The sequence below is a fragment of the Dysidea avara genome, chromosome 5, assembly GCF_963678975.1.
Source record: "Dysidea avara chromosome 5, odDysAvar1.4, whole genome shotgun sequence".
Taxonomy (NCBI): Eukaryota; Metazoa; Porifera; class Demospongiae; order Dictyoceratida; family Dysideidae; genus Dysidea; species Dysidea avara.
In genome coordinates this window covers 10,296,397-10,368,485 of record NC_089276.1, presented here as the reverse complement: position 1 = coordinate 10,368,485, position 72,089 = coordinate 10,296,397, and the positions used below count along the sequence as shown (strand labels likewise).

General features: G+C 38.3%; 1 protein-coding gene and 1 long non-coding RNA gene across 3 annotated transcripts; one reads left to right on the top strand and one right to left on the bottom strand.

The window, feature by feature from the left end:
• Positions 1-15,505: 15,505 nt before the first annotated feature.
• On the bottom strand, positions 15,506-56,636 carry LOC136256642 (uncharacterized). Its single transcript, XM_066049618.1, has 8 exons — positions 55,713-56,636; positions 51,383-51,756; positions 28,382-30,012; positions 28,153-28,325; positions 26,429-26,784; positions 21,754-21,837; positions 21,656-21,703; positions 15,506-15,888 (listed from the first exon to the last, which is right to left on the bottom strand). The coding sequence occupies exons 1-8, from the start codon at positions 55,928-55,930 to the stop codon at positions 15,608-15,610; spliced, it is 3,165 nt and encodes a 1,054-aa protein (XP_065905690.1). The 5' UTR covers positions 55,931-56,636; the 3' UTR covers positions 15,506-15,607.
• On the top strand, positions 37,071-43,054 carry LOC136256124 (uncharacterized). Of its 2 annotated transcripts, XR_010701335.1 has the most exons (6): positions 37,071-37,178; positions 37,659-37,832; positions 37,936-38,034; positions 38,090-38,170; positions 41,998-42,138; positions 42,790-43,054. It is a non-coding gene; the product is annotated as an uncharacterized lncRNA (long non-coding RNA). The 2 variants fall into 2 exon arrangements; XR_010701336.1 differs by lacking the exon at positions 38,090-38,170.
• Positions 56,637-72,089: the final 15,453 nt, after the last annotated feature.

Sequence of the window (72,089 nt, the reverse complement as noted above, 5' to 3'; positions counted from 1 at the left end):
AGTAAGAAGAACATAACCTAAAGGTGAAGAAGAAACCAAAGCTGAGCCCAACCCTAATGCTAATACTACTTGTCGCGTGTCCAAAAATTGAATGCCAACTCGGGGCAACTACTATATAGATGCGTGCCCTAAAGTCAAATACTCTAGATGCGTGCCCTAAAGTCAAACACTCAGGGCATACCAACCCTAGCATTCAACTAGTTGCTTGATACTCTTGTAGATGGATGACGGTCAGCTGTTTTGTGTTATCCGCAAAAATAAAAACCTTTCGGTTCAGTAACCACTTTCTCTTACAGGGAAACAGAAAAATACCTACTGATCTGATACCAAAACAAATTATATATTGATATAATTTTGTGGTTGCTTGTTTATTTATTGTTTATTTATTATTACTGAGCAGCCAGCACTGCTAATGTGCTCAGGTAAAGAAAAAGAAATCATACATGTACATTGTTACAATAATTAGAAACATTAACTGAAAATGAGTCAAAGTCATTTAGATTGATTATGAATTTTGGCAAAGAGTTCCAGTCTTGAGCTGTTCTGGAGAAATAACTTTTTTGGTAAGCTGTTGTAGATGTTGTAGGGAGTATGAAAGGGTGCTGATGATAATGCCTGGTGTCTCTGGTCATTGGAAGATGATTGGTCAGAATAGATAATGGAATTTGGTTGTGAAGTGCTTTGTAAAATGTCTGTAATCTGGATATCTTATGTAGTTTGAAGTTCAGGCCAGAAGAGATGTTGGAGCATGAAGTAACTGAACTGTATCTACTAAAATCTTTCAATTCATCTTGCTGCTCTACTTTGAATATTTTCAAGTTATGTACATCATTGATATAAATAGGATCCCATACTATTGAAGCATATTCCAATTGTGATCTGACCATTCAGGGCCATAGTCAGACTTTTATCTGGGTAAGTTCTATTAGAAGAAAAGTGGACTTTTTTATATGGCATAATGCAGATCACATTATGGTGCAAAAGCATGCTGAAACTAGTGGAGTCTGGGGGCATCCCCCCAGGAATTTTTGAAAATAGACACTAAAAGGTTGAATTTAGTGGCATTTTAGTCAATAAAAATAACAATTTTCTAGGTAGGCTCAAGACCAGCTACATGGATGACACCTGGGAAATATCTCTACTGCCACTGTAACTATACCATCTGTACATGCATGTGTTATATTGGAATGTCACAGTGAATAAGACTGATGGGAAAGATTGAGAACTCGGTCATGGGGTAGTGGAGCAGAACAAAGAGTGTCTCCTAATGAAATTTACAAATTGCATGGGGAGACATGCATGGATAATTGCATGGATAATTGCAATTGCATGGATAATTGATGGGCTCTGCATGGGGGGAGGGAGCTTTCCCACCATATTATAATGAAAGTTCTAGTTTAGGTGATCTTGATATTTTTTTAAACATAAATTAGGTAGCTTTTAAAGAAAATGTAGTTGTGACTGTTCTATTAGAGTGGTTAACTGCTCTATTAGAGTATCTCAATCTTGCATTATAAGCACTAAATGAGCTACTTGGAGCACTTTGAATTAATTCTTATTAGTGGTATTTACTATTTAGTAAACTGTAGCTAATGGACTTTTACTACTGAAAATTTGGTCTTGCATACTAAAATTGTGATCCTTTTTGCCAAAACTGTGGAGCGTTTTGCTAAAATTGTGGACCTTTTACTGACATTGTGGACCTTGTTTCCAAGAAGGCGGTTCTTCAGAACCCCCTGGCTACTGCTAAATATGATGCTGCTTTCACTTGTGTAGAACAATTGCTTAGGTTTAAAGTTTAATGTTCTAGATGCTTTTCCTGTTATTTTTTATATATGTGCAAAATTAGGTGGTTTGGGGGACTTGTTACAATGGCTACAGGGACATAATAATAAATATGTACATGCATTATTAGAATCAAAATTAGTTTCAAAATGATTCCATAGGTAGTTAGTATTTTTTTTCTTTATTGTTGTTATACTAAGATCACAATTGATGATGAGTAGTGCATTCCAGATCTGTAGTAATTGATTGAAATAAAAGATGCTAGTTAATACACTGGGGGTTCTATTATGTTATAATTTGTTACTTAATTATACCTAGATGTGTATTTCCTGGTGCAAAACTACGTAATAAAGTTATTAATATATACTCACAGTGTGGCATACCAGCTTTCTTGGTCACTGTTCTATAATTGAAGTGTATGATGTTGATAGCTGATACCCTATTCACAAATGTACACATGTATGTGCTATGGTGTATGACTGTTCTATACTGTAATTTCTGCAGTGATTGTTATTTCCTTCATGGATAACTTTTCACTGTTTACCATTAAAATGTTAGTTGCAGTCTCGATTATCACTCTGGGAGTATGCCTTTTGCTATATCATACTGCAGTTATGGATCATAATAACTTGACTTTTAAAACAGTAACAAATATGAATATTCTTAAATACCATAGAGTGAGGGATGAATTTCACAATGCATATGACAGTTACTGATTACTCCTATGGCAGGTCTAACAATAATAAAACTTTGCAGAGTTTTGGTGATGCTGCTGGTGATATCAACAGTAATTACAATCATTTTCTTGATAAACTTGGTACTAAAAGCAAAGATCACAAAGATTGAGTAATCTTAGTAACAAAATATGACGAACAGCAAGTTGGAGCTGCCATGAACATGTTCTCTCTACAGAAATGGGCCAAAATTGTTAACGCTTCTGTGGTAGAGCCATTCGTTAACAATTCTGTCTTTGGACTGCCTTTTGTCACTTCACAAACGGAACTGTCCAAACAACTATGATTTTGTGATTATTTTGATCTTAGCATTTGGAATGAAATGGGCATACAAAGTAATGGAACTTCATTAATATCCTGGGAATACTTCCTTGATCACAAACCTAACAAGTACGTAATATTAAATATTATAAATGATTTGATAAAAGGGGTTGTAAAACCAGTGCATATTGATGATGAAGCTATGGATGAACCTTATTGCAAAGAAAATTTCTTGTTGTTTAAAAAGAAGTACAGTTTTTTTATCGAGAAGTTGGTTCCAGCTAAGTTAGTAAGACATGTGTGTTTCTCATTTTATAAAACCGGAATGAACATTACTGACTTCACTCGGCATATTTATGGACCACATGATCCTTCAGAAGCTTTTGTTTGGATTTTAACTTGGAAAGGATTTGCCTACAACAACAGAGTCAGAATAGCTATAGTTCAGTAATACTTTCATAGAAGTCCTAAAACACTGCCGATGGTACATGCTAGTAACAGAGTAATAATGGATGCCCAGAATTATGTTAGGCAGTATCTGGGATCTGATTTTGGTGAGTATGTGGGAATTTCTATTCGAACAGTTGTGAGAGAAAAGTATTTGCCTGATAAAGAACATCAATACACCTTTTACAAGGTTTGTTTTAAAAGTCTTAGGCAAGCTATTCAATCTTTAAATGTAACTAGTAAGAAAATGTTTATGTCATTGGATCTAGGGAGATTGGGAGACAATAAACAAGCATCATTTATATCTCCACCAATGATTACATCTATTGAAGACACATTATTTCAAACTGTGTACAATGGTTCAGTAACAATGCAAGAATGGGAATCATCTTTTATTGACAGTACAAATGGTGTAACATATAACGGATACATTGCAGCTGTACAGAGAACAGTACTAGACAACAGTAAATGTCTTATCCTGTTTGGTGGCAGATCAAATTTCCAAAGAAGCATATTAATAGAGTACAAAGAGAAACATGGTAGCAATTCATGTGTTTATGAGGTCTGTTATACACCATAAAGTTTAGCTTTTAATAATGTATTGATTTTTTTGCATACTTTATAATTTGTCATTTGAAGCATTTGTAACTAGGTACAGTGTATCCATAATATTGAAAAAGGGTTAAAAAATTATTAAATTAAATAATTAGGCAGCCACAAATTTTAAAATTTTGGTGTAAATTGTATCTAATCAAAAACAGCCAAGCTGTAAAAAAAAGGTGCGGCCCCCAAAAAGGCCATGGTGAAAAAAGATGTGAAATCCAAGGTGGCGGCCAAGAAATGGCTGTGATGGTAGGTTAATGGTTACATTTTAATAACAACAATTCAGGTGAATTTGGTGCCAAGACCAAGCGGCACAAAATTCACCTGAATTGTCGTTATTAAAATGTAACCATTAACCTACCATCACAGCTATTTCTTGGCCGCCACCTTGGATTTCACATCTTTTTTCACCATGGCCTTTTTGGGGGCCGCACCTTTTTTTACAGCTTGGCTGTTTTTGATTAGATATCACTTCTTTTTGTATTTGTATACTGCAAAGCCGGCCTATGGCTGGCTTTGGGGCTTTTTTAACCCATGTGTTTTTTTCTTCACTACAGGAAGAAGAAAAGAACTTAAAGAAGAATTTTAGTGCTTCAATTATTTTTGATTTTATTAGTAATTATACAAATTATATACATATATTTACTACATGCCCATTATGCCCCACAGGATATTTTTTTGCAGCTGATCTCTCTACTGGGTGACTTGAAATGTAGCTGAACTATATACAGGATGGTTTCTTTGTAGTTGAACTCTCTACAAGGTAACCTCTTCTAGCTGGTCTCTCTACAGGGTATTTTGTTTCTAGCTGAACTCTCTACAGGTGATTTGTTTGCAGCTAAACTCTCTACATGGTGGTGTCTTTGTAGCCGAACTCTCTACATGATGGTTTCTTTGTAGCTGAACTCTCTATAAGGTGACTTCGTCTAGCTGAACTCTCTACAGGGTGATTTTTTTGTAGCTGAACTCTCTGCAGGGTGATTTGTTTGCAGCTGAACTGTCTACATGATGGTTTCTTTGTAGCTGAACTCTCTACAAGGTGATTTGTTTGCAGCTAAACTCTCTACATGGTGGTGTCTTTGTAGCCGAACTCTCTACATGATGGTTTCTTTGTAGCTGAACTCTCTATAAGGTGACTTCGTCTAGCTGAACTCTCTACAGGGTGATTTTTTTGTAGCTGAACTCTCTGCAGGGTGATTTGTTTGCAGCTAAACTGTCTACATGATGGTTTCTTTGTAGCTGAACTCTCTACAAGGTGACTTCGTCCAGCTGATCTCTTTACGGGGTGATTTGTTTCTAGTTGAACTCTCCACAGGTGATTTGTTTGCAGCTAAACTCTCTACATGGTGGTTTCTTTGTAGCTGAACTCCCTACATGATGGTTTCTTTGTAGCTGAACTCTCTACAAGGTAACTTCTTCTCTACAGGGTGATTTGTTGTGGTTGAATTCTCTACAAGGTGGTTTGTATGAGGCTGAACTCTCTACATGGCGGTTTCTAGGGATGCGGCGATTATGCCGGCATAATTTCGGGCATAATAGGTATGTGTGGGAATCAGGAATTATGCTAGCATTTTGAGGTGATTATAAAGCTTTAACAGTAGGAAAATCTGCAGATTGCACAATTCCGTTTAAAAAGATCGAGATACTCTAATAGAGCAGTCAGAAACTCTAATAGAACAGTCACTAAAGATTATTTACTCTAATAAAGCAGTCAATTGAAATTAAATACTCTAATACAGCAACCAGCTAAAGAATTCAAGACTATTTGAAGCTTAAACATCAATGAAAATGGCCTGATACAGCAATGAACTGGCCAATTATGGTGGCATAATTTTGAGAATAATGGGCAATTCTTAAAAGCATAATAGGTGATTTTTTGAGCACTGCTCAAAAGCATAATGCTCAATTTTTGGAGCATAATAGCCTCATGCCTAGCGGTTTCTTTGTAGCTGAACTCTCTACAGAGTGATTTGTTTGCAGCTGAACTCTCTACATGATGGTTTCTTTGTAACTGAACACTCTACAAGGTGACTTCTTCTAGCTGATCTCTATACAGGGTGATTTGTTTGTAGTTGAATTCTGTACAGGTGGTTTCTTTGTAGCTGAACTCTGTACATGATGATTTCTTTATAGCTGAACTCTTTACAAGGTGACTTCTTCTAGCTGAACTCTCTACGGGGTAATTTCTTTGTAGCTGAACTCTCTATATGATGGTTTCTTTGTAACTGAACTCTCTACAAGGTAACTTCTTCTAGCTGATCTTTCTACTGGATGATTTGTTTCCAGCTGAACTCTCTACATGGTGGTTTCTTTGTTGCTGAACTCTCTACAAGGTGAATTCTTCTACCTGATCTCTCTACAGGGTGATTTGTTTGTAACTGAACTCTGTACAAGTGCGTTTTTGTGGGTGATCTCACTGCAGGTTGATTTGTTTGTAGCTGAACTCACTAAAGGGTGATTTTGCTTGTAGCTGAACTCCTTGCATTGTATCTAGTTTCTAGCTGATCTCTCTACAGGGTGATTTATTTGTAGCTGATCTCTCTACAAGTTGATTTGTGTGTAGCTGATCTCTCTGCAGGTTGATTAATTTGCAGCCGATCTCTCTACAAGGTAATTTGTTTGTAGCTGAACTGTCTATAAAGTGATTTATTTGTAGCTGATCTCTCTGCAGGTTGATTTGTTTTAGCTGAACTCTCTACAGGGTGATTTACTTGTAGCTGAACTCCTTACATTGTGTGTAGTTTCTAGCTGATCTCTCTACAGGGTGATTTGTTTGTAGCTGATCTCTCTACAAGTTGATTTGTGTGTAGCTAATCTCTCTGCAGGTTGATTAATTTGCAGCCGATCTCTCTACAAGGTAATTTGTTTGTAGCTGAACTGTCTATAAAGTGATTTATTTGTAGCTGATCTCTCTGCAGGTTGATTTGTTTTAGCTGAACTCTCTACAGGGTGATTTACTTGTAGCTGAACTCCTTACATTGTGTGTAGTTTCTAGCTGATCTCTCTACAGGGTGATTTGTTTGTAGCTGATCTCTCTACAAGTTGATTTGTGTGTAGCTAATCTCTCTGCAGGTTGATTAATTTGCAGCCGATCTCTCTACAAGGTAATTTGTTTGTAGCTGAACTGTCTATAAAGTGATTTATTTGTAGCTGATCTCTCTGCAGGTTGATTTGTTTTAGCTGAACTCTCTACAGGGTGATTTACTTGTAGGTGATCTCTCTACAAGTTGATTTGTGTGTAGCTGATCTTTCTACAGGTTGATTTGTTTGTAGCCGATCTCTCTACAGGGTAATTTGTTTGTAGCTGAACTCTGTACAAGGTGCTTTTTTGTAAGTGATCTCACTGCAGGTTGATTTGTTTGTAGCTGAACTCACTAAAGAGTGATTTGCTTGTAGCTGAACTCCTTACATTGTGTCTAGTTTCTAGCTGATCTCTCTACAGGGTGATTTGTTTGTAGCTGAACTCTCTATAAGGTGATTTGTTTGCAGCTGAACTCTCTACATGGTGGTTTCTTTGTTGCTGAACACTCTGCAGGGTGTTTTGCTTGTAGCTGAACTCTCTACAGGGTGATTTGTTTCTAGCTTATCTCTCTACAGGTTGATTTGTGTGTAACTGATCTCTCTACAAGCTGATTTGTTTGTAGCTGAATTCTCTGCAAAGTGTTTTGTTTGTAGCTGACCTCTCTTCAGGGTGATTTGTTTCTAGCTGATCTCTCTACAGGGTGATTTTTTTGTAGCTGATCTCTCTTCAGGGTGATTTGTTTCTAGCTGATTGCTCTGCAGGTTGATTTGCTTGTAGATGAACTCTCTACAGTGTAACTTGCTTGTAGCTGAACTCCTTACTTTGTGTCTAGTTTGTAGCTGATCTCTCTACAGGGTGATTTGTTTGTAGCTGATCTCTATACAAATTGATATGTGTGTAGCTGTTCTCTCTGCAGGGTGATTTGTTTGTAGCCGATCTCTCTACAAGGTAATTTGTTTGTAGCTGAACTATCTATAAGGTGATTTGTACATAGCTGGTCTCTCTGCAGATTGATTTGTTTTAGCTGAACTCTCTACAGGGTGATTTGTTTCTAGCTTATCTCTCTACAGGTTGATTTGTTTGTTGCTGATCGCTCTAAAGGTTGATTTGTTTGTAGCTGAACTCTCTGCAAAGTGTTTTGTTTGTAGTTGATTTCTCTACAAGGTGATTTTTTGTAGCTGACCTCTCTTTAGGGTGATTTGTTTCTAGCTGATATCTCTACAGGGTGATTTTTTGTAGCTGACCTCTCTTCAGGGTAATTTGTTTCTAGCTGATCGCTCTACAGGTTGGTTTGTTTGTAGCTGAACTCTCTACAGGGTGATTTGCTTGTAGCTGAACTCCTTACATTGTGTCTAGTTTCTAGCTGATGTCTCTACAGGGTGATTTTTGTAGCTGAACTCTCTACAGGGTAATTTGTTTCTAGCTTATCTCTCTACAGGTAGATTTTTGTTGATTTGTTCATTGCTGATCGCTCTAAAGGTTGATTTGTTGCAGCTGAACACCCTGCAAAGTGTTTTGTTTGTAGCTGATCACTCTAAAGGGTAATTTGTTTGTAGCTGAACTCTCTCCACAGTGACTTGTGTGTAGCTGAATTCTGTGTAGCTGAATTCTGTGTAGCTGAATTCTCTAGAGAGTGACTTAATTGTAGCTGAATTCTCTACACAGTGCATGACGTGTTTATAGCTGAACTTTCTTCAGTGTGACTTGTAATGTTCTGAATCTCTATAGTGATATATTTGCTTAACTCTCCACATGGTGATTTTCTTCTTGCTGAACTGTCTATAAGGTTAACTGTTTGCAGCTGAACTCCCTACAGAATAACTTGTGATGTAATAAAATTCTATAATGGAATAAATAAACTAGCCGAATGCTCTATTAGGGTGACTGTTCTATTAGAGTATCTCGATCTCGCATTTGCTACACGAAGTTGGCTTTCGAATCATAACTCAGTGGTTTGTAATCCGATTCTTCTGTACTACTGCAAGGACTTTCTATGAAGATTATTCCAGCTATACACCGATTTTCAGCTCATTGCTCTAAGCGGTTTGCCTAGTAGGCGTGAAAACTAATACTTTTTTATTCATAAAAATCGATCGCGTAATTGTGACACAGGTTGGGTTTTGTGTCATATCTCCGTGGTCTTTATCTCGATTCCTTTCAAACCACCAAAAGGCACTCCTACGATGGTCACTCCATCTACATAGCAATTTTCAACTCATTCCATGAAGCGGTTTACCCTGTAGGCGTGACAACAAATCGATCTTGTTTTACGCGAATAATCGGTCATAACTCCTGAACCATTCATCGGATTTGTACCAGATTTGATGCTAGGATTCGCCTTTGGACTACCTTTCTGTGTACCAAATTTCAAGGCGATCGGAGTACGCGTTTGCTTGTTATAGCAATTTTTGCAAGTGTGCGAAAAGACGAAGAACAGGAAGAAGAAAAAAACGAAGAAAAAAAACCGAAACTTTGGCAGCTCGTATCTCGGAAATGGCTGGAGCGATGTCCTTCAAATTTGGAATGTAGACTCCCTTGGCTGGCGGGCAACTGTGTAGCAAATTTGGTTCCAATCAGATAAGTGATCACCGAGATACAAAGGTGTGAAAATGACGTTTTCGTTCTTCCTGTCAATATACTCACGGGTGTGGCGCGCCGGCTTCTTGAGCCGTACGACACACTACCGTGTGTCTTGATGCTGTCCTTCTACTTTTGGGATACCACAATTAACATCCTACAATGGTAGGGGGATTGATTTGTTAAAGTTGATTTTTCGGATTGCGGACCCTAGTCATGTGCAACGTACGTAATGTTAGCATAGGCGCGCATGCACTTTTAATAATCATAGCTAGCCATACCTATAGCTACAACTAATACTATAATTATTTATATATTATATATATATATATATTTTCTTTTACAAATTAATGACATGAGATAAAACAGTACATAATAAACAAAAACAAATTATACTAAATATGGGCCTCAGTGACCTGCACAGCAATTGGTGCCTCAGCAATGGAACAAACTGCATGGACCTGGCACCGCGAATGCACATAATTGCAGGCCTCAACAAAGAGAAGCTCGATTTACATCTCAGCCATCCCATCACCATTCCATAGGAAAGACTGTGCTTTGCACTCAAAAGGTTGGCCAATCTCTTATAAAGCTGAGTAGCAGCATCACCCATTCCACCAGTAGTAGTAAACATTAAGAGAGTAAATGAGGCATTCTCTACTTCATGAACCCGTTGTTGGTATTCACGTCTCTTTTCCTTGTCATGACGTCGGTATGCAGAGTGTAGGGGTTGATTTGAGGGTGCACTAGAGTTATACTATAATTATACATGTTGATGGAGGAAATCAAGCCATTCACTGGCATTCAACTATAACTGCTAAACTGTGCTGTGATTTGGCTATGTAGCAATAGCATCAGTTTAATAAAACAGTAGCTACAAGTACATGTATACAATAAAATACTATCTCTAGCTATATAGAGTAAATCATGTGATTGCAGCTATGAATAACTAATCAATGTAGCTACAGCTTTGGCAGTCAGTCATTATCTACCCCATTGCCGGTTCTATCTGGGGTTCCCCAAGGGAGTATTTTGGGACCCTATATATTCTTCATTATTTACAGGAATGATTTACCATCTTGTGTTACCATCAGTAAAACTTTACTATTCATTGATGACACCAAGATTTATAATACTGTTTGTAGTCCTGGAGATATTTCACTGTTTCAAAATGATTTAGACTTAGCAACTTTGTGGAGTATGAGATATAATATGATCTTTAATCCAAAAAAGAGTGTCCACCTATATTATTGCAAAAGTCATCACTAATTACAAAATAGCTGACACACAGGTTTAATTTTAACAAATAGTTCACATAAAAATCTCGGTATTATAATATCATCAGACCTATCTTGGGATCAACACTACAAAAACATAATCCCTAAGACCTACAGAATGTGTTCGGTTACACTGGACCCTTATAGGAGGTGTTCCATTACACTCATAGGGTTTATCTGTACGCCCATTGGGTGTTTTAAGAGCACCTCTTTTTTTAAAAAAGAAGCTCACTGAATGCTCCGTGCCACACAGTTCTGGGATAATACTATGTGAGAACTACAATACAGCAAAGATAGATCTGCAGCTGAATCAGTGTACACAAGCACCTTTTGAAGTGTGGGTGTATATATAACACCTCCAGATTTTTTAGTGTATGACTTAGTGCTGAAATGAATAGCAATTTTTACTATTCAAATAATTGTGAACAAAGCAACCGAATATTCAATTATTCTTTAAGCTTACACTTCTATTGAATAAGTACTGAAATCTTTTGTTATAGGGAGCAAGGTAAAGCCTAAGAGCTATTTCTATCTTTTCTGAAATAGAATTTTTACAGCATAGATATATACATCACTTCATAAGTAAAAATAAGGACAAAAATTTTGTTCCCAACAGGTCTGCACTGGTTAATACATTTTTACCTCTGAAAGAGGAAAACCTCTACAATATATTACAGCAAAAAATGGCCAAAAATTCTGGGTCCCAAAATGTCCATAATAGAGGTTCTACTGTATAACTAGAGCATTGCAGATAGTGAAATAATTGGATTACCTATATATATATATATATATCAAGACACACGATAGTGTGTCGTGCGGCCCAAGAAGCCGGCGCGCCACACCGTGAGTATATTAACAGGAAGAAAGAAAACGCAATTTTCACACCTATGTAGCTCTGTGATCCCTTATCCGATTGGACCCAAATTTGCTAGAGACGTGCCGCCCAGTTAGGGGAGTCTACATACCAAATTTGAAGAAAATCGCTCCAGCCATTTCCGAGATATGAGCGAACAACATTTCGTTTTAATTTCTTCGTTTTTTTCTTCATCTTGATTTCGCACACTTCGCAAAATTCGCCATAAAACACGAATGCGTGCTCGGATTGGGCTGAAATTTGGCACACTTAAAGGGCTCATTAAGACGGATCTCCGTACCAACTTTGGTAGGAATCCGATGGACATTCACGGAGTTATTACCGATTATTTGCGTAAAATAAGGTCGAAGGTCTGTCACGCCTACAGGGTAAACCCCTTGGAGGAATCAGTTGAAAATTGATATGTAGATGGAGCAACCATCGTAGGAGTGCCTTTTTGTGGTTTGAAAAAAATCGGGATAAACACCATGGAGATATGACACAAAACCCAATCTGTGTCAAAATTACGCGATCAATTTTTATGAATAAAAAAAACTATTAGTGTTCGTGTCTACCAGGCAAACCGCTTAGAGCAACGAGCTGAAAATCAGTATGTAGCTGGAATAATCATCATAGAAAGTTCTTGCAGTAGTACAGAAGAATCGGATTACAAATCACTGAGTTATGATTCGAAAGGAAACTACGTGCAGTAAATGCGAGATCGAGATACTCTAATAGAACAGTCACACTAATAAAGCATTCAGCTGCATGTATAATTTACAAAGCTATATTACATTGCAAGTTATTCTGTAGGGCATTCAGCTACAAACAAGTCACTCTGTAGTCAGATCAGCTAGAAGAAGGTACCTAATAGAGAGTTCAGCTACAAAGAAGCCATCATGTAGAGAGTTCAGCTCAAATAAATCACCATGTAGAGAATTCAGCTACAAACAAATTGCCCTGTAGAGAGATCAGCTAGAAGAAGTTACCTTGTAGAGAGTTCAGTTACAAAGAAACAATCATGCAAAAGTTTAGCTGCAAACAAATCACCCAGTAGAAAGATCCGCTATGAACAGATCACACTGTAGAGAGTTCAGTTAGAAACAAGTCATCCTGTAGAGAGATCAGCTAGAAGAAGTCACTTTGTAGAGAGTTCAGCTACAAAGAAACCACCATGTAAGAGAGTTCAGATGCAAACAAATCACCTGTAGAGAGTTCAGCTAGGAACAAGTCACCCTGTACAGAGATCAGCTAGAAACAAGTCACCCTGTAGAGAGTTCAGCTACAAAGAAACTACCATGTAGAGAGTTCAGCTACAAACAAATTGCCCTGTAGAGAATTCAGCTACAAACAAATCACCCTGTAGAAAGATCAGCTTGAAGAAGTTACCTTGTAGAGAGTTCAGCTACAAACAAATCACCCTGTAGAGGGTTCAGCTACAAACAAGTCACCCTGTAGAGAATTCAGCTAGAAGAAGTTACATTGTAGAGAGTTCAGCTACAAAGAAACTACCTTGTAGAGAGTTCAGCTGCAAACAAATTTCCCTGTAGAGACAAACAAATCACCCTGTAGAAAGATCAGCTAGAAGACGTTACCTTGTAGAGAGTTCAGCTACAAACAAGTCACCCTGTAGAGAGTTCAGCTAGAAGAAGTTACATTGTAGAGAGCTCAGCTACAAAGAAACTACCATGTAGAGAGTTCAACAGCAAACAAGTTGTACTGTAGAGAATTCAGCTACAGACAAATCACCTTGTAGAAAGATCAGCTAGAAGAAGTTTCCTTGTAGAGAGTTCAGTTACAAACAAATCATCCTGTAGAGAGTTCAGCTAGAAACAAGTCACCCTGTAGAGAGATCAGCTAGAAACAAGTCACCCTGTAGAGAGTTCAGCTAGAAGAAGTTACCTTGTAGAGAGTTCAGCTACAAACAAATCACCCTGTAGAAAGATCAGCTAGAAGAAGTTTCCTTGTAGAGAGTTCAGTTACAAACAAATCACCCTGTAGAGAGTTCAGCTAGAAACAAGTCACCCTGTAGAGAGTTCAGCTAGAAGAAGTTACCTTGTAGAGAGTTCAGCTACAAACAAATCACCCTGTAGAAAGATCAGCTAGAAGATGTTTCCTTGTGGAGAGTTCAGCTACAAACAAGTCACCCTGTAGAGTTCAGCTACAAACAAATCACCCTGTAGAGAGTTCAGCTAGAAACAAGTCACCCTGTAGAGAGATCAGCTAGAAACAAGTCACCCGTAGAGAGTTCAGCTAGAAGTTACCTTGTAGAGAGTTCAGCTACAAACAAATCACCCTGTAGAGAGTTCAGCTACAAACAAGTCACCCTGTAGAGAGATCAGCTAGAAACAAGTCATCCTGTAGAGAGTTCAGCTAGAAGAAGTTACATTGTAGAGAGTTCAGCTACAAAGAAACTACCATGTAGAGAATTCAGCTACAAACAAATCACCCTGTAGAAAGATCAGCTAGAAGAAGTTACCTTGTAGAGCGTTCAGCTACAAACAAATCACCCTGTAGTGAGTTCAGCTAGAAACAAGTTACCCTGTAGAGAGTTCAACTAGAAGAAGTTACATTGTAGAGAGTTCAGCTACAAAGAAACTACAATGTAGAGAGTTCAGCTGCAAACAAATTGCCCTGTAGAGACAAACAAATCACCCTGTAGAAAGATCAGCTAGAAGAAGTTACCTTGTAGAGAGTTCAGCTACAAACAAATCACCCTGTAGAGAGGTCAGCTAGAAACAAGTCACCCTGTAGAGAGTTCAGCTAGAAGAAGTTACATTGTAGAGAGTTCAGCTACAAAGAAACTACCATGTAGAGAGTTCAGCTGCAAACAAATTGCCCTGTAGAGAATTCAGCTACAAACAAATCACCCTGTAGAAAGATCAGCTAGAAGAAGTTACCTTGTAGAGAATTCAGTTACAAACAAATCACCCTGTAGAGAGTTCAGCTAGAAACAAGTTACACTGTTAGAGAGATCAGCTAGAAACAAGTCACCCTGTAGAGAGTTCAGCTAGAAACAAGTCACCCGTAGAGTTCAGCTACAAAGAAACTACCATGTAGAGAGTTCAGCTGCAAACAAATTGCCCTGTAGAGAATTCAGCTACAAACAAATCACCCTGTAGAAAGATCAGCTAGAAGAAGTTACCTTGTAGAGAGTTAAGCTACAAACAAATCACCCTGTAGAGAGTTCAGCTAGAAACAAGCCACCCGTAGAGAGTTCAGCTAGAAGAAGTTACATTGTAGAGAGTTCAGCAGTTTAGCTGCAAACAAATCGCCCTGTAGAGAATTCAGCTACAAACAAATCACCCTGTAGAAAGATCAGGTAGAAGAAATTACCTTGTAGAGAGTTCAGCTACAAACAAATCACCCTGTAGAGAGTTCAGCTACAAACAAGTCATCCGGTAGAGAGATCAGCTAGAAGGATCACCTTGCAGAGAGGTCAGCTACAAAGAAATCACCCTGCTTCATCTTTTCTTCTTCCTGTAGTAAAGAAAAAATGACAGGTTAAAAAGCCCTAAAGCCGGCCATAAGCCGGCTTTGGGGTATTCAAATACAAAAAGAAGTGAAATCTAATCCAAAACAGCCAAGCTGTAAAAAAAGAGTGCAGCCCTGAGAAAGGCTATGGTGAAAAAAGATGTGAAATCCAAGGTGGCGGCCAAGAAATGGCTGTGATGGTAGGTTAATGGTAAAAATTTTAATAACAACAATTCAGGTGAATTTGGTGCCACTTGGTCTTGGCGCAAAATTCACTTCAATTGTCGTTATTAAAATTTTTACCATTAACCTACCATCACAGCCATTTCTTGGCCGCCACCTTGGATTTCACATCTTTTTTCACCATAGCCTTTCTCAGGGCCGCACTCTTTTTTTACAGCTTGGCTGTTTTGGATTAGATATATATATATATATAAGCACATTATTTTATGATTAATTTAATGTTACATATAATTATACATAATAAATATACGCTGCCTCATAGACTACATACAGTACAAAAAATTATAACATGTGGTGAAAAATTGTAAATAATGCTATAATGTTAATTAAATTAATGTAAATTAAAATCTGTTTTAATTTTCTTTGTGAGGTTTGAATGATCTGATTTGTCAAGAGCATAAACTACTCGCTCCCATGTCATTTCCCCTCGTCGAGCAAATGTGTGGTACAGTTCCATCTTACATTCTTCAACATCGCCTTGGTATTTATTAGAGATAGTTTTTATTTCAGTAGCAGCAGAAGAATCATGGGGGAGCAGAAAAGCTGCAAATTCCTTCCACTTAGTAGTAACATCTTTCAGATAAGTTATCCAAAGTGGTAAAATAGGTGTACCTGAATACAGTATAATTATTATAAATCATGTAATGTATATGCTAGTTAGTATGCAGTATAGCATCTACGTATATTAGGGTTGGGAAATGTTTCACCAATATCGCTTATTGCAATACAATTACTGCATTTCTTTAGCCTTCATAATATTGGCAATAATTATTGCATTTTACAATTGCATTTTACAATAATTATTATTGTCTAATTTTTGTCTATTCTGGGCCTCAATTTGTGTGTATTATTGCTGTCCATATCAATTGGTTAACTATTTTAGTAAACTACTTCTGGGTAAAAATATAAGCACTTGCAATGACATTGTAGACTTTTCAAACTACATGGTTGTGTTACATGCAGTATTGCAATAAGTGTAGGTTAGAGACCTAGCATAGGGTCCGCAGTCCGAAAACCAACTTTTACAAATCAGTTTCCCTACCATTGTGGGATGGTCATTGTAGTATCCCATTGCTAGATCCACCATGAAACCGGAGGCCCGATTGCTGTCTTCACAGAAATAATACTTTTAGTATCCCACAAGATGCAAAAATTTATTTTTTAAATTTTGTGCTCCACACAAAGGATCGGATGAAACCAGATCTTATCTAGAGTTACTGTAGTTAAAAAGTACGCACTGTAATGAGCAAATGATTCACTGGGTTCCTGGCACAGGGATGCTCTCTTGTAACCCTTAAAGCAACATACCGTATAACAGGTTTTTGTAGTAAGGAATTAATTTTAGTGTTTGGGGTCATTTGCTAAAATTTAATTCGTGAGAATTTTGGCACCGTGATATTAACGTTATCGTGTGATTTAATCTAAGGTCACAGCTTATCACTAAGCACTCTGGAATACATTTGCCCAGCTAAAGCCAGGGATGTAACTGTGTATGGTTATGCGAGTCGAAGCAAGAAGTGCGGATAGGGAAAGAAAGGTGCACGTGACCCGAACTAACTAATGACTTGAACTAAAAATAATTGCCACTTAGACTGCAGGCCTGCTGCAAAGGGTCCAGTTCTCTATTAATCTTTCTTTCAGACCATTCAGAGTGTAGTTTAATGATGGATACGACCCAGGATGTGAAGGGCAACAGACAAAGCGATGTACTGGTTGCACGTGCGATGCCACGCAGCATGAATGGCTTTGTTTTCACTCTTCTAGTTGAAACAAAACTGTTGTTACAAGTGTTACCACATCGGATTTTTGTGCGTATATTAATTAAAAGCGATATTTAAATTTTAGCGTTGCCATTCAATCACAAAATTTTCTGCCACTATTTTTAAACTTCACATGAAATTTCAGACGCTACAATAACCTACCCGCTATACTGCATGTAGGCCAGAAAACTGGCCCAAATACGCATGCCTTGCACAAAGTGCTGTAACTTTTGAAGCATCCATTCTATGGCTATGCAATTTACGTCATTCTACTTGTGATGTAACAAGGATTAAAATGATAACAAGGGTTTTCCCTACCTCTAAGCAGTGAGGCCAAACTAGTTATAACTTTTTGGCAAGGAAACACACAAACTCTTTACATACCTTTATAAAATGATCCATAACTCAGTGGTGATTGCTCCTATCAACTTGCAACAAGTTCAATTGTTTTCACCATAAAATTTTCTATGAGGCCATATATGACTCATGTGAGTAAACCCACAACACTGACTGCTACTACTACCAAACATTTAAAGTGAAAGAATTTGTGCTTTTAGGATTTTTTTTTGGATATTTTGTAATTTGATGGTGTTGTAGGGTGATCTAGTAAAGTTTTAAAACTGCTGTGGAGCATGAGAGACAAAGTCAAATTTGGATGGTTTTGCTGCCCCCCATGGTGCTGAACTTAGAATGATGTTTGAAAATTGTGGATGAAATGATAATTGACAACCGCTGGTACCAAACATCCAGGGACATCTTTTGCCATAATTCTAATCAATAATCAATGACTGTTGTGACTGCAGAAGCGCTTGAAATGGCTAGAAAGCGTGATATAATTTCTTTAACGCTGCAGAAAATTTTAATGCTTGTCACCTATAGATGGTGAGAAGTCACAGATGTTTTCCTGACTAACAGTATAGATAGACTATGCATCTACCTGTATTGAAGCACTACAAGGAAGAGTTGGCTTCTCTTGCCCTGGGTACCCAGGGCAGTTTTGAAATCAAAAATTGATATTTCTTTTGTCCATTTTTCAAAGAAAGCAACCCTGTTTCAGGAACCCAGCAAATAATTTGCTTATTATTGCGCATACTTTTTAACTACAACAACTCTGGATATGATCTGGTTAAGTAGCAAGTTTCATCCGGTCCTTTGTGTGGAGCATGAAGTTTTCATCTTGTGAGATATATGTCTGGGAAGAAACAATTGTACCCCTGATTTCATGGTGGAACTAGCAATGGGATATTACAATGAACATCCCGGGATTGATTTGTAAAAGTAGACTTTTAGATTGCAGACCCTACCTAGACTTTGTGGAGACTAAGGTGAAGCTGAGGTTTTATGAAGATCCAAGGGCATGGTCTCTAACCAACTTACAGAATGGGAGTAATTTATATGGATACATAGGTGGAGTAATTGTGGTTAGATGTTGTTTTAAAATCATCACACAATCTTAACATGAGCAATTGAACGTGTTTTTGTCAAAGAGCAGAAGAGAAATCAAAGTTAACACCTTATCACTGCTTCCTGAAGACAGACGTTAGTGAAGATAATTGATTTGACAAGGAAACTGACCAATTCTCCCATTGCATGTGCTATGGAATCACAGCGATGTGCGCATTAATAAAACAGTTTGAAGACACGGCTTGAGAGATTATAATAGCGACAAGTTGTTAGGTATTTGTGGCACAATAGCAGTATAAAAGATGTAGCAGCACCAACAGAAGCCAGCCAAGACAACAAACATTACTTCATTTTATTTGCAACAAGCTTATCTCTTTAGCAGTAAAACACAATGAAATTTGCTACAAATTAGCAGACGTGATTTCCTTTTTTTGTAATGAATGGTTGCTGTTCTATTAGAGTACCTCAACCATGCATGGCACAGAAGTTTGGCTTTTGCATCAGCAGCTATTCCTTTCAATCCACAAAGGGTTACATGAACTCACAAATTTAATCGCATTTATGTAAATAATTGTTTATAATCATACAGTACTACCTACAGTACAGTAGTGCTATATATATGGGATTACAGAGGTTAGCAAGTTTTACACAAAAAATATTGACCAGAAATTAGCCTTACAATAGCTTCATGGCACCTTGGCAGAATTGGTTAGGTGGAATCAAACCCAAAAGTGTCTCCAGAATTGCCAAAAATGCTTCAGATAGGTTGCTATGGAATTAAAAAAAAAAGTTATTTGGTAAAATTTCTGCTGGCTGGTTGACTAACTGTGACTAATGCCTTAAGACAACTCTATAATGGCTAAGGTTATGAACTTGATTTTTGCATTGATATAGATGCTGCTTCAGCCAGACTGGTGCCTTTTGGCATACCGCAGTACATACAATGCACACATCACAAAATCACCTTTGTCCTCCTATTTCTGCTTGCTGACAGTGTAAGGTGTTGATTCACGGTAGCGCACACATGGTTCCCAGTGAATTGTCCGTATTTTCTGTGATGAATGGATTGATTGCAGAGGGGCAGTCTCCTACCACTCTACTCTGTGTAACTCGCTGAACAAAGCTGGAAACAAAGCAAAATGAGTGATCCACTTTTCACAAATTGATAGTTAAAGTACTTGTGTGGGTGAAGATCAAACAAATAGGAGTGCCATTACTTCCATACAGCACTGAAAGGAAAATACAGCACTGTTGATCACGTGCATAACATTTTAAATCGACAGAAGTAGTAGCCAAAATGATGATATGTGTTTGTTTTATGACCAAACTTGTACTATATAGACACTTACTGATTGTCTGATGGCTGAAAACTGAACTCTACAAAATGAATACCCCGAACAAAGATGACCAGAAAGTACTTTAAATCAGTTAAAGCACCACCACACTTGTGCAATATGGCACTCTGGCATGGTCTAATACAGCACTCAGCCTTGCTTCGTGCTGTATTAGTCTCTCGTCCACCACCCTCGTGCTATTTTTCACAAATTGCACTCACGGTGGTGCTTTAACTAGTATTTGCGGTGCACGTTCAGATGAAAGCATTTAGTCTAATGGCCCCCTTTTGATGCGATATGTGCAGGTTCACCAGTAATAATTATGTCATGAAAAGTAAACAACAAGTAGAAGGAAAAAAATTAGGAGTTTTAAGTTTGATTAGGTCATGAAAATAAACAGTAATAAACAAGAGTGGTCATCTACACCTGTAGATACGTATACTAGTGAACATTTAGTCCCTAATTCAGTCATGGTCAGTTAGCTATAAATAGACTGAAATAAGGGTTAAATGTCTGCTAGGGTATAGGTGATCTCCCTTGTTTCTTTACTTTTTATTTCTACGATCCCCAATTGAACTTAAAATAACGACTGAAAAGATCATGGTATTTTAGTATTTGAGTGCTCTCTAGAGTTAACGATCGAGTACTACGTAGCTACTTGTAGTCACACCCATTTGACATGTTTTATACTGACTTTGAGCAGTTTACAAGTAACAGCAATGATACACATGTACTGATGTTAGTGTCCCTGACAAGAAATTATGCCAATCAAACTCTATAGCTTTCATTAAAATAGAAGTTTCTTATTCATGAAGAGACTCCACCACAAGTCTTTTAGTACTAAGAGACTCGTGGCTAGCCACATTAATTAGTTATCCACGCCAAGAATTTATTGTTAACCGCTGAAATATTGTCAACAAAACAATAGCACAACCAAACCAGCATGTTCTTTACCACCCTATTCCGGTGCCGGAGGGTTAACTGGAGTGCCAAGGCAGGTATTAGTGTCTTACTTTCCTAGAAAATGGGCTGCGTTGCGACAAGCCAGTGCCATTATACAGTAATTTTGCTAGCTGTCTTTCTCCACTTTCATTTCGTTTACATGAGGCACAGTGATGTCAATCCATTGATTCTCCCTTGTGGTATAGTAGTTGTGAGGATACTCCAGCGTCTAGTCAAGTGTCTGGTAGCTACACCAATCACAATACAACTTTACAGTAGCTACTGTCACTAATTTTTCACAGATCTCTTACTCAAACTGATACAATTCTTGTTGATAGCAGTGTGTATCACCAATAAAAGTGCTGTTTTAACGACTAAGCCTTGAGAGGAAGGTAAATTAGCCTTCCCATGCAGCCTTGTGCGTGACACCATCACTAGCAATGGTACGAGGCATAGCTACAATGTCCTTTTCACTGTTGGCAGACCATTTTCTAAAACAGTAAGACACTCCAAACTAGCATCTTCGAAGTATAAACGTCTAAGGAGGTGTTATACATTTAGCCTCGAAAGATACTTAGTACTTGGACAGTTTTCGTGTTTTCGTAGACTTTTTTAGTTCCGCCTCGGTTTTCATTACGTCATTCTAAGTGCACTAAATTTCAAGACAATTGGTTAACATGTTTGTGGTTAAGGGGAGTTTTGTAATTGTACAAAAAAAAAGAAGTTGTATACTACCCAGGAATCCCTGGGTGATTTTGGAATGCAAACTCTGAAAGTTCATCTCCACTGTAATGGTTTTGTTTGGAGAAGACTAGATCTATACATACACATTATACTGTTTGCATGTGTGAAAATCACATTATTGTTATTCCATATACGGGTGTGGTATATTGGTTACTAGGACCACAACACACTAACATGGTCTTGATCAGAACTTACCCTCCTTGCTTTCAGATGATGGCAAATTTTCAACACTAGAACTTGAAACTGTTGAGAATACATGTATTAGTTATATTCATTTCGAGTTTATGTATTACCAGCTGTAGAGGATTCAGATGACAACTTTATTCTTTTATGTGGTGACTGCTGTGGAGAATCACGTGGAGAACCATTTTCGTCATCTGTAAAATTAAAACACAACACTGCATTGATACAAATAATAAAAGCAATCAGCTACACTTCATGCTTTATTAGCATCTCAACAGAGTGCCTCATGATCATGCTATTCATATAGCACTTGCGGCAATGCTTCAACATGTATTAAAAGTATGCTTTAACATGTACTAAAATTGTATGTTGCTTTATTTTACTTTAATCAACAAGAGGACCTAGAATAATGTTTATACTTGGGAGAAAGTTTTGCCAACTAAGGGACTCAAGTGTGGAGGAAATGGTGTGCTAGAAAATTAAAGTTGGCTATCAATATGTTATCTGGAAGTAAAGATTAATTGCAAACAGATTTTACACTCCAAATCGAGTATCAGGCAAAATCAAACTAACATCAACAGTGGATAGCTTCACTACTACAGTGTATACTAAATAAATGGTTTTGATCTTCAAAATTGCTCAAACTACTTGAGGCTGGTTTTAAGAGATGCCTTTTCTAAGTGGTGTGGCAAGCTCAAATGACAATTTCTGGCCTTGTGAAGGACCTGACTTGATAACAATCAGTGGTGTACTGGTGAAATGGCTGTGATGGTAGGTTAATGGCAAAAATTTTAATAACGATGAATTTGTGTTGCCTCCTACAAGTTTCACTAGGATTCGGCACCGATTGTCACTGAATCTGCAAAAACTGGTCTTATCGCCAAGACAGGAAATTTGATTTTTTCACACAAACACAAAGCTTACTGAATGCACTATCAAATTTCACTGTCACAGTCGACCAGAGTAAAGTGGTCTGCTTTTGCTGGCTGCTTTTTCAAGCACAGTGGCGAGCTGTACGAGGAGTCTGGGCGGGTCTTGATGAAGCCCTGGCCAACCAGGAGATGGCTGTGTGTGGCTGTACAGCTACGTGGTATTGGACAATGACCTGTGCTGTAAATTTCCTTTCAGTTTAGCCAGTTTTGAGCCCTGAATGGCCCATAGCTTGGCTAAATTCATCCCAACATGTTCTTTTTTCAATTTTTGAACACCATCTTGTCCACCTTCTAGGCCCCCGCCTCCCACCCTTTTTGGAACTTGCCTGATACAGTCAACCTCGGTTTAAAGACTATCTAAAAAGGCGAGCAACTTAGCTGTTGACTACTTCTTCAGTGGATGATCTGGAAGGTAAGAAATTGTTGTAAAACGTGTGAAAATTTGGTATGCATAGTTACCACCATTGGCTAGCTGAATATTTAAAATTGGTGTTTCTCGATACTTTAAAATGGGCGATAAGACCGGTTTCCCAGAGACAGTCACAAATTCACCTGAATTGTCGTTATTAAAATTTTGCCATTAACCTACCATCACAACCATTTCTTGGCCACCACCTTGGATTTCACATCTTTTTTCACCATAGCCTATTTGGGAGCCACACTCTTTTTTACAGCTTGGCTGTTTTGGATTAGATATTACTTCTTTTTGTATTTGTATACCCCAATAGGCCAGCTTTGGGAATTTTTGAACCTATTTTTTTTTCTTTTCTTTACCACAGGAAGAAGAAAAAGTTTTAAAGCGGATTTTTAATGCTTTGATTTATCAGTAAATATACAAATGATATTATATACATATATATATATTATTGCATGCAAATTATTCCCTACAGGATAACTTGTTTGCAGCTGATCTCTCTATTGGGTGACTTGAAATGTTGCTGAACTCTCTACAGGATTTTCTCTACAGGGTGGCTTGCTTCTAGCTGAACTCTCTATAGGGATATCTGTTTGTAGTTGAACTTTTATAGGGTGATTTGTTTGTAATTGAACTCTCTACAGGGTAATTTCGTTTGTAGCTGATCTCTCTACAGGGTGACCTGTTTCCAGCTGACCTCTCTATTAGGCGACTTGTTTCTAGCTGATCTATCTACAGGGTGATTTGTTTGTAGCTGAACTCTCTACAGGGTCAATTGGTTTCAAGCTGATCTCCCTACAGGGTGACTTGTAATGGTCTGAATTGCTAGAGCGATTTATCTGTAACTGCATGGTGACTGTTCTATTAGGGTATCTCAGCAGTTGGATGCCCTATTAGGATGACTGTTCTATCTCACTTTTGCTACACGTAGTTTTCTTTCGAATCATAACTCAGTGGTTTGTAATCTGATTCTTCTGTACTACTGCAAGGACTTTCTATGATGATTATTCCAGCTACATACCGATTTTCAGCTCATTGCTCTAAGTAGTTTGTCTGGTAGGCGCGAAATAAACTAATAGTTTTTTTTTATTCATAAAAATCCATTGCATAATTGTGACACAGGTTGGGTTTTGCGTCATACACTTTATCTCGATTCTTTTCAAATCACAAAAAGGCACTCCTACGCTGGTTATTCCATCTACATAGCAATTTTTAGCTCATTCCTTCAAGGGGTTTACCCTGTGGGCGTGACAGACCTTTGACCTTATTTTATGCGAATAATCAGTCATTACTTCGTGAATATTCATCGGATTCCTACCAAACTTGGTACTGAGATCCGCTGTAATAAGCCCATTCAAGTGTGGTTTTATGGCGGATTTTGCAAAGTGTGTGAAATGAAGAAAAACGAAGAAATCAAAATGAAAGTTTGGTCACTTGTATCTTGGAAATGTCTGGAACGATATTCTTCAAGTTTGGTATGTAGACTCCCCTACCTGGCCGGCACTTCTGTAACAAATTTGGTTCCAATCGGATGAGCTATAGTATGTTCACGTTGAGCTGAATCCTCAAAAACATTTAATAACTCATGGATGCAATTACACACGATCCTGAAACTTGGCTCATTTGTAGTACTGCTTGACCCGCTAAAAATATTTCAAAATCTTTTTGTTCAAACGTTTGACATAATATTTAGGGCCAATCAAATCCTATGGGGAAGCCATATAAATACAGTGTCCATTACAGCCCTTTCCCGAACTTGTAATGGAGCCAAACTGTACATGTCTGTTGTTGACACCTTTGCTGTTACCAATAATCATCCGGTTGACTGAAATGTTAACTCTGTTGAGAAAAAATCCACTTTTAATTTTTAGCCGTTTTTCAGGATCCAGCTCAACGTGAACATACTATAGTGAAAATCGCATTTTCTTTCTTCTAGTCACTATACTGATGGTGTGGCGCACCAGCTCCTTGGGCCGACCGTGTGCTTGAATCACAGTTTATCGTCAGAGGATTTAAAAAAAAACATGACGGTGAATGGTCTGATTATGCTGATTAACTGATTGCAGAAAAAGTCAAGAAATTTGCTATAGGCACTACAAAAAATGACATATTTTATACATTTAGCTGTACCTATAGTAGAGTCAAAATTTGATATACCGTATGGAGGGAAACTTTGGCGAGGATAAACTTGGCGAATAGCCAGTTAATATGCATTTGACCTTGGCGAATTCGATCTCAATCTTTAGCTATGAAGATGCTAATCTTAGGCGCTACGAGTAATTGGCGGGTTAAATTTTGGCGAATTTGCAGCAAATCACCAAATTCGCCAAAGTTTCCTTCTATACGGCAGCTAACTATGCATGTTACCAGTATACTGCTAACTGTAGTGTAATAAACACTCATTTGAATTCCAATTACATGTTGTTTATTTATCAGTCTCTATAGTATGTTCATGTTGAGCTGAATCCTGAAAAACAGCTAAAAATTGAAAGTGGATTTTTTCTCAACAGAGTTAACATTTCAGCCAACCAGATGATTATTGATAACGGCAAAGGTGTCAAAAAATAAACACATACGGTTTGGCTCCATTACAAGTTCGGGAAAGAGTTGTAATGGACACTGTACTTATATGGCTTCCCCATAGGAAATGTATTGTGAAAACTTTGATTGGCCGTAAATATTATGTCAAACATTTGAACAACAAGATTTCAAAACATTTTTAGCGGGTCTAGCAGCACTACAAATGAGCCAAATTTCAAGATCGTGTGTAGTTGCATCCATGAGTTGTTAAATGTTTTTGAGGATTCAGCTCAATGTGAACATACTATAGAAGTGGCAATTCTGAATCTACATGACATGTGATTGGGGCACACCACAGTACAGTTTAACCGTAAAGTAAATCATCTGGATTGCAACCCCAGAAGCTCTAATATAATATGTAGATTGATTAAAAGTGGAGCTATATAGCAACTATTCTCCAAAAATTGATTCACTAGGAAACCAAAATTTTCTGGTCACTCAGTTATACTGTGTTTATTCCAGGTCATCCCTTGTGGAAGGAAATCCAGAGTCTGAAGTGATGTATGGTGCATTTGAGTTGTCTATAAGACCTATAAAAACAGCCATTGTTATACTGTAAGGTGCACCTGATTGTGTACGTGACTGCAGTATTAAAGTAACTGACTACTCTATTAGAGTATCTCAATCTTGAAAAGGGTTATAGTAACAGTAACCCACTACCCCACAAGATGATTTTTGGCATGTGTATTACTTTAGGAGGTTTTAAAACCACTGCAGCTTTCCTGTATTCACCACTGGGTAGTATTATGAAAATATCCAGAGGAACTTTATTCACTGAATTCGAGTTAAAAGAAGACTACAGATACATAGTTAGATAATCACACAGCACTGTGTTATACAATATTCGTATTTACAAACCTGAAGTTTCTCGAAAATCAGAGTAATAATCTGGGGATATTTTAATTGACTGGCAACGGAAGACACTTCTCCTTCTACCACAGATAAGATCTAGGTCAATATGTGGGTTCAAGCATACAGGACATGGAATACAAGGAATCGGTTCTTCTAAAGATTTGGCCACAGCATGTAAAGAATTGAGTATGTTTTGGCGAAATTCTTTAAACAGTTTTAATCGCTCTTTAATGCCATCAACCCCGACAGTTCCACTTTCATCTGGAGAAAACACCAACCAAATGCCCTCTTTGTGTTTATGAAGAATAACATAGTAGAACTGATCCTCTCCTAAAGCAAGTTTGCAGTGATATCTGGTTAACCTGTAAAATAAAATTTCACAAGGTCAAAACAAACAAAGGCTGTGATGCTGAAAACCCTTTATTGTTGTACAAACTTGTAAATATGTACAAATATACCGTATTGCCTCGAATTATGGCCGGTCCGGATAAATGCCTGGTCTCGTTTAGTCACCCTGGTTGATAACAACGTGACCACCATAAATGCCAGTTTGTAGTATTCATAGCTTTAATAGACATCATTTACTATCAACTGAAACCTTTGTTGTGTCAACAGAAACCTTTTATAGCAATAAACCTCAGATTTAGTGCTACTTTTGGACGAGCAATACGTGCTTTTAAAGAAATAAATGCCCCAGCCATAATTCGAGGCAATACGGTAATCATACAGAATGATAGTACTGTATACTAAGGACCACAAAGGTGTGGGTGTGACCCATGAAAAAAATACCCAAAAACCAGCCTCACTTTTCCCTGACGACAATGAGGCAGTATTGGTTAGGTAAAACTAAGCCCAAACAAGCTTTCAGATTGACCAGAAATACTTTCAACTAGTTACTACAGAATTTTTTACAAAAATTATTAAATAGAATTTCTACTGATTGACTGCCTGACTGATTGATGCCTTCAGACAAGTGTAACTCTAAGGCTATGGGCTTAATTTTTTCACTGTTCGATGTTGCTTCAGCCTGAGAGGTTCCTTTTGGCATACTGCAGTACATACAAAGCATTCTTCATTGACTTACCATGTGTCCCATTTATCTTTGCTGACAGTGAAGTGTCGATTTGGTGGTAGCACATAATGGCTTCCCTTTATAACAGAAATTGTCTGTATTTTTCATTGTGGCTACTTTGATTGCAGAGGTGCATTTTGAACAGTTCTTGATTCGTAATGCTGTTTAACAGGTTGAATATAGCTGACAACAAAGTGTAATGGATACTTCACTTTTCAGATGATAATTGGTAGCTGGGGCACTCAGCACCATTCTTTTGATGCAGTATGCATGGGTTCACCAGTCACAATAATTTTATTTTACAAAAAAATTAACAAACAAGTGCACAAAAAAAATTGGGATTTTCAACTAGAGTAGGGACCATAGCACATCCATAAAAAGTACTAAAACAAGCTGAAATGCACAGTAGGGATATAACACTTCTTATTGTTTTACTGTGATTTAATATTGTGCAATACTCCAGTACTTTTTATCAATGTGCTATGGTTCCTACTCTAGTTCTAATTGTTTGTGTACTTGTATATATATGTATGTATGTGTATGCAATACAGAAATTAGGGCATGCATTAATGAAACCTATAATTTACTTGTTACTAAAACAGGTCTAAAGAATGTTGATTTTCAATAAATATCGTTATTGCCACATAACAACACTTACCAGATCAATTGTTCGGATCTATCAGCATTTCTTTTAAAACATGTAGCCAGTACCTGTGAATAAACAGTAGTGGGCACGAAACCATCTGGAAAACGGAAATACACAATCCGCACATCTTTGTCTATCAAAAGTTGGTCACTCATTATTTTTTGAAATATGGGATCTGCTGAAGTCTACAAACATAAGAAATTTGTACATAACATTCTTGCAACTTCAAGCAACTACGTACCTCAGGAATTTCCTCTGGTAACATAGATGGAACTATGTACAATTTGTCCTTAGGCTTTCTCATTCTTGTATAATGCTTCATGCTATTTAGATAGATGATATCCTTGTCTATTTCAGCAACAAAATTAAAATTTTCAACAAAATCCATTGCTTGCTTTGGATTGATTTTGATACCGTGACAATACGATTCCTGCCATTTATTGAAACAACTGACCATGTGATCAAAAAATTCTTTGTAAAGTATGCCTGAATAAATGAGACAATCATACTGATTGTCAAGACGTGAACCAGACTTATTGAAAGGATGACCAACGATTACGTAAGCCAATAACTTAACAAGCCACTGGGGAGACAATACAATGACGTCTTGTAAAGATTCGATTGAGTGAAAGTGCAGGGCAATTCCTTTGCGGTGAAAATACCTCAATGCATGGTAAAACTTCTTACTTCCAAGATTTACTGGAAAGCCAGACACGCGAGCAATTGTATTAAAGTCAGATGTGGTAATTGAACCTTTATTGAGATCAAGGAGATGTTGCTCAATTTTTATATATGCCACAGGATTGCGCTGATTCAAAAGGTGCTGTGAAGCATCAACCAATGTTTCTTTAAGTTGCATAAAAATAGCTGGATCCCTGTCCTTATTACTTACAAAAAAGAGATATTTCTTCAAAGCTTCCATGATTCCATCATCACCATAGTTTCCAGCTAGCAACTTAGCAAAAGGTTTCCCATCAAAAGCTTTGGCTAACAGCCCAATAATCTCCTCCCTCTTCTGTTTGATTGCTTCACTGTTCCCAATCAAATCAATATGTGTAGCCACTAGAAAAATTGTAGGTAAATAACGAGATAAAGCATTCTTTGTACTTCTCTTATGACAGCATGAATAAATGGAGTTAAACCAATGACAGATAACGTCCAATCCTCTCATTTTTGGATTAATGGAATTCTCAGTATACCCATCACTTCTTGGCTGAGGGACACTACAAAGATCTCGTGAAGCATCAAAAACAATGACAGCAATGTTTTCTTCAGTAAGGAAGGGAGAAAGCAAACCATGGTAGACTGTTTGTCCAGACACATCCCAGATGGCCACATTTATTTCATTTTCACTAACTGGTGAAAACAGTTCAAGTCCTTTCAAATCAGCATCACTCAGACATGGTAGCTCTTCTTCATTAATGAAAGGTAAAGCAAGTCTTGCACTACTGACTGGTTGAGCTACATTATCTGCTGGCGTAACTACAATGGTAGGAAATGGCTCCTCATTGTGCTCAGGAGTGGATGCTCTACTGACAGGTTCATCGCAACCTGGGGTTTCAGCTTCACCTATAAGTTTTTTGATAGCTGTGGCCTTTAATTTGGTGTAAAAGTCTTTTTGAAGCTTCTCAAGAACCTGATCGCTTTTCAACCGTGACCAGTTTGTCAAAAAAATTTTGCAAACATTGACATCTGCCCCCTGTGTGGCTCCATGGGATTTAAAATCTTCACCAAGCAAAGATTCTATAAGACAAGTTTTACCAGCATTTTCTGTCCCAACAAACAGAATTCTCACACTAGATGTTTTAGCCTTTCCTTCCTTTAAAGCTAAAGAATATGCTTCCATTTCTTTAGATTCAGTTGATTGCACATCTGTAAAAATCAGTATAGTATACCTAGTAACTGTGCCTTGGTATAGTGTACAGTACAGTATGTTATAGTTAAAGCACTGCCGCGATTGTGTATGGAAAATATAACATGAGGGTGTGTGTTGAGAGGCTAATACAGCATGAGGAGAAGCTGAGTCTGAGTGGTGTATTTGCCTCGAGACCCCCTAAGTGGTGTATTTTTTGTACACACAAGTACAGGCAGTGCTTTAAGTGTTCTATTGTATTCCCTGATCGTCTTGCTTGGAGCAGTATACTTGAATCGCTTCAATTTTCAGTAACCAGACTGTTGTCGTATGATCTATTTGCAGTGGTAGAATGAACTGGTAGTTGGCTAGTTTTAGCATTTGACATCACGCACATGATACATTGTGCTGTCTACGTGGGGTTGTTGCTTCAATTCTCTGTAATTAGACTATCAGTAAGTGTTCATGTAATCTATTTCTAGTCATAGAGCCAAGTGGTAGGATTAGTCTGGCTAGCTTTAGCTGATCAATCGTGCTGTCTGAGTGGGGTTGTTATCGTAAAACTCCTTACATAATTGTTCTGCATAACTATACTGTATGACTCATACAACTATGTAGCTAATTGGTACAGTATGGAAAATACAGTATGCGGCAGCACTTTGATCCTCCCATGCAAAGTATAATGTAGTATATTTAGGTATTAGTAGAGTTGATTTTTATTTGAAGTCAATCAGTAATTTTAAGATATGATCATTTGTATTAGCCGTAAAATTTTATAAAGTTACCTTCCCATTGGCAATTTACACCTCAAGAGCAGACAAACTCAAAGAACTTATGACTAATGGGAGTGATATCATAGATATTAGAACACCTGGGTTGAAAACTGTTTTCGTGGACCCAATGCACACTGTAGTTGTGACATAGGCACTCTTGAAACAATCCTTGTTATCCACGCTAGGAAAAATAATTACTTTTGGATGCTGAAAAGTTGCCATAGAACCTGAAATTCGGTGAGTTATCCACATGGTTAGTCATATTATAACCTGTTGTACATATTGGTCTAGTTTTTGTACCAAAAAGGTGCATATTTGAGTTTTGAAAAAAATTCATCAATTTTTGTGTATTTTCTCTTTCAGTGGAGGTAGCGAAAATTCTAAAGTGTTTTATGTCACAAATTTAGCTGTACTGGTGCGCTATTTAACAGTGATACTATACTGTGATTAGAATTTTTAGAGGTGTTATAGTAACAAATTTGTGACTTATGGTAAGTTTTTAGCCAGTCGTATCGCTTTTTCTATTTCACTATAGTATGTTCACGTTGAGCTGAACCCTGAAAAACAGCTAAAAATTAAAAGTAGATTTTTTCTCAACAGAGTTAACATTTCTGCCAACCAGATGATTATTGGTAACAGCAAAGGTGTCAACAACAGACACGTATGGTTTGGCTCCATTACAAGTTCGGGAAAGGGCTCTAATGGACACTGTATTTATATGGCTTCCCCATAGGAAATGTATTGTGAAAATTTTGATTGGCCATAAATATTATGTCAAACATTTGAACAACAAGATTTTGAAATATTTTTAGCGGGTCAAGCAGTACTACAAATGAGCCAAATTTCAAGATCGTGTGTAATTGCATCCATGAGTTATTAAATGTTTTTGAGGATTCAGCTCAACATGAACATACTATAATGGGCATGAAACTAACCACACAAGATTATTTTGAGTTGCTGAGGTGATTGCCTGTGATAAAATACACCATGTTTTGAGTTGGTGTCTGTAGTAGATTAAGAACAACAGACCATTCATTGGTATCTTGCCAATCTTCCTTGTGTATGGACCTTAAATGTGTGCCATTCTTTTAGAAACAAGTTTGTTTTAATGGTACCACAATATTTAAGGATGTGAGGTAAAGAATTTTGCATCATGTTAAGTTGTTAGTTCAAAATTTCATTGTAATTAACCTGTTGTAAATTTGAAGGTGATAATGATTATATGGTTAGTGTACCATCAGTACTGCTGAAAATATGTACAAATAAGAAGGGTAAGGAATAATTTTAGAGTTGCACCGATAATCGGTTGAATTATCGGTAACAACCGATATTAGCTAATTTTACAAGTATCGGTATCGGCTACGAAGCGGAATAACTTGCCGGTTAACCGAAACCCACAATCAATCGTTAAGTTGACGACAATGAACAGGTGAAAGTAAAGAAGGTGGTGAATGTAGCAGTAAGTGGTTTGTTGTAACTGTTTTGTAACTATTTGAGTTTGTTTGTTTGCACAAATGTGGTTGCAAGGCTATAGTAGGCTGTGTATATTTATCGGCCGCCCACGCAATTAGTTGATCACTCTTCACAAAGAGTCTGTAGTCCCACTAAAACACTGTTTGATTAGCTGTTTTATAACTACTTGGCTTCCTTTTCCATGAAAGGAGATAGTAGCAAAACTGTGTAAAACATTGTAAAAGTCGGCCGCCCACGTAATTAATTACATTGATTACATTATCATTACAAATGCAGTTTATACGCATAAACTTTAGGTGATTTTCTGCTCCTCCTCCTCTGTTCTGAAGAAATGAAGAATATCGGTAAATATCGGCATATCGGTTACAGGAATAGGCAAATAATCGGTATCGGCAAATGTGAAAAAATGCATATCGGTGCAACTCTAAATAATTTAACTGTTGCGAATGTTGAAGTGTTGATCGTTCGGTACATTAGTCTGACCATTGTTCCAAAATTTTGTGGCACAATCATGTCCATGGTAATTTTACTATACTAACCTTTTAACTGGTTTTTATATTGTATCGTATAGTTGCATTGTTTAAAAACAACTGAGTTGTGAAAAGGGGTCTGGCCTTTGAAAGCCCGGGTGAATAAAGCTGTGCACCAAGAGAAATTTGACAAAAGTAAAGCAGTGCTGACTCTGTCTGGGTGGTATAGGCTTAAGTTCCAGTGGTTGTAGAACAAACAGCTAGTTGTTAGTTTGCCTGGTTAATTTTCAATTAACTATGTTTAAATATGTAGTGTAAGAGACCGCAAGTCGCACACTTTTTACATAGCCACTCATAACTGGCCTTGTTTGACAATTTTCAAAAATTGATAATGTACAAGCCAAAAAGTAAGTAAACTATACTGTGCCACAAGAAACTTACCTCCCATCAAGCAGGGCCTGAGGACAGTAGTTACTGACCACCATCTGCATTTTGAAGGTGCGTATCATATAGAAGTGAGAACTGCACGACTTATTGTGGTGCACAACCTTTTATGGTCCCTTATGCTATATGCATTGAGTTGGGATAACTGGTTACTTTGTAACTAAGTTACGTAACGGATTACTTTTAAAGTAACTAGTAATATAACTAGTTACTTGCTTTGTAACTAGTAACTTGTAACTAGGAGTAATTTTCTGAAAAGTAACTAAGTTACAATAGTAACTAGTTACAATAGTTACATTGTAACTATGAATAATTATGCTTTAAAAGCAAGAGCACTTCAATTTTTGTGCCATATATGCTACAGCCACATTAAGTAGACAGATTCTCTGTACTGTTCTCTATGATTCAGCTTGAGTAACAGACGTAGCATTAATTAAAACTGACCTGAAAGAGCAACAGAATTGTTATTTTAAGTGCACATATGTATTGCATCCCTTAATGATACATTTCTGAGCAAAATTCATGTTACAAAAGCTAAAAACAAGTCATAATTTATACTACGAAAGTAACTAGTAACTAGACTACTTAGTTACCTTTTGAAAAGTAACTGTAACTGTAACTAAGTTACATGGGATAAAAGTAATGTGTAACTAGTAACTAGTTACTTTTCTGAAGTAACTACCCCAACTCTGCTGGCATGTACACTAAACAAATACGTACCACATAAAGTAGGTGTTGTGTTTCTTGTGTATTTATTAATCAACTTATTGTCGTATTTAGTGGATAATTGTGGGTTACATTTAATGTTGTGTAGAATTGTGCTTGTGTCAGCAAGTACATAGAGGAGTGTCAGCAAGGAGAGGATGTAACGTTAAGTCATCATCATCTGATTCAAGTATGTCTGTGGCGTGTACTTAATGGAGATGGATTAAGGTGTTCAATCAAGACTTGGGTAGCAACTGCAGTTGTCAGAAGAAAATGACTTCTCCATAGATTGTATGACTCCCCTTGTGGGAAAGTGTGTTCGTGGTTGTGTATGAACCTGTGTGGTAAAACATCATTGTAAAAGAATGGATATGGATAGCGCATGAATTTACTAGGACCAATTTTCTGAAACAGTCATTGACTGTTCATTTACTCAGACGTGCAATGAAAGTGACCTTCCGTCAATTACTCTAATAGAACACACAGTTGGTGGCAAAATGTTCAGTCATCCATCTTCGAAAGTAGTGCTAGTTGTCTAATGTGGCTGGCTTCCAAATTAAATCGTGCACCTAAAGAAATATTTCTATTCCTTCGCCAGTACATGAAATAGCTGTGCATTTGGTCCTTCCTGAAGCTTGACCTCCACACTTCCGAATGTTTCAACGTGCGAAGTCCATTTCCAATCCCGGTCTGTTAAGTAATATAATATCTAATCCAAAACAGCCAAGCTGTAAAAAAAGAGTGCGGCCCTGAGAAAGGCTATGGTGAAAAAAGATGTGAAATCCAAGGTGGCGGCCAAGAAATGGCTGTGATGGTAGGTTAATGGTAAAAATTTTAATAACGACAATTCAGGTGAATTTTGTGCCAAGACCAAGCGGCACCAAATTAACCTGAATTGTTGTTATTAAAATTTTTACCATTAACCTACCATCACAGCCATTTCTTGGCCGCCACCTTGGATTTCACATCTTTTTTCACCATAGCCTTTCTCAGGGCTGCACTCTTTTTTTACAGCTTGGCTGTTTTGGATTAGATTTCACTTCTTTTTGTATTTGTATACCCCAAAGCCGGCCTATGGCCGGCTTTAGGGCTTTTTAACCTGTCATTTTTTCTTTACTACAGGAAGAAGAAAAGATGAAGCAGGGTGATTTCTTTGTAGCTAACCTCTCTGCAAGGTGATCCTTCTAGCTGATCTCTCTACCGGATGACTTGTTTGTAGCTGAACTCTCTACAGAGTGATTTGTTTGTAGCTGAACTCTCTACAAGGTAACTTCTTCTAGCTGATCTTTCTACAGGGTGATTTGTTTGTAGCTGAATTCTCTACAGGGTGATTTGTTTGCTGCTGAACTCTCTACATGGTAGTTTCTTTGTAGCTGAACTCTCTACAATGTAACTTCTTCTAGCTGAATTCTCTACGGGTGACTTGTTTCTAGCTGAACTCTCTACAGGGTGATTTGTTTCTAGCTGAACTCTCTACAAGGTAACTTCTTCTAGCTGATCTTTCTACAGGGTGATTTGTTTGTAGCTGAATTCTCTACAGGGCAATTTGTTTGCTGCTGAACTCTCTACATGGTAGTTTCTTTGTAGCTGAACTCTCTAAAATGTGATTTCTTCTAGCTGAACTCTCTACAGGGTGACTTGTTTCTAGCTGATCTCTCTACAGTGTAACTTGTTTCTAGCTGAACTCTCTACAGGGTGATTTGTTTGTAGCTGAACTCTCTACAATGTAACTTCTTCTAGCTGAACTCTCTACAGGGTGACTTGTTTGTAGTTGAACCCTCTACAGGGTGATTTGTTTGTAGCTGAACTCTCTACAAGGTAACTTCTTCTAGCTGATCTTTCTACAGGGTGATTTGTTTGTCTCTACAGGGCAATTTGTTTGCAGCTGAACTCTCTACATGGTAGTTTCTTTGTAGCTGAACTCTCTACAATGTAACTTCTTCTAGCTGAACTCTCTACGGGTGACTTGTTTGTAGCTGAACCCTCTACAGGGTGATTTGTTTGTAGCTGAACTCTCTACAAGGTAACTTCTTCTAGCTGATCTTTCTACAGGGTGATTTGTTTGTAGCTGAATTGTCTACAGGGAAATTTGTTTGCAGTGAACTCTGTACATGGTAGTTTCTTTGTAGCTGAACTCTCTACAATGTAACTTCTTCTAGCTGAACTCTCTACAGGGTGACTTGTTTCTGGCTGATCTCTCTACAGGGTGACTTGTTTCTAGCTGAACTCTCTACAGGGTGATTTGTTTGTAGCTGAACTCTCTACAAGGTAACTTCTTCTAGATGATCTTTCTACAAGGTGATTTGTCTGTAGCTGAATTCTCTACAGGGCAATTTGTTTGCTGCTGAACTCTCTATACATGGTAGTTTCTTTGTAGCTGAACTCTCTACAATGTAACTTCTTCTAGCTGAACTCTCTACGGGTGACTTGTTTGTAGCTGAACCCTCTACAGGGTGATTTGTTTGTAGCTGAACTCTCTACAAGGTAACTTCTTCTAGCTGATCTTTCTACAGGGTGATTTGTTTGTAGCTGAATTCTCTACAGGGTGATTTATTTGAGCTGAACTCTCTACATGATGGCTTCTTTGTAGCTGATCTCTCTATTAGGCACCTTCTTCTAGTTAATCTGACTACAGGGTGACTTGTTTGTAGCTGAATTCCCTACAGAATAACTTGAAATGTAATATAACTGAGTAAATTATACATGCAGCTGAATGCTTTATTAGGGTGACTGTTCTATTAGAGTATCTCGATCTCGCATTTGCTGCACGTAGTTGCCTTTCGAATCATAACTCAATGATTTGTAATCCGATTCTTCTGTACTACTGCAAGAACTTTCTATGATGATTATTCCAGCTACATACTGATTTTCAGCTCGTTGCTCTAAGCGGTTTGCCTGATAGACACGAAAACTAATGGTTTTTTATTCATAAAAATCGATCGCGTAATTTTGACACAGGTTGGGTTTTGTGTCATATCTCCATGGTCTTTATCCCGATTCCTTTCAAACCACAAAAAGGCACTCCTACGATGGTTGCTCCATCTACATATCAATTTTCAACTGATTCCTCCAAGGAGTTTACCCTGTAGGCGTGACAGACCTTCTACCTTATTTTACGCAAATAATCGGTCATAACTTCATCGGATTCCTACCAAAGTTGGTACGAAGATCCGCCTTAATCAGTCAAAACGCAACCCCCCTGAAACGGAAATAGTTTATTTTCACCGGAAACTAAAAATGGCGTTCTAGACCAGTGGTGGATTTTTAAGGTTTTCAACCATTCCGGACTTGACTGATAGACAGTAGTAAAAGAAATGAAAGGTGTAACTGTATGTAAGTTTTCCTGTGTTATAAAATTCGCGAAACTTGACGTTGTGTTTCCAAACTCAGATGACAGTTATAATATCGCGAATCTTTGACTTGCTTGTGGAGTCGCAGTGGGTAGTACAAGCCTCGTTTTATCATAACACTTTGGTCCTATGCATAGGCCTTCTATGTGGAAAAGATTAACCATTTGCGTACTTTTATATGGAAGTGTACTGCACTTTTATGAGCACGTACATAATGGATTGCAGTATTGGAGCTTGTAACTTAGCCTTTCCATGCAAGATTCTAGAATATAACATAATCATTATTGTTCAGCTGATTAATGATGATTAGTTTGTATTCAAATACCTTAGATATCTACCTTTGTAACTATAAGCTATATAGATTATATAATACAAATAATGCTAAGTCACTATAGTATTGTTAAACAAGTTCAGAAATTTCAAAATCATCAGTGACTACTTCTGTTTGCAGGGTATCATCATCTGAGTCCACATCGAAGTCATTGTCGCTACTACTACTGCTGTTGTCACTTTCAAAATTACTGTTGTCACGGGAATTATGGGAATTGTCAGTGCGTACATTTGTGCAACCTAGGCACAAGCATCCTGGACCACAAAAGCTGTTTTTCTTTCGGCATCCACAAATGTGAGTCTTGCACCCCTTTTTACAACTGCACCCCTTAAGTAAAAAATCTATACTACGTTGGATTTTTTGCTGTACCTCACTTGATTCCCAATCAATTGTATAGGTGCCATCAGAGAATCTCCAACCGGACTGTTCTGGAGGAGGAAGAGATGAATAGATATCTGGAAGAAATGAATTCCTCCACATTTCTACTATCCAACATGTACGTAGCCAGTGCCTCCATAAAGATGTATAAGATGGCACTTTCTCATCCTCAGTAATGATTCTAATATTGACTGCAGACTGTATTTCATGAAGCCACTTCTTATGCTTTGCTTCTGGATCCAACGATCCCTCTAGTGAATTAAACAGATGCTTTGGTGTTCCGTGACCATATTGTGATGTAAAAGCTGATAAATGTTTTTTTTAAATAGCTGGTGCCTACCAATCTAATAAAAGCCAAAAATCCATCATCTTTATTACTTGGCAGAGTCTTGTGTAGGCAACCTATGAATTCTGCATACTGATAAAAGTTATTAAGTATAGTTGCCTTCCCTAGTGATTTGAAGAACGATAGAAAGTCACACCCAGTGCAAATAAACAAAACCTGTAAAATTTCAGAAATATTGTGGCTTGGTAAGGTAGCTAAGTCAGGATCGTTTAGCAGTGCTGTTTGTAGATTGTTTAGGTATAAATACTTCCTTTCAGTTGCATGAAAAACATTCAGTTGGATTACATATTGTTTGGTGTCTCTGTTTAGTAAACCTAAACCTATGTTATATGTGTCAGTGTCTGGAGAATGAATCAGTATTTTGTTGGCACATGATTGGCATGCGTGTCTCCATATCCTATTATCAGCCTCTTCTGCATTGGATCGATATGTAGTTGTTAGTTCAGGAACTAATTCATTGGCAGACAAAAGGATAGCATCATTCTCATTTGCTCCTGAGAAACATCCAGATAAGATTAACTTTTGGGTTCCCCTTAGTAATAATCTACCTTGCTGCAGTAAAAAAAGTCCTATTGATTCTATGATGGAACGCTTACATTCTCTGCAGTCTAAATAGTCCTGCCATCTAGGTGGTGTATTGGTGGTTGGGGAAAAAGTACAATGTTGATGTTCAGTGTTTGTTTTGTTGTATCGTCTACGATGTTCAAATGCTTTAGGGTTGAAATCCCTTCTTCCGGGCTTGTCAAATATTAAATGTACTTCCTTAGTTCCTGCTTTATAGTACTGAATTATGACCTGGTTAAAAAGTAATAAACTGTAATCTTGTATTGTTTTGTTTCGTCATAATGGTTTAATGTTGATTAAAAACATAGCATCTAGTAGTACAACTTGTGGTGTCCATGGTGGACAGATAGTAAAAACTGGTGGTTCTGTTGTTCTGTAACGACTCTGTAGTTTGTCTGTCCAGTAACTTTTGCTGCCTTTATGAGGATGACCTTCTTCATCTGCAAGAGCTCGTGGGTACAATGAGTACTGCATATCATCATCAACGATGTCAGATTGTGAGTTATGCTTACACCATGCCAACTGTCTACGCATACATTGTAACATTTGTTTGAAATCTTTTTCTTTGTGGCTTGATCTTGTCTTCTTGGGTTTATCTATCTTCATTGTTAGTATTCTCTTGCGTCGGACCGGTGCATTAACAGTACTTGGTTGTTTCAATATATAATACTTTACATATGTTTCAAAAGACTGGTTACCTATTTGTCGACAGTTTAACATATCAGTTGCTTGTTCTGTTGTTGCTTTTTGTCCTGTAAATACATTAAGTATTCCTCTGTTGTTAGTAGTCAGTTGTAGTTCAAATAGTTTGTTGGTTTTAATTGCTGTGCACATTTGTATGATGTTCTCTTCTTGCTGCTTAGTTAATGGTGTGGTATCTGTAATGGTGTTGGTCTGTGCGGCTACTTTACCTTTCTCAGGAAATAACTGTTCTTCTAGGTTCTTATAAATCTTAATTCTATCATTGTGAAATAGTGTAGTCTTCTGTATGTAAGCATCAGTGGGGCGCACAACAGCAGCCTTTAGGTCTTTATTTATGCACATTTCATGCGCCTCATCAAGTGCTACTGCGTGCCACTTCTGTCCTGTAATGTTGACTGTAAACCCACCAGACTGTAAGCATGTTAAAATTGATCCAGGATATTTTTGGATATCTGCCAAGTGATGTGGAATTATTCTTTGGTATGTAGTGTGGTCAAATACTCCAAACAGAGGGGCCATCAATTTAGGCTAGATATGCGCATGTCCCAGTTGCTACCTCTAATTGCTAAGTAGAGACTAATGTAGCAGTAGCAATCGTGAAATAAAAATTGCACCCATAATTTCCATGTATCGTCCATTTGTTGCTGGGCAAAATTAAGAAACTTATTGTATACATTAGAATCATTTAGTAATTGTTTGATTCGTAAAGCTATACTGTCTGTTGTTTGGTTTTCTTGTATAGCAGTGGCTATAATACACCTAGCACTTTCAACAATATTCTTTGAATCAGTGTTTGTAATGTACACATTTAACATTTCTCTGTACAGAGCTTCCCAAACGTGCAGTAAAAATCGGTGTGTGCGCTTAAAGTTACTGCAACCTTCCAGTGAAGTAAGTGTTGCACCCTGAAAACCTGATGCCTTAGCTAGCTCCCTTAGGCCAGCGTTATAATATAGCTTCATAAGAACTGGTTGAAAATTCTTTAATATGTGCCAGTCACCAGGAAAAATCAATAGTTTATCTAATGCCTTACCGTACGTAGTTTTTATGTTCATTAAATGCTGGTACGTTTTTCCATCCCCAACAAGCACTATCCAGCCTTCTTGTACTTTTTCTTCAAACTTTTCTAACACTTCCTCTGCTACCAAAGACATTGTTTTGTCACTATCAGGGTTTTCATTGATCAATTCCATATAGTGTACACGTGAAGCTTGTAGTTGAATAGGAAAACTTGCATTTAAAAAGTACCGCATGTCTCTCAAAATGGTGGCTTCATTGGAATGTTGGTAAAGTGAACATTTTTGAAATACATACATTAACATATTTTCTTTGAGTTCCTCTTGTTTTTTGTGTTCGTTTACATTCTCAAAAAAATTGTTAAGCGTTAATGTTGTTACAGGTGGCTGTCCAATCAAGTTAATCCCTACAGACTGGGTATCTGACAACCGGCTCTCCAGGCTACTTTCACTAATGGATTTTGTTAGATCTCTTGGTGTAACTGTTCTCATTCGTTTCGGTCCAACTTTACCCAACTTATGTGGAGAGTTACCTGGAGATGATGATCTCCTTCGATGTTGAGTGTATGTCAGTGGCTGTGGTGTGTCTTCTATAGTAGGTTGTGGTGTCATAACATTGTCTTCCATGGCTATAGGATGGTAAATAAGTGATGGATCTGGCTGTACAAGTTGTAAGGTAGTACCATGATAGCTACGATTTTGATCTCCACAGTATACTGCTGAATGGCTTTTTAGTATATCAAAATTATCGACAGATGCTATTGTAAATACATTGCTGTTCAGCTCGTCCCATACATCTTTACACCGTCTACTTTCTGCATGTTGGGTAACACATCTGTCATGTGTATCTGATGAACTTGTACACCCTAGTCTGTTCAGTATCTTTAATAGATGACGTGATCCAGAACAAACTTCTACTGCATCAGCAAGGATGTTGTGTATTGGTGTTGGCTGTTTGGGGTTTTTACAAAAAAGCAGTAGACATAGTATAAAGTAAATGTGAACCTTTTTAACATGGCTGCTTAACTGTCCTTCTGAGGCACTTGTTTCTTGCCTTGTACTTACCGCTGATGTTAAAAATTGTACCAGTAAAGAGTTTATATTGTCTAAGTATGAGTCCACATTAAAGTACAATAAACTTTCATCTTTTGATAACTTCTTGGATTCTTCTTGCAGTAAGCGATTCACAATTTTGCTTGCCTTGTAGAGTATTAGTTTATGTCGTTTCGTGCTCAAGAATAGTAGCGTGAATTGTTTCATCATCATCAACATGCATGTTACTGTTACTTAGTGCCCATGAAAGACTAGTCAGTATGTCTCCTTCCTTACGATACAATATTGTTCCAAACCTCTTGTGTATGCATTTGTATGACATGTGTTGGTTAAGGTATAAAATCAGCTGGTTAAGGAGCCAGCGTGAACTAAACTTAACAGTGCTTTCTCCAACCTCCAGGATTGGTGACGGTGTTGGCTTACTTCCTGCTAGTGCCTGTGAGTGTGTGTCCAGAAATACATTGCACACCCATGGAAGAAGCACTGCTTTCTGGTGTATCAAATGTTCAGCCACAAATATGACTGCATTCAAAATGGACTTGTAAGTATGTTTGTTCCTTTATCATTAACAGCGGATGCTCATTCATGCATTTTGTCCTGTAGTGTATCATTTGACCCTGCATTGCCTGGGTTCCTCATTTCTTTTAGTATGTTGTTATGTAGCTTATAACAACTGTGGCACAGTATGTCTTGTGGGGTAATATTGATATCACTATCTATTGTTTTCCTCAAGTGCTTGGTTACTTTTCCTGAATCAGGACTGTGTCGGTTGAAAGTTTCACCTGCCTTAGGGCCGGCTCCACATGATTTACAAATTTCCTTGGGATGGAATACATTATATGCATAGCAGTAGCATTTTTAACACAGCACAACAGTGCTCTCAAGACTGTGTATAGATTAAACAAGGCCTTAATCTCATTTAGTGGTGCAAATGATGGTTTTATTAACCTTTCACACTCCAAATTGGCACAGATTGGATTACCACACCTTTTATTAATATCTGGGGGTGTCCTGCAGGTGCTGACCCTTTTCCACTTAGGCACATAGCCATCATTATTACAGTACCTCTGTGCTGCTTCCTACAGATCCATTCCTCACTTTGTAACTTTGATCACAGTGTTGTGTGATGAAGCTTTTTACTTGTGCTCCAACCTTTTTGTATTGTGACATTGTACTGTCTTTCCCCCCACAGAGACAGCACTGCTTATCATTTCTGGCTGCACTGGAGCATGGTGATGAGTGGTTGTCGCCAGATACTGGAGACTTGGAAGTCATAGAAGATGCAGACTTGGAAGTCATCAAATTGACCTGGTTTTTTTTGTAAAATTTTTATCAACTCTTGTAACAGTGGGACACATTATTTAACTATACTATAGGCTAGTATAAACATTATTGTTGCTAACAATGTTTGAAAATACTGTATGCAATGTATAATACAAAAGTGTACCAAGCTTGAATGCGGTACTTACCTTTTTAAAACTCGGCGATGTAGCTACCTTGCGAAAGCAGCTTTGTTGCTAATTAACTACCACGTGTTAGAACGATGATGTAACGTTATGTACGTAGAATTACGTATGGATCAAGGCTTTCATAGGCAAGTTATGATGACGCTAGTGACGGTTGCGGACTTAGCACGTATGGTATTTAGAAATTTTATTTTAATGGCGTTAGCAAATAAAACTGACGAAATACGCGTTTTTTGGAGAGGTTGTGTTTTGACTGTAATGAGCCCTTTACGTGTGCCAAATTTCAGCCCAATCCGAGCACACATTCGTGTTTTATGGCGAATTTTGCAAAGTGTGCGAAATGAAGAAGAAAAAAACGAAGAAATTAAAACGAAATTTTGTTCGCTCGTATCTACGGAAATGGCTGGAGCGATTTTCTTCAAATTTGGTATGTAGACTCCCCTAACTGGGCGGCACGTCTCTAGCAAATTTGGTTCCAATCGGATAAGGGATCACAGAGCTACATAGGTGTGAAAATAGCGTTTTCTTCCTGTTAATATACTCACGGTGTGGCGCGCCGGCTTCTTGGGCCGCATGACACACTATCGTGTGTCTTGATCTATGGTGGAATGAGCTATTGACTTCAAATAAAAATCAAGTTGTTTCTTAGGTTGGCATCATAAATTGGTACCATGTTTTGACATGCAAAATAATGCCTCAGGAAGATAAAGACAAAAATAAATGTCAAATTTTCACTACAAAAGTGGCTGCAAAGGTCATCACAGGTCAAATCTATGATGGCACTATATCAAAATATGAATGTCATTAGGAGTACAATTGATATCGAAAGTTTCATGCTTTTCTCACAAATGACGCAACTATCGTGTTGCTGTACAACTGAAGTACTAGAACTATAGAAGGAAATTTAAATGAAGTGCATTACTAGACCTTTCCTAAATGTTTCTCACAAAACATTCCCTTAACTCCACCAAGCTTGCTAATGTAAACTCTTAATTATCGGCAGTGCTATTTTCAATTTTCGGCACAAGATTAGGTTAGTGCTTCAAATATTTATGGAGTCTATTAAAAGGGTAAGGGAGTGAAATTGAAGTAACTGCCCTGTGACCTTTTGATGTTATGTAAATTAATACCTGCTTTATTCGTTGATGCACATTGAGATGCTACGAAGTGAAAACGTGACTAGATAAGGAAGGGAAAGGAAGAGTACAGTCACTCTCAACTCCACTCAAATTTTACCACCAATCAGTGCTCCCAAAAGTGAATGCAGTGGACAGATGATATATGCTGTGCAACTGATGCTGATAAGCCAGGCATAGATGTTAAGAGTGGATAAAAAGTAAATCAGGTTTCTGGACAGATAGATTATGTCGGGTTGTTCATTGTACTAAACAAGCCCTCTTTGTCACATGCTGAAGAGGCAGAGATATCAGTGGATACTTATAATTTGCGTGCCCGCAGCCCTCGGGCTTTGGGCATACATACCAGGCAAATCACTCGTGTCCATGCTACAAATGTAAAATAGGGCATCAAATATTTCAAGTGAAATATTTGTTTCCCCATGGCCTGTCAATAAGCTTACACAAGGGAAGATCAAATATTTATTTGATCCCCCACAGTCAATAAGCTTATAACAAGGGGATAAAACATTCAGGTGAAATATTTGTGGTTCTGCCTCAGTCAATAAGTTTAGGGGATAATTTGAAGTGAAATATTCGTTTTCCTGCAGCATATAGATAAATTTTGTTCCAACATAAGCTGATATAAAAGAATCAAATATTTCAAGTAAAGCCTATATTATAGGAATCCAGTGAAACATTTCCCTCAGCATTATTATAAGTTTATATAATGAGCTATATCAAGTAAAATAGAAACTTGCTCCTCCGCATATAATCGTTATTTGTAAATTATAGGATTGAAATAATATATTCTGTATGATTAGTAATTGGTAAATTTTCAAGGGAACAAGTATGTATTCCATTTTAATTTCTGTGCATACTCAGTGCTTTAAATGAATGTACATACTTTAAGTAAATATTTGACTCCCATGATGCAATTTGTAAGCTTAACAGTTCAATTAAAAGGTTGGATCCCCCTCATTGCAAACACTCCAGATACTTGGTTACAATTTAATCACATGTTCCAAGTAAAATAACTATTATAGACATTTGATCTATATTGGTATAAATTATGTACATAACACAGTGACATAGTATACATAGCTATATATTAATGTGCAGCTTGTGGTACACGTGTTCTTACGTGGCATGTGCTATGAGGGGCATGTGCTATGGAGTAACCGTACACAGCGTAAAGGTGCGAAGTTATCTCTTCTATCTATGACATCTATGATATTGAAAACCATTGTTACAAAGTCTGTGAGTCAGTCTGTATCGTTGTAGATCTCCCAGCATCTTTTTTCTGTTCGTGCTTTATGTTAGCTATTCAGGGAAGGGGGGAATGATTATTTCAGCTGAAATATTTCAAGGAAAAGTGGACAGGGGATCCACTTTTTGGAGGGGTCTAAAATATATTGTTACACGGGCATGAAGGCTTTGCCTGATATGTATACCTGACTGCCCGAGGGAATAAATATCAGGCAAAAGCCTGAATGTCCCATGTTACAGCTAATATGCAGTTTTAGACGATATATCGATATTATATTGAATTATTTTTCAGAATTCAATATTTCGATACGATATATCACGTGATCTGAATCATTTTTTAAAATGTATATTTTAGCTTATTTAATAATTAATTGTATGCTGTGTCTAATCAGACAGCTGCAACTATTACCTGCCTGCTAGTTGTAGAAATTGTAAGCCGCCATGGTGTACCCACACAAATATTATCAGATAGAGGGAAGACTTTCTTGTCAAATCTGATGAAAGAAGTGGTGAAGTTACTCGGAATTCATCAGTGTAATGCCACAGCCTACCATCCTCAAACAGATGGTTTAGTTGAAAGATTTAACCGCACTCTAATTACCATGCTGGCAAAGACGGTTGACAAGGGAGGTCATGATTGGGACAATTGTATTCCTTATGTTTTCTTTGCTTATCGAGCTACTGAGCAACAATCAACTCAGGAATCACCATTTTACTTACTATATGGAGGAGATCCTAGGCTGCCAACCAACTCAGTATTGAGTCCTACTAAGAGGAGAACACATATGGATCTACTTGAATATGGCAAGTACATCACTGATAAGTTTACCCAGGCCTGGAATCTGGCAAGAGCAAACATCAGAAAGAAACAGAAACGACAGAAGATGAACTATGATTAGCATGCCAGGCCTCCTAATTTTCAGGTTGACGAGATAGTGTTTCTGTTTAAACACAGTTGAACGAAACGGTGAAAAGCAAAAACTGACCAGACCTTACCATGGGCCTTTTCAAATGGTAAAGCTGACATCCAAAAATTCCCACATCAGAAGGGTAGATCAACCAGAAGAGCCACAGTTGGTAGCAGTAGACCTTCTTCGGAGATGTCCAATTGAGATTCCTGATACTTTCTGGCCACAAGAACCCCCAGCAGAACACCAGTTAAGAAGTCTTAAGCATCAGATGAGGGCAGCCAACTTAAGAAGGGGGATATGTAACATTTAACTGACATTTATTCAGTGTATGTACATTGTTGTATGCTTTGCACTGGGCACATGCAGGCATTTAGTTAGTTATGAGTTGCAAAGAAGTGGTAGCTAAGTAAAGTCAAGTAGTTCCTGTGTCTGAGAGTACATCGCAGCATTACAAATGTAACCAGAATGTACTAGCTGCTGACCCATAATTGAAATTTTTAGGCATGCATATAATAATATATCCAGTGGTTGCACCCGATTTGGCTTGATCATTCTATGCAGGCTACCAGCCTGATACAGATGGAAAGTGTTACATATTAGTAGCGATGGGTGTACCAGGATTTTCAGAATGATATGATATTGACCAAAATTGGCTGATAAATTCATACTTTTCAATACAATATTGTAACATTAATTTGCATCTGTAAATTGCTGGTTTTCTTACATAATTTGATGGTGGGTAGCTATGGCTATGCACAATAGGGATTTTCCCACCCACATACACAGAGTAAATAATTTGAAACCTGCTGAAGTTAATGGAAAGCAAAACGTCTGGTTATTTGGTCAGATAATCCATAAAAACCACGGAATATTGATTTCCACTGCCTGAATATCAATGCCAACTCTGTCAAAAGGTCCTGCAACTGGCTTAGGTGTTAAAGGGGAACGTACTGAATGTCCCTTGCCATGCATATAAGTAGCACATGTTAAACAGCCCTTGCTCCAGTGAGTAATGTCACTTTGCATCTTGGGCCAATAGTAGTGGCGCAGCAACTCACTGTAAACCTTTGCATCACTTAAGTGGCCTCCAAAGTTGCCTTCATGAGCCTGTTGAAACAATTCTTCATGACTATTAGTTGGTGAAACTATTCTCAATGATCCATCCTGTTGCACATAATACAGTATGTCATCTATCAGTGTATACTGTGAGTGTGTATAGCTAGGCCTTGGCCTGCTTTTCTGTACTTGGCAAGATCCCAGATTCCAGACCGTCTATTATTGCTTTCAATTCTTGGTCTGCTCTCTGCAACACTGGTAACTCACTTACTGGCTTAATTGCAGCTACAGTTTCACAACTCTCCTCCCCCTCTCTTCTGACTGCTGTAATGGGGCTCTTGAGAGTACATCTGCATCGGCATTATGCTTTCCAGCTCTATGAAGGATTTGTACACCTAACTCCTGAATGGCCCATCTGGCAAGCTTTCCAGAGGATTGTGGGGTATTCAACAATGACTTCAATGCCTCATGATCTGTGTAAATGTCACACTGGTGGCCATAAAGGTAAGGTCTAAAATGTTTTATGGCCCAAACTACTCACAGCCCTTCTAATTCAGTTACTCCATATCGTTTCTCGTGTTCTTGAAGACTTCTGCTAGTATAAGCGATTGGTCAAGATGACCCATCTTCTTGCCTTTGAGCTAAGACAGCGCCTAGCCCATAGCATCTGTTTCAAGAGTAAATGGAACACTGAAATCAGGGTATGACAGCACAGGTGCACTAGCCAATAGCTTCTTTTGGTTTTCAAATGCCTTCTGACAAACATTTGTCCAGGTGAACTCCACATCTTTCTTAGTAAAATTGTGAAGAGGTCCAGCAATTCTTGCAAACTGTGGTATAAATCTCTGATAATATGAAGCCAATCCTAAGAATGACCTCAATGACTTTACATTGTTGGGTACTGGGAATTCAGACACGGCTTTCAGTTTACAAGGATTTGTTTGCGCCCCTTCTGCAGACACTACATGACCTAGATAGTGTACCTCTGGGTGATGAGCAAACTTGTACTTCTCAGGCTTCAATGTGAGACCAGCTAACTGTAGTTGCTCAAACACTTTAGCCAAACTACTACTGTGCTCCTCAAAGTCTCTGCCAACCACCAGTACATCATCCAAGTATACCATGCATCCATCCCTTGCCAGGCCTGTCAGTACTATCTCTACCAATTTTTGAAATGTTGCTGGTACATTCACCAGTTCGAAGGGCATTTTTCTAAACTCATGACCTGAATAAGTCACAAACGTTGTTTTCTCCTGAGAAGATGGATCCATGCAAACTTGCCAATAGCCAGATGCTAGATCTAGTGTAGTGAAATACTTAGCCCCAGACAATGAATCTAGCATGTTGTCAATGCGAGGCAGTAGAAATACATCACTCTGTTTAATTGTCGATAATCAGCGCAAAGCCATAATCCACCATCCTTCTTCTTCACCAGGACAATTGGACTGGCCCATGGGCTCTGTGATGGCTGGATCACACCTTGAGCTAACATTTCTTGCACCATCTCGTCTATCTTGTGTCTAAGAACAAATGGTGTGCGGCACACAGGCTGCCTGCCTTACACAGGGGTTATCACCTGTTTTAATCACATGCTTTACTAAATTGGTGGTACCCAATTCCTGTTACCATACCTGGTGATTAACTGCGTTAACTGAAGCTGCTGCTATGCAGATGAGTGCTCTACCTCAAGGTTGAGTTGCTCAAGTAATTTTGCTTCTCTATCAGGTGACCGCTGACACTACAGCTGGAGGCACAGGCTCCTTCATAACATCCACTTGTTCAGCATCTTCCAACATTCCCAATCTTATACCCTTCTCTAACTGCATGTGGCAATAGCCAGTATTCTCAACAATCAGCTTCAAATATCCATCTCCATCAGTCTGTACAATGGCATCAACTATCTTCAGATTGGAGTCAACAACTGTAGGTGTAAATAGAACAAAGCCTTCTGAAAGCCAACCATTTGCTTTGGCTTATTTCTGATGGCCAGCAGGGACTCTAGTGGCTGTAAGCAACTGTACAACAGCAGTATCACTTACTTGTGCCTTCTGCATACTGCTACTCTGAACAAGATCATCTACTGAGTCAAACACAATATCACCATCATCTCCCATGACGACAGTCTCCTGATTTCTTGATTTCTGTACAGTCAACCTGAACCCAAGTGCTGGCTGTAAGTCAGTTCCAATAAGCAATCCATTAGGTGCATTCTTCTGTATCAGCACCATGGATGAAACCTTGTAGTCTCTCTGTGCCAGGGTAACTGAGCCACAATTTTCAGTCTATCACCACTGTAACTCTTGAGCATAACAGTAAGTGTATGGAACCAATCCATCATAGTCTCCTTCCACTCTTGTATGGAACTGAAATCTCCTTTCTTCAAAGCCAACATCTGCACAGCCTGCTTAGGGGACATCAGAGTCACAGGTGAACCAGTGTCTATTAGTGCTGTCATCTTTATTCTATCTACCATCACTTCCGAATATCCAGTCCAAGGTTTGCAGGTAGTCAAACCACAGTTGAAGCACCCTTTAGTGTTACTGCCTAACTTTCCAGCTTTCTTATTCTGACCTTCTGGTAATTGGTTCTTCACTGATAGTAGCTGCAATGCACCCTTCTGGTCCACAAATTTTCTTTGGTTACTGTTACTAGGGGTCGCCATGGCCAACTTTCTTCAAATCTGGCCTTCATCATTAGCTGCTCCAGGTTACCATCAGCACTCGGGGGGTATCTCAAGGCAAATAGAGCATTTAGTTTCGCTTTGTGCTGTATTAGCCTCTCGACACGCCCCCTCATACTGTATTCTCCGTACACACACGTGGCGGTGCTTTAACTATATAACATATAGTATTAGACGATGAGACGCTCTTACTTAAAGATAATGGGTTTTGGTAATTTATGTGCCAATAATTGAGAGTTTACATTATTGGCAGTCAACTAGCAATAAACTGAAGCTATGATGAGGTCAAACAGAAATGGTACCAAATATTGTCAATTTAGGGATATTGATTAGCACCATAAATGAAATGTACATCAAATGACTTAGGATATCATACATTTTTGTCAGAGATTTATAACCAAAGGCATGCCTTACAGTGCCAAAACCTGTATGTACATAAACAACAGACACCTTTTAGTAGTTTAAAGAAATGCAAACTGTTTATAAACAAAGGCATGCCTTGCAGTGCTTATGACATAAACAACAAACACATATTTGTAGCATACAAATGATCATAAACTTTTCGCTTACCATAACATGGGTGGCCTATGACACCACTACATAAATTAATATGGGTATTTCCCAATCCATAGTTCGTGTAATATCTATGGTCCTAATAACCATATTATACTTTGTGTGGGAGGATCAAAGTACTGTATTTTCCAAATGGTACTAATTAACCACACAACTGCACTGTATGAGTCAGAGTACAGTTATGCGGATAATTGGGCAAGTACAGTACACTTAGGCAAATACAGTACAGTTATACAGTAAAATTGTGCAAGGAATGTTATGAAAACAAACTCTCTCAGACAGCATGAATGATCATGTTTGTATCCACTAAAACTAGTCAAACTACTCCTACCAGTTTGTTCTATGACTAGAAATAGATTACATAAACACTTACTGACTGATAGTCTGATTATCAAATATTGAAGTACTCGAGATGAATGCTCCAAGAGAGGTGATCAAGCAGTGCAAAATTAGTACACTCGGGGGGTGTCTCGAGGCTAATGCAACACTCAGTTTTTCCTCAGACTGTGTTAGCCTATTGACACACCCCTCGTGCTGTATTCTCCATACACATGTGTGGTGATTAATTTCACTGCATTTCTAACAAAACAATCATAACCTACACCTACGTATAGTGTACCTATCACTAAAAGTTCTGAGAAACACACAAGTATATTTTCATATATAAAATTAATTTTCTATTATACTTTATTATGTAAGCATTACAGTTACTCACCATCTAATCCAATAAGCCAAAAATAAAATTCTTTAGGAATTTCTGTATTCATAATGCTACAAAGCACTTCATTTTCTCCACTGATCTCATCAAGAGGGAGATGTGGACATTTCCCACTATCACCAGGATGATCCAGAGGACATTTCAAATGACAGACAGGTTTCCGGGCAGAAGGCAAACACAAAGCACATGTCATATTAAGAGTGTACTGCAAACACGCTATTAAGTCAGGGTACACTTCTCCCTCTTCTGCTGCTACTGCCTGGTCAGGTGGAAGAGCAATTGAAAATTTAATACCTTCTGTACAATACTGTAAACAAAACTGTTGCCAATGTTGGATTCCAAACGAAAACTGTCCACAATTATTACCTAATCTAAATACAAAAAAATAAAACACGTACATATATTGGAAATTACACTGTCAATACACTATTGGTTCAACAAGTGTTTGCATTACATGCAAACATTAAACAACAGTAAAAAATTCCCCAAGATGGATTTTTCGGGGTTTTGGATATGTTATTCTCCATCACAGAATGATACCAATACTGCTTTTATACCATTTTTGGGTACATAGCCTTTTTGCATTTGACTACCAGACTATAAAGGAAAGTGTTATGCAGTAAAGAATCAGACTTGTACACTAAATACAGTGGCGGATCCAGGATGGGGCATTTGGGGCAAATGCCCCCCCCCTTCAAGAAATTGCATACAAGATCGAGATACTCTAATAGAGCAGTCAATTACTCTAATAAAGCAGTCACAATGTTCATGAGGCAGTGTAACTTACCTATGAAGCTACAAATAGGATTTTATTTTACATAACAGACGTGATATAGTTGGTAAGGATAACTAGCTATTATTGTTGTGACCTTTTCTTTTTTTTTTTTTTTTTTTTTTGGTCTTCAACTGGTTTTCAGCAAGTTTTTTTTGGTCTTCAACTGTTTTTCAGAAAGGTGCCCCCCCCTCTTTCGAAACTCTGGATCCGCCCCTGGAATATACCATTAGTACTATCATGATTTATTCCTGGTACTATTAGAGTACATTGGTCTTTAATGTATGAAGTGATGGGTCTGCTAAAAATGCCATGTCTAAAAACCATCATAAAAATATTATACAGAATGAAAATCACCTTTACACAATAGCCTTAGTGTATCTAACCTCATATCCAGTGTTAAAAACAAGAAAACACTCACAGACAGCAAGATATCGAATTTAACACAATTGTCAAAACCCGTATTTTTGTCTGATGCTTCACTGCCTGCCTGACCACAGTCGCAAGGCTAAGAGGCCAAACAAAGCAGCGTACAGCCACCATTTTATGCCACAATAACAAACTCACTGGTGGCATGTGCCTTTTCTGGTTCCGACAAGTATCTGCCTTCTGTGCTTTGCGTTTCCTTTTATCTTCAGTTACATGGTCATCTTTTTCTTTATGTAAGGAAACCATACTGTGTCATTAATTTTTGCATCAACACTTTCTTTAGAGGAGTGCATTTAGATGCCAAAAAAATAAAACTATTTGAAGAATGTAGGTAAGTAGATACATGAATACAGCTGCACTTATAAAACTGAGTATAAAATGATCATTGATCCAACCGCACCCTAAACAATCAGAACACATGCCTCGTACTTAACAATCAGTGTGCTTCATGATCACATCCCTTAATGATCTAGCTGCAATCAGCTGCAGTCTTGCTGTAGAAAACTAGACATGGCAAACCACATTTCTTACTCCATTACATAGCTCACTAAATACTCCAATAAAGCAGTCACAGCCATACACACAACAATTTGATCATTTCCTTTTCCGCTTTCCACTATTTCCAATTACCCCCATTTTAGAGAACTTCTCCAGAGCTCTCTTACTGGATTTTAGAGACCTCACTATCTCCCAAAGATAAAAAGATTTTACACATTTTCTAAGAAATTTTATGTTTGAATACGGATCATAGAAGGAAACATCTACACCTGCAGCTATACTAGTGGACATAATCATTTAATTCCTACTTCAGTAATACTATACTAGAGTCTGCACACAACACATGTGCTCTATATTCCACACCTGTCAGAACATGTCGACACAGTCATAGCATCATGTAGCATTATACAGAACGTAAAAGCCGATAATTCTCTGTTTTTACCATAATTGGTAAACCGTAGGCCAACGGGTTATTAGCCTATTCAGCTTCAGCAACTGCAGTACCACTGGAGAGCTGGTGTCAAAGGCTTTGGCGTGCGCTTGGGTAATTCGTTTATGTTTTGTGGTAGCTACAAAGCCAATCCTATATAAACAGTGATGGATGGAGCCCTAGCCCAACCTCACAGCATTGGCTTTACAACTGTACTTTTTAGTGCAGCACAAGTGTAATTTGTGTAGAGACCTACTGTCAGATATCGGTTAACTATTGGTAAAATAGGTCAGTCGGATATTGGCTTAGCCTAAAAGGTAGGAAGTTTATTTAGTCTGTTCGTGTTTACTTGAGCCCTCATTTCTTGTTAATAACTCTTGTTACATGAGCCAGCTGCCCAAACATTTAGTAACGCTGTGAATCCTTTTAAAAGCCACAACTGTTTATCAAAAAAAGTGCTTTGATATGGGCAAGAACAAGTGAGTTGTGAGTAGGGTTCCACCGATACAGAAAAACACCTACTGATCCAATACTGATACCAATAATTTCCATGCAATTTACACACTTCTCAAGTTAGCTATGTGTGACTGCTCTATTAGAATGTTTTAGTTGCAGTGACTGTGCTATTAGAGTATTTCGAACTTTTTCATGTAAAAGTAGTAAGTAGCAGTTGCTCAATGTTTAACAAAGCAATTCCTGCACCTTTTATGCTAGAATAACGCTCAACACTATTTCCAGCCTGTTGTATATCACGTTTTGCTAGCATAGGATTTATGATGATAGATGATGACTGGCACGAGTGGCTATTAATCGGTATCAGAACACTTAAATAACCGATACTGATCGATACCAAAATGCCCAATATCTGCTCTGATTTGATACCAATCCAATTATCGGTGGAATACTAGTTGTGAGGCTTTAAAAATATCCTATACATTTAGTATACAGGATTCAGGTACGCAAAACATGTTTACAGGATGAAAACATGCTTGTTCTAGTACGAAACCATTAGGAGTGAACATATGTTCACCTCTTTGATATTACTATATTTGGCAGGGCTCAGGTGAACGCATACTGACTAATACAGTATAATACAGAGTATAACCATGACTGAAGTAGGGATTAAAGTCCACTAGTATACGTACCTTCAGCTGCAGGTGTAGATGACCTCCCTTGTTTCATTGTGATCCCTACTAATTTTTTCTTATACTTGTCTGTTTACTTTTTTGTGACAATGACTGGTGAACCAACACATACTGCATCAAAGGAAAGAATGACACCAGCCAGACATAATGCGCACCCTGACTATGGATTTCTGGAAAACATTGTTTCCATTTTCAGCTTTATTCTACCAGTAATACAGCATTACAAACGAAGAACAGTGCAAGAAGCACTTCTGTAAGTAATTCAGTCACTATTGAAATCGTGATTAAACGTGTACCCTGACTATCAATTACTGGGAAGTGAATGACTATTCCACTTTGTTTTCAGGTATGTACGTATGTTCTATTCATTATACAGTGTTACAAACAAAGAACAGTATGAGAAGCACCTCTGCAGTCAATCTACTTGCTACAAAAATTACAGACAATTCTCATAACAGCCAATTGCAACTTGCACTGAAGCCACTGCATTTTACCTCAAATCAACACCTTCAAGGCATGGGAAGTTAAAGGTAAGTCCATGATGCATACATTGTAGCTGCTGAAAAGGCCCATCTCGGGCCAAAGTAACGTCAAACAGTGAAGACATCAAGCCCATAGCATTAAGCATAGTTGAGTTATGCTTGGGTGAAGGCAGTTAGCCGAAGTTCCATTAAAAGAAAATTTTTTTAAATGACATAGAAACTTGTTGAAAGGGTTTGGGGTTGCTCTGAATGGATTTTGAGGTAGGTTATGTTTAACCAACACTGCCAAGCTGTTTTGAAGGAAAAGTGAGTTGTTTTTTTGGGGGGGGGGGGGGGTGACATTGAAAGGCAAGAAAGCACAAACCTCCATGATCCCTACCATACAGTACTACCATACTAGATTTTCAGCCTCGTTTAGTGGTTAGCATAGAAAGAAATACATGCCAGGCCCCATACCATTCAAGCAAAGATTGATGGGTACTATTTTGGCTTCTTTCTGGCACTTTTTTAATACTGTGATCTCTACTACAGTGTATATAGCATTAGAAATTCTACATATCTAGTTGCTTACTCTATAACTTCGAATTGTCCCACTCGGCATAAACGAAGTACAACAGCTAACAACTGGTGGAAAATGCACTTGGGTAGAAATCCATCAGGAAAATGGTAAATAATCTCAGTATAATCAAGATTCAGTGTATCAACAGTAACAGTTCTCAAATGTGAAGGCATGATCAACACTTTATCGCTGTTGTAAAAAAACAGTTTCACTGAGCGCAGCAACTTCATCAACTTTTATGTCTGTAGGAAAACAGCTCACAAGGTTCAACTTCTGCAGCAAATATTCGACTGCATTCGGAAGTGATGATTGGTGATTAGAACCTTCCAAAATGACAGAGAGGACCTTAATGATGTTGTAAGGGGTAACAAATACGTCATTCTGCAGTGATTCCACATTAGGATAGTACAAAATAATTCCTTTGTTCGCACAGTACTGTAGGAGTGACTCCACATCAGTTATGCCAATTTGATGGGCGATCCTTGAGACTAATTCTTTTTCAATATGCACACGTGCTAGATCATGTAAGATGTGATGTTCAAACTTAAAATATTTCAAAGGGCAATGCTTCTCATACAATGGCTTAGCAACAGACAAAATGGCATCCTGAAGGTGTTTAAGTTTTCCTGTTAAACAGTTAACAAATTGAAGTGGCTCAACGAGGTGTTTCACAAATGATTTTCCCTTAGAATAGTCACTAAACAAAGTGTTAATAACAGATTTTGATCTGGGACTGAGGAGGTCTTTGTGAGTTCCTACCATCACAATTCTTGGCCAATGAACAGAGTTTGGGTCATCGTTACAACATCCTACACTGCAATGAGAACAAACCAATTGTAAAAAGTAATCAAGATTGATATCAAAGGACTTATTAGCCAACACTTCTGATACATTGTAGACTAAAAGAACTATGTCTTGTGGATTAAGGAGTAAAGGAAGCAGTTCATGACTGTGATCATCTCTACCGATATCATAAATTAATACACTGATTATGTGGGAATTTTTAGCAGTACAGGAACTGGTTGATGGTTGATTAGTATTTAGCACATCAACTGAAGAAAGCGGTCCCTTTGTCTTTCGATATCGTTGTGATAATGTAGTAACTTGAGAATCAAAATTCATCTCTTTCCAGGGATGAGGGTCATTGCGAGTAACCATACAGAAATGTGCATCGGTGCTTCTTTTGGTAGGGTGTTGTGATGGTTTCTTCAATAGTCTTTGCACCAAACTTGTTTTTCCACTACCAGGTGGTCCAATTACCACTATTTTGAACTGATTGGATGCTGCAGTGCCTGTAGACAGACAAGGAGAGGATATTATAATGACATGCAGATATATAAACTTTCTCATATACGTATACGTACTATGCACTAAATACATACAGACATATAACACAAATGTAAGGGAAAATTATACGTTTGAGTAGGGATCATAGAAATGAAGTAAGGGAGGTTATCTACAGCTCCAGATTGATTAGCTAGTGGACATTTAATGTCTACTTCAGCCATACACAGCCTAACCATCGACAGCGTACCCATGACTGAAGTACGTATATCATACAGTATGGTAGTCCAGTACTACACATATCAAATAGTACAGTAATCTGTTTAAGTAGGGATCCCCCCAAAAATGATACGAGCCACCTAAAATGCTACTTTTAAAAACACATCTGAAGCAACAAAAATCACCTTTATGGAATAATCTTTGTCCATCTAACATCAAATGCAGCATTAAAAACAAGAAAACACTTACAGGCGGCCAGATATAAAGAATTTTAAAAATCACTGAAACTTGAATTTTCATCTGCCTGCCTGCCTGCCAGCCAGCCCGACCTCAGTTGCAAAGCTAGAAGCCAAACGACCAAGCACAGCCACCATTTTATGCCACAATAACAAACTCACCAGTGGGATGTGCCTTTTGGGATTGCAATGAGTGTAGGCCTTCTGTGCCTTGTCTTTTCTTTTATCTTCAATCAGATTAGTCTTCATCCTCCTCCATGCAATGAAACCAAATTGAGGTGTTAATTTTTCCTACCAACTCTTCCTTGAGCAGCATACTTAGACACCACAAACTTATTTAAGCACTCACACCTGTAACTTCACAATAGATTCAATACCACACCTATTAATGCTGATTAATAACAATCAAGCACCAAGACCACACCTCTTAACAATATATTTACTTGATCACAATGACCACACCTCTTTATTATTGGTCTAGCAGTATCTATAATGCTAGCACAACGAAATATGAAATAGTGACACCCCCTGGTAGGTGAAAGGCTGACTTGAGATACTCTAATACAGCAGTCACCCTAATAGAACAGTCACACATGTATAGCTCTATGCTACGGAAAAAACTAGTGATGCACCGATACCAATACTAGTATCAGTATCAGCCCTATTTTGGTGGTATCAGACTTGTATTAGTAAAGCTATAAATTCCCGATACCAACTGATACTTTAAATGACATCATTTAATTACTTTTCAAGATGGTGGCATACATAGTGCATTGAACAGAGTTGAGCAAAAGCTGATATAGGCCATGAATTCCTTAAAAGAAGCCATCTACTAGCATTATTAGTACAGTGGAAGCTGAAGTAAGCCACGAAATAAGATTCATTGAAGTCATAAACTATTATCTTTGTGTAATTGATAGCCACAAACCAGCAAACTGCAGTTGATGGGATTAGCCCTTTTTAGCTAAATCTCTAGCTGTTTCTTGTGAGAAATACCTGTGGGGCAAAGTATCGGTATCGGCCCTTTCCGGTCTCAAATGTATCAGTATCAGATCGGTTGTGAAAAGTGGTATCGGTGCATCACTAAAAAAAGCCAAACAATTAGTATATTAAATGAAGTAGGGATCCAAGCAATAAAAAGTAGTGAAACAATAAATGAATGATGGTATTACAGCATAACTCGGCAGGAAAATCCATACTTTTACATTGAACAAAATCATTGTTATAACATGCCAATGTAGAAATTTCCCACTGCTGTAATACCATAATTCATATATTGTTTCACTACATTTTATTGCTTGGATCTCTACAGTATTTCATTTTTAAAAGTAGTAGGTAGGTTTTGTGAAGGTTTGGGGCTTTTCTGACCAATAATACGTATCACCATAAAACCGGCCTCCTTTCATGACAGCCTGGCAGTATTGGTTAGATATAATCAAGCCCAAGAATTCCTGCAGAGTGATCCCAAACCTTTCCAAAAAGCTTCTTTGGAAATTTTTTGCTAACTAACCAACTAGCTGACTAACTGACTGAATGCCTCCAGCCAAGCCAAGCTAGCATTACTTGACTATATGGTTAAAGCCATGGGCTTGATTTCTTTACTGTTCGGTATTGCTTCAGCCTGAGATATGATGATGCCTTACACCAACCGCAGCATCTACAGTGCATGGACTTACCTTTGTTCTCCTTTGTGTTTCTCCACAACTGCGTAGGTATTGATTTGTGGTAATTCGTGATGGCTGCAGTGGAGCTAGCTATCACAAGAATCGTCTATAATTTTCATAGTGACTGGTAGTTACTAGTAACTGGATTGATTGCAGAAGAATTTCTCATACCATTCTTCATTTGTAATGCTGTATAACCTGAAAACAAAGCAGAATGGTCACTTCAATTCTCAGTACATTGATAGCCGGGACATACTTGTTTACTCACCCAATTTCCATATTGCTTTTAGTATATAACGCTCTTCGCTTGTTATGCCGTATAGCAGGTGGAACAAAGTTGAAAAGGAAGCAAAATGGTCACAGTGCATTCCAGTAATTGATATAGATGGGGAGTCATTCAATTGATTTATATAATATGGCCAGCACCATTCTTTCCTTTGATACTGTGTGTCTTGGTTCACCAGTCACTAATTATGTTACAAAAAAGCAAACAAACAAGTGTAAGGAAAAATTAGAACTTTATATTTGAGTAGGGATCAAAGCAGTGAAACAAGGGAGGTCATCTCTACACCTGCGGCTATACTGGTGGACATTTAATCCAGGCTAATCTATAATTCACTTTTCTATTCAATCAGCAATCCATGAAGAATTTATAAAAATATCAGCTTGCACAGTGACTCCTCAGCAACACTTCAGATCGATGATTGTAACAAGCGCTTCTAAAATTAAGCTTCATAGCGTTTGTGACTGACATGGAAGTAAATGAATGCACTGTTGGAATGTTTCAAGCATGATTTTACTACTTACAATACTCTGAAATTCAATTTCAGAGCATTAGTTTTCAAAATATTTCCTGGGGGTGGGGCCCAAGACCCCCTAAATTAGCATGTTTAGCTTTCTTTTATCCTTACAGTTGTCTGGTTCCCCAACTACAAGGTGCTTGCTATGCCTATGCACCAGCACTCCTGATAACAGTCCACAAAGATCATGACAATCAATCACTTGGATACCAAGGGATTATACACATATGTAACAATGCTAACTTCTTTGCTAATGTTATAATAGCAGCTACTTTATAGTGCCTTACCACATCAGAAAATGTTAACAGAGATACAGTGTATAAGCCACCTGTGTCTATGCAATGTATAATATGTCCAGACAAGAGGTGCTTTAAGACTTCAGGAGTACTACTGTACTTTATTATATAATTATTGCTAGTGCTCTCATACTGTACTTTGCACCTCACATCTCATGCTGACAGCTCAAGGTGTCGATTGATTTGCAGTAGCACCGCATAATGGCTTCCTAAGTTTGTAACAGGAATGAGTTTTCTGTAGTGATTGGATTTGATTGCAGAGGTGCTTCTAACAGTGTTCTTAGTTTGTAATACTGTGCAATGGGCTGAATACAGTAGTGTAATGACCAATTTACTATTGCAATAATTGATACAGGGGGGTGTAGTTGGGGCACACATTCAGATGAAAACAATAATTCTGGTGTCGTTCTGTCATTTACGGAGATTCTACAATCAAAATGCACAGTATTCCCTTCTTATTGTTTTACAGTATTTGGACATTACGTACTACTCTGATCCAGCTTGTTTCAGTACTTTTTATTACAGCGGTCCTCAGTGTGGGGGTAACGCGTTACTTATGTAACGTGTTATGTAATACTTTATAACTAAGTAATATAACACAATACACTATAAAAACAGGTAATGTAACTCAAGTTACTTTACTTACATATGTAACACGTTACCTAAGTAATATAGTTACTGTAACGAGTCTAATATTACGTAATATTATTACTACAAATAACGAAGTTACTAATCTCGTTAGTGATCCACTGAGTAACGCCTAGCCACAACGAAGTAATGAAGCCTACTGAATGAAGCTTATTCACCAGCTTCTTACTTATAACCAAGATTTGCACATTGTCCAACAACGCAATCATGTCACGTTATAAAGTGGTAGTTTCACACATGACAGCTTAAGGCTGTGGACACAAAGTAATATATTATGTAATATTATTATAGTTACTTTATTTTATGGGTAATATGTAACTGTAACTAAATAGTTCAGTTGCAAGTAATATGTAATATGTAACTAGTTACTTTTAAAAAGTAACTGTCCCAACACTGGCGGTCCTACATTGTCCCTACTCTAGTTTAAAATCCTAATCTTTTCTTATACTTGCTTGTGACCACAAAGCTAACTACCATCACATATGTAATACAATTAATCATATTCATGAGTGAGATCGTGATCTGCAGCAATCTGAATCCACAATAATTATTTCATAAAAGCACAAGTGGTGTCCACTTACATTCCACTACTGATACACACTGTAGGGAACTGAACTAAACTATAATGCACACACAATCAATTGTAGTAATCTATCTGTATTATGTAGCTGTAGTAGTAGTAGTAGCACACAATTTATTATGTAAGCTGTATGTGTGATTGTGGATATTAGTTATCAAGTAGTTGCGTGATCATACATGGCGCTGCGAGCAGTTTGGGCCCTCCGTCTTTTGTAACCCAACAACTGATTCCCTGGTGCCAGTTAGAGGCACCCATTAAGGTGACAGTTAAACTCTTGTGCATTGTTTCTTGCTTCTCTCTCTCCTGTATAGCCACTTCCACCAATTATACTGGACTCTGAACCAATGTCTACATTCACCTTTCGACAAGGAGATCTACCCAAACTTGATCTCCAAGTAGACTGAGTAATAGACTTCACAGCTTGGAAAGTCCTGTAGGACTGTTACTTCAGCCTGTCCAGACTCAGCGAGCAGTTGGACGAGAAACAAGTACAGGCCTTGACCCTGTACTTATCCCACGAGATACTGACCACCGTTCAGAACCTAGGACTGTCGGAAGACGATAAAAAGAAAGTGAGCCAAATAATAACTGCATTGAAACACTATGTTGACGGTCACATAAATGAGACTATAGAGCGGAGAAATTTCTGCAGGTGCTTTCAACAACCTAGAGAGTCTTTCAATGATATCTGGTATCACTACGCGAACTTGTCGATACATGTAATTTCTGTTCAGAGAGGTGTATCCAGAAAAGCATCCGAGATCAAATTATAGAATGTTTAGTAGATGGTGAGATAGTTGAAGACATGCTACAGCAAAGTGACCTCTCGCTTGCTACAGCTATTAGTAAATGTAGAGCCAAGGAGGCTGTTAAACAGCAGCGTGCAGAGATCACTGACCGATCCCAGTCCATATCAGCCTTGCACCGTTCAGCTGTGAACAGACAGATGACTAATGCAACCATTCCTTGCCAAGGATGTGGTGCCAAACCTCATTCAGCAGGATTCACACAGTGCCCTGTGTACAATGTGACATGCTTTCACTGTCAAAAAGTTGGGAATTTTGCTAAGGTGTGCCGTAGCAAGTCATTGCGCAAGCATGCATCACAGCCACCTGTACCAGAACTCTTTCAGTAACTACCTCAGCCCATACATGTACCACCTGTAGGAACCACCCCTAAAGGGATAAAACCATCACCTGCACTGATTCAGAGAACCAGCACTCATTGCCCCACATCCAGCATGTCACCACTAATGAGGCTGCACCAACCATCCACGTCCACGTCCCATCCCTGAATGGATCCACCCTGAGATTCTACCAGACTCTGGTGCTGACATATCAACAGCTGGCAAAGAGATTTTGAACAGCTTAGGTGAGCACATACGTAGATAACCTCCCACCATCTGGAATTACTCCATGAGCAGTTAACAGCACAGCAATAGAGCCACTTGGCAAGCAGCTAGTGACTCTCCGCCAGGAAAATAAACAGTACCAGGATGACATCCACATCCATCCTGGAGTGTCAGGAGCCCTAATATCATGGAGAGCCTCTAAGGGTCTAGACATCCTCCCGGACCACTACCCTCATCCGGTGCCTGCTGCTACCACTATGGAGACTGTGCCACATCCCATTGTCAGTGCCACTAGTACAAGTCATCCCTCATCCACCATGGACTTCAGCAAAGAGTTTCCCACAGTATTTGATGGTAACATCCGCAATATGGATGATGAGGAGTTTCACATCTTGTTGACCAAAGATGCCAAACTTTTCCGTGTCACCACACCATGTTTCATCCCATTCGCCTTCCACGATAAGCTCATGACCTCCTGCAACAACTCCTGTAACTGAGGTGACAGAATGGTGCGTACCTATTGTTGTCACACCTAAGAAGAACAGTGAGTCAGTTTGAATGTGTGTTGACCTCTCACATTTGGGATCTCCTTCATTTCTGAGCACTATGACTGCCGCATGGCTGAGGCTTTTGCAAGGCTCACTGGCTTCCATCGCATTGTTGAGGACATTGTACTGTAATTTATGAGCGATGCTGCAACCCACACAGAGCATATTGGACAGGTTTTGAAACACTGTGCTAATAAGAACATTGCCCTTAATTTAGCCAAGTGTAAATTTTGTCAGATGAGAGTCACATTTGCAGGATCCATCCTGTCCGCAGATGGATACCAGGTTGACCACACGATCACAGATGCAATTTCATTGTTCCGAACTCCAACTAATCGCACTGCCCTGCATTCATTCCTTGGCTTGGCCAATTAATTGTCTACATGTGCCAATTCAATCGCCACACTGTTGGCCCCACTATGGCCTCTGCTGAGTACAAAGAATGATTTCATTTGGTCACCAATACATGATAAAGTCTCTTACAGTAGCACCTGTTGTTTTCTTTTTTGATTCAGTGAAACCTACACATTTGTGCATAGACGCAAGCCGAAATGGACTAGGATTTGTCCTTCAGCAACAATCAGATGGACTGTGGACCCTTATCCAAGCTGGTTCTAATTTTCTAACAGAAACTGAGTCCATTATGCTGTCATTGAATTTGAGCTTCTTGTGATATCGTGGGGTGTATCTAAATGCAACATTTTACCATTCTCACTGACCGTAACCCCCTAATTTTAATTTTGAACAGCCACCGCCTTGATGAGGTTGAAAATCCTCTTAGCCTCCAGCGATTAAAAACCAGACTGATGGCTTACAACTTTACTGCAGAATGGCGAAAGAGCAATCAAAATGAAACACCTGATGCACTGTCTCAAAATCCTGTGTTAGATCCCCAGCCACAAGACATGCTTGCTGAATATGACATCTGTAGCCAACCAGAGATGTCAATCAGGGAGATCAGAATTATTACTAATGATGGCCATGATAGCCTCCATCTCCAAGATCTTCGAAGGCATGCTGAAAATGATGAAGAATACAAGCAGTTGTGTGACACAATTTTCAGTGGGTTTCCAGACAGCTGCCAGAACCATTAAGACGTTATTGGCATGTTCAAGAGCATCTGACAGAAGATGACAACCTGATTGTTCATGAATGTCGTCTTCTCATCCCAACTGTCATGCGTAAATAAGTCCTGTCTCAGTTACATGGTTCACACCAAGGTATTATACGTACCAAACAACGAGCTCGCCTTACTGTATACTGGCCAGGCATAGATAATGATATAGAGAACATTGTCCTTGGTTGTAAACAGTGCCAGGACTATCTTCTGTCTAACCACAGAGAACTGCTTCTCAACAAGATAGACCATATCAAGAAGTACGTAGCAGCAGACTTCTGCTCACATACTGGCCAGAGTTACTTAATCCTAGTAGACTGTTGTACAGATTGGCCTACCATTGTTCTGATGGGAACTAATACAACAGTGTCTCACCTTGTTGCTGCTGTCCAGAAATCTTTTTGCCATACTGGAATCCCTGGTCTGATGGAGGACCTCAATTTAAATCAAAGATCTTTCAGGATGTTGTGCATAGAACTTCCACACTGAGGTACCCACAAAGTAATTGGAAAATTGAGGCTACAGTGAAGTCGATGAAAAAGATCATACGTTGATCATGGACAGGCCGAACTCTAGATGAGGAGAGACTCTGCAGAGCTCTACTACAATACCGTAACACCCCTTGCATGGTATCTCCCCAGCACAAAAGCTGTAAGGACATCCTGTGCAAGATTCGCTTCCAACACACCGCCGCTCATTTTCTCCAGAATGGCAACGCAAGTTGACAAACAATTAGCTCACACACTAGAGGCTTCCACACAGTTTTACAATGATCATGCACACCCTTTACCAGATATTCATGTTGTTTCTAGTGTAGCCATTCAGAACTTGCAAACAAAATTATAGGACATCTATGGCACTGTCACAGAAATTGGCCCTCACAGGCGATACTACATCAGGACACACAGTGGCAGTGTGCTAGATAGAAATTGCCGCTTCCTGTGTCATCGAGTGCCACACTTTGGCCCCTGATGCTCACTCAATGATGGATGACAACCAGGAGGAGCCACTTACCTCCACTTTCCAGAATCCATCCTCAAAACACTCTTCACATGCACGCAAGCCACCACAACAATTGATTGATGACCCTACTTGGCCATGATGGCAATATTTACACTGATATTTGCACACTTGGAGGGGGGAGGGGGAGATGCAGGAAACTGAACTAAACTATAATGCATACACAATCAATTGTACTAACCTAACTGTATTATGTAGCTGTAGTAGTAGTAGCATGCAATCTATTATGTAAGCTGTATGTGTGATTGTGGTTATAAGTAATTATCAAGTAGTCACATGATCATACACACACCAATGGCACCAAGGTCTGGCATAGCCACCAGACTAATTCACTTACACACAGCTATGCCAGACTAACTCACAACAATAGTCTACATTCATATATACATACGCTTTGTGCATACCATTCTACAAGCAGTCCATTTCCTGGTGGCAGGCTACATCTCATCTACAATGGAGGACAGCTCACTGAACTACCCACATGTGTATTCCAATATGTTGGTGTAGTAAAATTGTGAAATGTACATGCCTGGAGATCAAAGCCATACTGTGCTATGGCCGCTATAGTACATGGAAGGATAAAGGTAAGACAATAGTGCACATAAGGTATGAAGAATATACGATCTATGGTATTGTATGGCTATCAATATTCCAAAGGTTTCTTCTTAAGTGAATTAGGTGAAAGAAGTAGGGTTGTAGCTGTAGCGACTTTTCCGCTATGATTGACCGAAGGCATCAGGCAGGCAGGCGGTAGAAAGTGCTGTTGAACAACTCGTCCTCCAGTGCCTAACTGGTAAAGCAGATAAAAACAAAAACAAAACAACTTTTAAAATTATACTTAGCAACTTGATGAAACGTTTAGAGTTGATCTGAAGGCACTTCTGGGCTAGATTTTACCCAAGCAATAATGTCATGTTGTGACGAGGGGAAATCAAGGAAGGTTTCTGTGTGACATTTTATCACATACCTTCATTGTCCCTACTATACAGTACCATCGTATTGTATTATAACATTTAGACTGAATCAAATACAAATTAGTGTATGGAATTAATTAAATAGCAGAATGGTAACTTACATGTGGCATAATACCACATACTGTACTGCTGCCCTGCAGTACTTTTCTTAAATTGTAACAGTGTGTAATGAAAGCTAACTAAGGAAACAGATGATCACCTATTGTAGTACCAGAAAAACCCTGTGATGTGTAGCAATTGGAATGGCCAGCACTGCACTTATTTTATAAAGAAACAATGATCAGCACTAGCAGCAGCAGCACAAGCATCATATTACATGGCTACGACACTAGAGGCCATAGCTACATGGAAAAGTGCAATGGTTAGAATTATGTATGTGATAATGGTGACAATGTTACAATGGGATTATGTACATACGTAGTGGCAGCACATATGTCCAGTAAAGCCCAGCCTGCAAGCAGTACTGTACAAAAGTGCTAGTTGGCAGAATAGGAGAGCTTGTTGCACTATTTATAGCTATGAATAGTAGCTAGATCGGCTTGTCGTGTGCAGCAGTAGTCACTAACCTAACACGGCAACAGTGGCCATACAAGCTATGCTCATAAACTGGAAGATTGGCAGTGCCAAATTATCAAACCAGTAACACTCAGATATTGTGGTGGACATTAATTAGAACTAATGATATACAGTGGAACCTGTCTTAACCAAACTCCCTGAAGTAAGGACACAACACCTCCATAATAAGGACTTTTGGTCACAAAAGTTAGTACATTTTTTTTACTTCTGTAAGAGTAAAACCTCTATATCACAGCAAAAAGTGGTCAATAATTCTGAGTAGAGATGCAAAAATATATCGCGTATCATATCGTTTTAAGATAATATTGCTGTATCAATACAAAGTCAAACTGTATCGATTTATCACGTATCGTGATATATCGACATATCATGGCTTGTTAACATAGCTGACATTCAAATTGTTGTGCATTGTGGTTAAACTGAGTAGTATGTAATGCTTCTCGAAGAAAATTTTGCTCACGTATTTCTCTTAAAAAACAAAAATACAACATTAAAATACAACATAGACCATTGCTTAGACTCCACTTTGTATCGTGCAATATATCGCTGTATCGTGATACACTAGAGGCAATATATTGATAACTGTATCGTTGCATCTCTAATTCTGGGTCCCAAAATGTCTATAATAGAGAGGTTCCACTGTATTGCTTCAAGAAGTGACAGTTGTTACATAGCTATGTTACATGCAGAATTTAGCAATATTAGTCATGAGTAGTTTCAACTGCGACAAACTCCAGTGACTACTCTCCTGGCCTTTCTATATATAAAGTCTAATCACCACTGAATATCCTGAATGGCAAATCCAGAATACTAAAGCAAGAGCAATGGGTATATTATAGGGTTTACAAACCAAGCCACTGGAAAGGACAATACTGTATGGACTAAATATTTCAAGGAAAAGTTTTGGGAGGCTAACAGAAAAAATTTTATCATTGAAATATTTAGACAATTGTTTTGCAAATCTGCAAAAAAAAATAAAAATACATTGCTCAACCTCAAAAATATTCCTCCTCAAAGCATTTGGGCTAAGTGGCTAAAAAGATAGTAACCACTATGCCACAACTTACACAGCCAGAAACCATATGAGCTCCCAGCAGAACCCACCACAACCAGATGCTTGCCTAACTTTTGTCAGTCGGGTTTTGAATTCCACAAAAAGTAAATTTTGCTGGCTACGTCTGCTGTATATTTGTAATACAATAGTGCTAGGCAACCTGCAATACAATAGTGTGATAGTAATAGGATAGTACCTCATTTGTAATATCATAGATAATAGAGTACAAAAAGGACAGGAAATGCAACCGACTTCCAGTTTGATTCACATTATCTATGATTTCAAAGGACAAGTGTACAAGTACAGAAAATTAGCATTCTAAGCAGCATAAATGGTAATCCAACAGACTGTAGTAAGGGTTTAGGGATTCGTGAAAGATTTTGGCAAGGAAATTCAAACCGAAATTTTTGTAGCAAAGTGTGTCACATTGAGTTTGAGTGTTACACAATGCTGTACTTTCACTCATAGTACTTTCACTCATAGTACCTTCATGCCTAGACAGTATCGATTCTTGTAAAACACCTAGCAGTGTTATGCTAGGTTACAAGGCTGTGTTGGTGACATGCCTAGCTTACCACAAGTCTCCGGCTAGACAAAGCTGAAAGATAATTTGCCGTTTCTTTGAGCAACTGTTCCTGAGTTGTTTTGATAATCCCTCTGGTTCTCTATGTTAAACAGTAAGGAAGAGGCTTATTACAGTTAAAGCATAGACTATATTTGCAAAGAAAGTTATGGAGTTTAAAGCACATTTTGGGTTGTCTTACTCACTTTCAGTCTCATTTTATTTTACTTTGAGCATTGGTACTATCCTAGTTACCTCAATTACTTACTTGAGTTCATTTGTAGCGAGGTTTCACAATGATTGTTTACAAAATTTTGCTGTTACAACATTTGTTTCTCTTTGATACAAGAGTAACATGCAACAAAGATGTTTGTGGCATAGTACACGGAACTGCAATAGAAATGTATATATTTTGTGACGTCACATTATTGCAATTCTTTTCCCTTTTGTGTACTTTATTATCTATGGTAGTATATGGGTATGATAGTGCCCTTTGAGGTTACTTAACACAATCACCATTATCAAATTACTTAAGTGCAACATAATTTATAGCCAATGAATTTTACTATTCATGTACTTCAAATATGCTGCTCAATTTCTTTAGCTGCTCATTACACATGTACGATGTAGTCATGCACAACCAACTTCAAAACCTCCGTACAGTGGTTTATGTAAAAATGTGCTGCTTGAATGGAGCATATGCTTGTAGAATTAACCATTGTGAATGCCAAGAAAAGAGACAAAATTACATTTTGTAGCAGCAGTTATTGACTGGAATCATTGTTTCTCACAACCAAACATCACTCAAAGGTGACCCATAGTCTATGATTCACTACTGCACATATATGCAGATGCATGTAGTTAGCTGTCCACGGTAATGTTCTAAGGTGGATTGATTCCTTCCTCAATTCACCCTTAGCATTTTTGTTTTCACAAGCATGTCTGTAGAAAAGCAGCTTTTGTGTCTCATCACCGCTACTGGCAATAAATCATTCATGTTGTGTACATGGCTTGAAATTCAAATATATACGTTTCACGATGAAAGTTGATTAAACACCCCGAGTTCTAGCTCAGGGTGCAAAACCGAGTTGGCATATTGATTCAGGACCAGACCCTTTTTCAAGGGGGCGCTTATAATTGAAAATCAATAAGCGCCACTCCAAGAAGACACAAGACTAGCACTGCATATCTAACCTCATGACCTGGGTTCTGGTGATGGTGCAAAACCAGAATGCTATCACGTGATTCATTAAAACTAGTTGTTGTTATTACTGGAGCTTTAAGCTTTACAGTTGACCAGCACTGAAGGTCTGACAGCAACATGTGCTGTAGCCTTTGATGTGACAATTGGTCTAACACGATTCTTTATCACAAACTAGTACCACGAAATGGTTTATAGTACTGTTTGGTAATGCTCACTCATGTATCTAGGCGTACTATTAATGTCTGGGCAAGTTTTGTTCCCGTGAGTACTCCTCACCTACACCGACCCATGAGCTTGCGGCACACTTGACATGGATTACTCCTCGATAACAATTAGGCAGCTCTCCTTTGAGTTACGAAGTCGCTTTGTGCTACTACACACCCAACAGTAATGCACCTGTCAATGTAATCCCCGACTACCACTAACACGGGTGAGGTAGGGATTTGCATCACTGAAAATTACAATTCCCCACCTACTGGGGAAGTACTAGCGATGCAAACCCCGACCAAGTCTCGACCTACAAACCCCGGGAATACTGGGGCTAGGAGAGGATTTTTGTGGTCGTGTGGCGTTAGTCTAGTGATGAGTTAGTTCGAGTGGATTCTAGTATTAAAGTAATGGCTAGCACCCGAGACACTCCTTCCTAAACCAAAAGCATACACCTTTGCTGTCTGAGTGAATTTCTTTAGTGAAGACAAATCCCCACTATGTCGGCGAAATTTAGCGATCAATTCCCCCACCCTCAGCCCGTATTAGTCGGGTAGTCGGGAATTACATTGATAGGTGCATAAACAACTGAAACGTTTATAAGAGAGTTTATTTCAGTGAACGGTACAATGGTGTATACATTTACTTACCATTTTTATCGTCAATAGACATTGTTAAGGATAAGTCTCATCGAACCTCTCGTACACTGCCTCTAGCACAAAGGAGATCCCAGTGTCGGGAGATCCGTACAAAGCGGAGAAGCGCGTTAAATGGAATTTGATTCAATTTTGGTGTGTACATTGTCACGTGATAGCACTTATAGTCTCGTGCCCAGCTGGGCTCGCGCTAATGCGCAAACAAGGTTCTCGTGCCCAGCCGGCCTCGCGCTACTTGTAAATCTTGTTTGCTCATTAGCGCGAGCCCAGCTGGGCACGAGACTGGTTGATTGATTGATTTATTATTTAAACCCACAACAATCGGCTGTAGCCGTTCCTCCTTGTTGGAGTACAAAAATAACAATAAATAGCACGACACCAGTATAGTAATAAAAGCAACACAAAGGTACATGATACAAAAAAGTAAAAACAATAAAACACAAAAACATTAGGCCAGGCAAACTTGATTAATTGTTTCTCATCCCCACCCGCATCCCTTTTTATCCCACCACCTCTATTTTCATTATTGCTGTTTTTGATCACGTGCACACGTACGTATTTTGGCTGGCTATCATTTTACAGTACAGTGAATGTCACCAGCGGCACCTCAGAAACGGTGGTAAAACATAAGTACTAGTGCTTAAAAGGCTTTAACTAACCTTTATAGTAACAGACAGCCTGATTTGGAGTATTTTCTTTAATAATGAATAATGAAAAATGACCTCCCACTCGCATGGAAACCCAAATTTTTGTGGATGAGAAACAAGTAATCAAGTTTGCCTGGCCTAATAGTTAAAATTTACAAAGTGTAACTATAAAAGTCTGTAAATGAAGCTTGTTCTTTATGAACATCTGGCATTGAATTCCACCAATTGGAGGCCTGATGGCGAAAGGATTCTTGAGTAAAACTGAGATGGAATCAGGTGGGATTGGCAAGGTGGATTAAGCTGGATTCCTCTGGTGGAATGAAAATAATGAAACATTATACAAGTGGTGCAAAATTTTACTAATTGTTCAAACTTTAGCCATTGTAACTGATTGTAGTAAGATGTGATGTGGTCACATTTGTTCAAATGATATAACAGGCGGATTGCACGATTCTGTATATGTTGGATTCTAGAAAAGTTCTGTTGTGTGCGTGAGGTACCCCATACTGCAGCTGGCAGTGCATAATTCAAGTGAGACACAATGGTGGATCCAGGATGGGGCATTTGGGGCAAATGCCTCCCCCACTTTGTGGAGGAGCCAGCCATACTTCTGATTAAAACACTAAACTTTCAAGATCAGTTTATAAACTCATGAAAATCATATGCACATTTCACTAGTATTTATTACAAATTCACCTGAAACCTAAGCAAACCAAAGTCAAACTAGCCGGCTGCGAAATTGTCAC

Bases quoted from the DNA above. Each gene is read 5' to 3' on its own strand.
- LOC136256642 (XM_066049618.1), bottom strand. From the start codon at position 55,930: ATGAAGTTGCTGCGCTCAGTGAAACTGTTTTTTTACAACAGCGATAAA. The intron at 51,757-55,712 runs GTAAGCAACTAG...TTTTGTATTTAG, and splicing joins GGACAATTCGAAGTTATAGA to ATTAGGTAATAATTGTGGAC. The intron at 15,889-21,655 runs GTAAGTTCTGAT...TACTGTATTCAG, and splicing joins ATCATCTGAAAGCAAGGAGG to GTACACCTATTTTACCACTT.